Source organism: Barbus barbus (assembly GCF_936440315.1).
Source record: "Barbus barbus genome assembly, chromosome: 1".
Taxonomy (NCBI): domain Eukaryota; kingdom Metazoa; phylum Chordata; class Actinopteri; order Cypriniformes; family Cyprinidae; genus Barbus; species Barbus barbus.
The window spans coordinates 11,090,954-11,163,042 of NC_136729.1; the positions used below are offsets into that span (position 1 = coordinate 11,090,954).

At 41.6% G+C, this 72,089-nt stretch overlaps 1 protein-coding gene across 1 annotated transcript; it reads left to right on the forward strand.

Annotated features, from left to right (window-relative positions):
• Window positions 1-51,559: 51,559 nt before the first annotated feature.
• Window positions 51,560-55,422, forward strand: LOC306860496 (uncharacterized protein). The gene has a single exon (XM_079402231.1). It carries the CDS (start codon window positions 51,737-51,739, stop codon window positions 53,894-53,896), a length of 2,160 nt encoding a protein of 719 aa, XP_079258357.1. The 5' UTR covers window positions 51,560-51,736; the 3' UTR covers window positions 53,897-55,422.
• The last annotated feature ends 16,667 nt before the right edge of the window (window positions 55,423-72,089 follow it).

Genomic DNA, 72,089 nt, shown 5'->3' on the forward strand with positions numbered 1-72,089 from the left:
TTAATTGTACCTTGGCTCAGACAGTGTAGTCATCTCTGGTTATGTTAGAGGCTGGTATCTGTGGAAGCAATGACATTGTGAGTTTGCGTTACCAGGGACCAGCGGATGAGTCATAGCTCAGAAGAGACGCACCCAGCCTCACTTCCCCTCACGGACCGGGTGACGTGCATATGCGTGTCCTCATTAGAATCTCATTAATCCTACTGACGATCCTGTTACTCAATGTTGCAAGCATCTCGCCTGCTGTGCTGTGGCCTCGACTGAATGCTGAAATCTGTGAGATTCTTGCACTGTTTTATTTATTTTTCCTCTTGGACTTGTCCACGTACTTATGGCTTTGAAATATAGCGTGGTTTCACCACAATCAAAATATTCATGGAAATCTGGCAACGTGCTCCTGGGTTTATAAATATGTCAGCGCCCAAACTGTCCATAGCAAACTCAAATTTCATCCGTGAAATTTTCCACATTCTTAAAAATTATTGGAGCAGGTCAAATGGTACAGCTGATCACATCATCTTCTCTTCGCTGCCCAGTTTTTTATAAAGTCATATTTATAGCCAGTGCTTTTCACAATACACATTGTTTCAAAGCAGCTTTACAGAAAGTCATGATGGTAATGTTTATGATATATTAAGATCTTCATGCCTTTATGCATTTAAATACTTGAAGTTGCATTCATACAGTCAATATTTTATAAAAAGCTGGCGGATAATACAGTTACTTTTTGGAAAAAAAAAATAGGCAGTTGAGTTGAGATATGGTTATATATTATAGTACCACCTTAATTTTCTCCCACAAATTCTCAACACTTTTGATGAATGGCTGTGCTGTTTACAATTTTGTCATCTAAATATCAATATTTGTGAGATTTAGTCAGTCAAAACCATTTTGAGGGCAATTGGTCTAATTTTGTCTGATAAATAGTGATCTATGACATTTGTATTATGTTGAATATCAGTTTTTTGTGTCTATTTGTTAATGAGGGATTTGCGGACAAATAAAAAAATAAGTATTTTTAGATTCGTGGAGTAAAAATTATAGTTTTTATTTTAGTTTAAAAAAATTGAAGTACATTTTCGTTTTTGATTAATACCTATAGGCTAATTGAGCGAAATCATTTGGTTTGCATTCATAGTGTTGCTATTTTGACATCTTCAATTAAAATATGGGCAAAATATTTAAATATGCATATGCCTGTATATGTCATAGAATAAATTTACCTTTCAGATTATCGTCTGTCATCTGTTATTCAGTAACATTGTCACTAAATTGTCAACATTCACTTGAAATAGAAGAGTTTATTTAGTATTTCACATTAATGAAACTATTTTCTGTTCTTTTTAATAATAACTCATTGACTAATTCATCATCATCCTTCTCTCTAAATATGTTACAATTTAAAAGTAAATGCACAGTGTTGTATACTTCCCCTATACAGTGTTTTTTTCTGGTTTCATTGTCAGTACAATTAAAAAACGTCTATTTAATATATGAAATGTATAGTTTGTATAAATCTATCATTTTATACAAATGTAAAAATGTATAAATCTATAGTTTAAGATGCAAACACGGTATTTGCTAGTATTGCTAGAGTTCACAATGCAGCAATCGTCCTCACACTTTAACAACTTCCAGGTTCTTTCTGTATTTAATTTAAGGAGTCATTTTCACCTTATAACATTGAGAAGTTGGTGGTATTTTAAGTCATACGAGTGTAAAACACTTAAAGAACTGAGAATACAACACAAGCTCATTCTCCTCGCAATAAACAGCCTCCCACTGGCAGCCGAACAGGCTAACAAGTCAGCCTGGAGTTTTCCTGCACATTGTATGAATTTAAGGCTTGAGGAAGGCCTGAATGTCTGTAAACACTTCCTGCAGTGTGGAAAAGAGACTGAGAAACTCAATTTGTAACCAGAGGGTGTTCGGAGTGCGTGTTTCTCTCTGTATGTAGCAGACCTCCCATGTAGCCTTGAGTTTTTGGCTGCGGTTCAGTGTTGTACTTAATGCGGTGATGCACTCCGAATAGTTCAATAAGTAAATTATTTGCTCTTGCTCAATGTGCTTAATTCAGATGAGATAATGCATTTGTTTACTCAATTTCGTTGTGTGCTGTCAATTTGCATTTATAAGTAGAAGTTTGCTTAATCTATCTGTGTTTAGATAGATATCAGTAGTACTCAAACTGTGGTCCGCAGACCACTGGTGGTCCGTGAAGGATTCCAAGTGGTCCATTAAATGCAGAGCTCGCCTCTCCATGAGAGACCAGTGTCTAGGATGAACACTGAAGCTGCGGTGAGTGAGAGGCAAGGCAGTGACCTCCTTCATGTCCGGGAAGAGATTTAGTTGAGTTAGACAGGTCTAATTTTGTTAGGTTTAGTTAATTCCAGTATGTTTCCATTGCACAAGGTATTTGAGTAGAGTTTACAATAATAAAAAAGAAAAACACATTTCCAATGTGTGGAACCGCTGCCCACAATTAAATTAAGTTCGGACAGACTTGTTTTTTGAGTGTTGGATTCAGGCAGACATTACCTGCAGCGGCATGCTGAGAGGTGAAGATCATGAAGCTCACAGATCACTGCTTCGAGGTTTTGATTACTGACATTGCCTCAGCTATCAGTCATGTTGAATGTTATGCAGGGTTTGACTTTGGAAGCAATTAAACTTTTTTTTTTAAGCAATTCTGCAATTCTATACCATGTAATTTACCTGGATATTTAGTTTATTGTGTCATACTGAAGTCTGTAGCTACATTACGTTTTGAAATGTTTTCTAAAAAATGTTATGCGAATAAGAATAACTTTTTGTACTCCTCCTGTTTGATATAATAATACTCTCTGGGGTCAGGATTAGCTGTGTTGGAGAATAAATAACACGTTTCTCAGCTGTTTTCAAAAAAGGTGTATCTTTTCTAGTTTTTTTTCAATGAGTAGTGGTCTAGCATGACAAACCGGTACACTCTCAGGAAGAAAAAAGGTACAAAAGCTGTCACTGGGGCGGTATCGTTTTAAAGGGTACTAATATGTACCATTTTAGGTACTAATATGTACCATTAAAAATTTTTTTGGAAAAGTACCTTTTGCAAGGGTACCACCGCAGTGACCGCTTTTGTACCATAGAGTGCACATCTATGGTTTTAATATTTTCAGTAGGAACTCTAAAATGTTTCCTACTAGCACACTAAAGCAAAATGTATAAATATGCATCTTAAAACAAATGCTTTTGTGAAATATATAAGGTGTTAAAGACTTTTTCACAACAATTTTTGTATATATCATACACATCTACTTAAGCTCATTTTGGGGTCAAGTGAGCTAAATCTGAAGTCTTCATTTTTAAAAATGGAATAAGATAAATATTTAAAAAATCCAGATTTTGTTAGGGTGTGGATTAGTAATAGTTTAAAGTATTTATAACCATAAAAGTAGTAGAAGTCTATGGAATGTAAATTTTAAATATAAATATATAAAATTAATAAATAGAAATAAGAAGTACACTCTTAAAAATAAAGGTGCTTAAAAGGTTCTTCACAGCGATGCCATATAAGAACCATTTTTGGTTCCACAAAGAACCATTCAGTCAAAGGTTCTTTAAAGAACCATCTCTTTCTCACCTTTTTATAATCTGAAGAGCCTTCTTTCACCACAAAGAACCTTTTGTGAAAGAGAAAGGTTCTTGAGATGTTAAAGGTTCTTTATGGAACCATTTAAACAAAAAGGTTCTTCTATGGGATCGTGAAGCACCTTTATTTTTAAGAGTGTATAAGAAAAGAAGATATTAAAAATGCCTTTTCTGTTGCCCAAATATCATTCACAACTTCTATAAATTCAAGTATAGTTGGTGTCACAGGCTGTAACCACTTCTTTCTAACATTTCTTTAAAAACATAAACTAATTTACTACATTTTACTAACAAAAACCCCTCCAACACTGAGATGCAGTTGCTCCACACCCTTCTTTGCTGATTCTATTATTTATAGATATTGTCTGTCATTCTGATATGTATGACTGGTTTGCCATAAATATCGTCTCGGTTACGTATGTAACCCTCGTTCCCTGATGGAGGAAACGGAGATGTTATGTCGTGACGACATAGGGGATTCACTTGGGAGCCCCAATCATCTCTGACTTTAAGAGAAAACGGCAATGAATATTGGCTAGTGGATTTTGCCGAGAACGTGTCCCTGGCACCCAGCGATGGTTTCAAGATTGTGGCATGGGGACGTCTCCGTTCCCTCCATCAGGGAACGAGGGTTACGTAAGTAACTGAGATGTTCCCTATCTGTCGGTCACTACGAGTTATGTCGTGACGACATAGGGGTCCATGGAAAGAGCCACAACCTGAACCCTGTCACAACCCTATGGCATTGCAGATGTTGACAAGCAAGCGCGTGACAGACAAATGCCATGCAAATGTCGTAACCTTCCTATCGTCCCAGCGTAAATTCTCTGACCTTGGTACCCACAGGGACCACAGGTGAGTACATCGCTGCTGGAAATAACCAAGCCGCTGTTCCTTTCACCACAGAAATTTGGAAGGGATTTCGGCCGTCAATGAATGATTGCTTCAAGTCTTTCCTATTTGTTGTTACAGCTTGACAGTAACAACGGGGAAGTGACCCTTCCCAGAGAAGGGCGCTATGGAGGCCACATCCTACCCGAAGGGAGGTAACATGTGGAGACACTGATATGGACTGACCCAGGCCTGGGGCAGTACTACATGCGTATGGGACTCTGAGGCAGATCCTACCTAGAAGTAGGGAGAAGAGCTGCCAACAGAGCCAGACAGAGTGCTCTGTCAAGGGGAAGACACGGGTTTACAGAGGGGGAAAATTTACCGTGGAAGAATACACATATGGGTTTGCCCATAGGGAATCAAGCCATATGGACACCTAGCCCAATACAGGGGCTGACCGGAGACCCGGGCGAGCTAACACCAGTACTGGGCCTGGCATCAGACTGCCCCGCCCAGTCTGACTGCCGAAGGTGCTGGAGGAACTCCACCAGGGTTCGTCGTCTGAGTGAGGGGGAATGGCGTAGCAAGCGTGACACCGGCCAGCTCTTCACGCCACTTACCTGTTACCCAACACGCAGGAAGAAACTGGCTCAACGCGGAGACTGTAAAATCTCGCAAAGGTGTTCGGTGTCCCTTTCTGCTGACCTCCATAGCAGACAAGGAGCTGCTCAGAGCTTCTAACACTCCGGGTGCGGTCCACGTATATGCGCAACGCTCTTAAGGGACACAGAAACACCAAGGCTGTATCTGCCTCCTCTGAGGTCAGTGCTTGCAGGTTTACCACCTGATCGTGGAAGGGCGTGGTGGGAACCTTGAGCACGTATCCAGGCCGGGGTCTCAGGACAACGTGAGAGTAGTCTGGTCCGAACACAAGGCACTCTTCGCTCGCCGAAAATGCTTGGAGGTCCCCGACCCTCTTGATGGAAGTGAGCGCGGTCAGGAGCGCTGTCTTAGCCGACAGAAACTTTAGCTCAACTGAGTCCAGCGGCTCAAAGGGACCCCTCAGAAGTCCAGCCCAGACAATAGAGAGATCCCAGGGGGGCACCAGGGGTGGCCTAGGAGTATTTTAACCTTCTGGCACCCCTCAGGAACCTGACGATGAGATCGTGTTTTCCCAGGGACCGTGGAAGGCATGCAGCGACTTGAGGCCCATCTGACTCCAGAGGAGGAGATGGCGGGCGAGTTGTGACATGCGACGTGATCGTAGACAACCCTGCCAGTTGACATATGCAACATTTGCATTGTTGTCCGTACGGACCAACACGTACTTGCCAAGCGGCAATGGCCCGCACCGCCACAAGGCTAATAGCACTGCCAGCAACTCGAGGCAGTTGATGCCAAAGCAATCGAGGCTCTGTCCAGAACCCCGAGGCTGCCTGCCCTTTGCATGTAGCGTACCAGCCCGTACTGGAAGCATCCGTCGTGACAAGGACATGCCGAGACACTTGCACCCTGGCCCGTAGGGGGCTGAATGAGCGGCAACACGTTGGCGTGATGGTCACGTGAACTGTACCGCGGCACCATGCCCACCTTTGGACTCGGGAGTGTAACCAGTGCTGAAGTGGTCTCATATGCAGCAATCCGAGCGGCAAGACTGCAGTATGCCCCAGGGGCCTCTGAAAGTGTTTCAGTGGTACCACCATCCTGCCTCTGAAGGACCTCAGGCAGTTCAGCACGGACTAGGCACACTCGTTGGTGAAACGCGCCACCACACTCACCGAGTCTGACTCCATACTGAGAAAAGAGTTTCTCTGGACGGGGGAGAGCTTGCTCTTTTCCCAGTTGACCTGAAGCCCCAACTGGCTGAGGTGCTGGAGCACCGGGTCCCTGTGATCACACAACTGTCCTCACGCGCGGGCCATGCTCGAGACAGTTGAGGATCCTGATGCCCACTTCCCGTAGCGGGGGAAGGGTGCTCTCCGTGACCTCCGTTAGACACGGGGGGACAGGGACAACCTGTACTTCCATGCCTGACCCTCGAACACAACCCGTAGGAACGACCTGTGTCGAGGAAGAATCGAGATATGAAAGCAAATGTCCTTCAGGTCGACCGCTGCAAACCAATCCTGGGGCTGGATGCATCTGCTGATGTGCTTCTGCATCAATGTCTTGAATGGGAGCTTGAGAAGGGCCCGATTCAGGGTTCGCAGATCCAGGATTGGCCAAAGGCAACTGCCTTTCTTGGGTACGATGAAGTAGGGGCTGTAAAACCCCTGCCTCATCTTGGCTGGAGGGACCGGCTCGATTGCATCTTATGCCAGGAGGACAGTAATCTCCTCGCGCGAGACGATTGTGTCTCGGACTGCCTGTGCCTGCAAAACGCCGCCACTTGGAGGAATTGTCCTCGTCTCCCGTCCAAAGTCTGTAGGCTGACGGCGGCTTGCCAAGGGTACTACGAGGGTAGTACCAACCCGAGGTTGACGCAGGAGCTGTGCCCAGCAGTTCTCGACAGTACAGAAGCAGGCCGAGGCCATCCAACACATCTTGCTCCTTGCTCCTCCAAACATCTCTGGCCAGTCCCCCCGGGGACCTGGGGAGTTCTGAGAACTGCTGGGCACAGCTCCTGCGTCAAACTCGGGTTGGTACTACCCTCGTAGTACCCTTGGCAAGCCGCCGTCAGCCTACAGACTTTGGACGGGAGATGAGGACAATTCCTCCAAGTGGCGGCATTTTGCAGGCACAGGTACACCACAACCGCACTCTCCGGGAATGTCAACGTAACCCCTAGGAACCAATCATCTCGCCGCGAGAGCTCGGGACTGGGAGGTGTGCATGCCTCCAGCCCGATGCTTGCGAAGGCTCGGGAAAGCAGTCCCACCAAATCTCCATCCTCAGAGGACGATTGCCCATCCCCCGATGCTGCGATCAACATCTGATCCTCTATCGGCGTGCCAAATGAAACGCTGGGCACAGCAGAATCACTGGAGAGCCGCACATAATAGCTGCTGCTGGAGGAGTGAAAGGTCCGTGGGTACTGGCCCGGCGGAAAGGCTCTAACTGTAACCCTCAGATCGCCCAGAGCACTAGCCGATGGTTCTCTGCTCGTGGCAGAGAAGCCAGCGCGGGTAGTGACAGAGGGAGCCCCTCTTTTAGGAAATCTGAGAGCTGCTCTTTTAGGAAATCTGCTCTTTTAGTTGAAGTGCCCAGGGGAATCGCTGCAGACAGGGACACCGCTGTTCGCACCGTGACGCCACCCAGAACAGCTTCCAGACAGATGATGAATGACTTTGTGGAGATCAACACGTTCATACACTCAGCTCTGAAGCAAAAATCTGATGAGTGGAGGCACCTATCGCCTATTTATACCCGTGTGCACGGGGAGTGGCTCAGGTATGCAAAATCCACTAGCCAATATTCATTGGCGTTTTCTATTAAAGTCAGAGATGATTGAAGCTCCCAAGTGAATCCCCTATGTCGTCACGACATAACTCGTAGTGACCGACATGAGTCCTTTCAGGCATGCCCCCCCACCCCTCTCTTTCTCATTTTTTCATGATCTTTTGTTCACTCCATCTGAGACCGCTGGATAAGAGGTTTTGTTTTATCTGAATCATCTGATGTTTTTGGATGCTCCACATGTTTGCCTGGCAGTGCGACAAATTGTGAGGACACAGTTGTTGACAAGAAAGGATACAACACACAGGTTTCCATTGTCTGTATCAAAGCCTTGATCACTTATCTTTATACTCCACAATGTAATGAAAATCTGACATCAACACTTTATTTGAGGGAGACCGATTGGGGTGCATGTGTACTGCAAACATAATATTTTGTGTGGGTTGCATTGTATCTTGAATGCTAATGGATCAATGTATTGTTAAACTGCACTGAAAATAAGTTTTTCATGAATAGTACTTTCAACTACATCAGGTACATGAATAGCTTATATGCACTGTCAGAAAAAAAAGCTTGTCTCTTGGGCAGTAATCTAAAAGATATAACTTTACTATCTATCTATCTATCTGTCTGTCTGTCTGTCTGTCTGTCTGTCTATCTATCGATAAGTTATTGGAGAATGTACTATATTGTGAATGTAGTCATGACTGAAGTATGCTGTTAGAACAGATTATATTGACTATATGCATTTGTACCCAATTAAAACAATATTTTCCAGACACAACATCAGATGCGTTTGAGCATTTTGAATGCACCTTAAAATGTATTTGTATGTTTGATTATGAAGTTGAATGATTATCATAGGCAATAGCCTGATTTTTGTTTAACAGTATGTCCAGCGAGTAGCACAAAAAATTAGTTCAGTTTTTTTCCAATACAGATAAATGTGAATCTGGTAACGTTTTATGTTGATTACTCTACATATCAGCAATTAAATATCTGGTGGGTTGCGCTAAACGGTTAATGCTCTATCGCTTTTGCAAATAACGTAGCATCTACGTTAAACCCTACCGAAACCTTATCGCCAGTGTTAACAAAAGCAAATGTGAAAGAAAAACACATTTTATGTATCAACCATGACATTTTACCTTGCTTCCACAAGTTAGGCTCTTTTATTGTGATTTACTGAGATTTGTACTGAAGTGCTCCGTATAACAAGTGCATTTCTGTACCAGGTGAGCTACTGAGCAAGATTACTACATCGCAAAAGCACCCGCTTCGAATGATATCAGTCGATTGAATGGCCGTTATCAGTGGTTATCAGGTCACAGATATGGACCAGAAGGGATCTGCTGAGCCTACTGGTAAACTGAGAAGGCCGTTATCATCGATCCACATCCTTAATCACCGCACACATGTATGAAGGTGAAGTTACCACTGGAGTACCAGCAGAGGCAATCATTTCCCCAGTGCCAACAACTGCACACGGACCAAAGACCAGTGAAATAGCGCATTAAAAGATGGATTATGACTTCAGGACACATATACAGGTACCGTCTCATAAAATACTCCATTGTTCCGTGTTTATGAATGAAGTTATTCATTTAAAATGATATGGTGGGAAAGGGATTGTGTAAAATCTCCACACATTTACCATATTTTTACCATAGTGTAGTCAATGCACACTAACCACAAAATATACCATGCTTCTCCCACCGTAATCATAGTTTTACTGTGAAGGACAGTAAAACTATGATTACTTTAATAAAACTTTATTAAATAAATAAAAAAAAACTTTATTGATAAAACTTTAATTTGTAGTTAAAGCACAATAACTTCAATATTTACTATGAGTTTACCTCAGTAACCATAGTTTTACTGTGGTATTTGTAGTTCAAGCACAATAACCTCGATATTTACTATGAGATTACCTCAGTAACCGTAGTTTTACTGTAGTATTTGTTGTTAAAACACAATAACCTCGATATTTACTATGATTTTACCTCAGTAACTGTAGATTTACTGTGGTATTTGTAGTTAAAGCACAATAACCTCAATATTTACTATGGGTTTACCACAGTAACCGTAGTTTTACTGTGGTATTTGTACTTAAAACACAATAAACTTGATGTTTACTATGATTTTATCTCAGTAACCGTACTGTGGTATTTGTAGTGAAAACACAATAACCTCTATTTACTATGAGTTTACCTCAGTGACTGTAGTTTTACTGTGGTATTTGTAGTTTAAGCACAATAACCTCAATATTTACTGTGAGTTTACCTCAGTAACCGTAGTTTACTGTGGCATTTGTAGTTAAAACACAATAACCTCAATATTTACTATGAGTTTACCTCACCGTAGTTTTACTGTGGTATTTGTAGTTTAAACACAATAACCTTTATATTTACTATGAGTTTACCTCAGTAACCGTATTTTACTGTGGTATTTGTAGTTTAAACACAATAACCTTTATATTTACTATGAGTTTACCTCAGTAACCGTAGTTTTACTGTGGTATTTGTAGTTAAAGCAAAATAACCTGGATACTATAAGTTTACCTCAGTAATCGTAGTTTTACTGTGGTATTTGTAGTTTAAGCACAGGAACAACAATACTTGCCGTGTTTTTACCAAGGTAACTGTTTTTACTGTATACTATTTTTAAAGCACAGTAACCACAACGCTTTCTACACCTTTAATATGTTTTTGTGAAGTAATTGTAATTCAATCATTTTTTTCTGTCTTGTAGTTAAGTCAGATCACATACTCCAGCAGCTGTTTTAAGAAGCCATCTCTCTCTCTCTCTCTCTCTCTCTCTCACAGCTTTTCCTTTCCTATTTTTCCAAACTGTAATCCGTAATTCGTTTACACATATTTTGCTCTCTCTGTTTCTGTGGTTCATCATGGCATATTTTTATAACTCAGTATCAAATTTTGACCAGTTCTTTCAGAAAGCTGCAGGAGTTAACAGGGAACTTGAACTCGAAGCTCCCAATGCTGATCTTGAAGAAGCTGCCAAGGAGGCTGAACAAGTCCTTCAAAGATTCAACCCTTCACAGGTTTTGTTGAACACTTTTAGCAACTGATTTGCTTTAATGAACATATCCTTATATTATGTGTTGATCATATCTTTCCTTACAGTCCTTCTTCTCAAATATTTTGTTCACTTTGGTCATTTTTAACACACTGTCTCAATATTTCTCTTCATTTCAGTTGAAAGGGAAGACCAAAGGAAGGCCTGACATGGGATTTGAATTTGGCCATACTATGCGTTTACAGAGAAGACCAAAAGCTGCAAAGGAAAACACTTTCAATGGTACGTCTGTGTTGGTCTAAGCACCTTGACTATTTGCACAGCATTTGATGTTACTTTAGCTTTGGTTAAATACTCCACGGCCCCATCACGAAGGACCCTCAACAAAGTGTCATGTTGAAGTAGTAATAATTCATACAATTGATCAAATCAGCAAATTCATATGATATTGTACAAGCATGTTCATACAAAATTCTACAACTTTTACTCCTACTGCTGTCATTGGCCTTTGCCTTAACTCTCATGCAGATTGTGCCCATTGTAAGTAGTCAGAGTGTTTATATCATAAAGTCTATATTAAGTCCATTGTATTCTTTATTAATCTTTACAAATTAGTGCTGTCTCTTCCCTTTCTAACAGTACATGATATCTGTCCACACCAAGACCCTACAACGGACAGTGAACACTGCCGCAAAGATCATCGGTGCCCCTCTCCCCTCCATCCTGGACATTTTCCTTGCACGATGCGCCAGCAAGGCCTCCAGCATTGTGAAAGACCCCACCCACCCCTCCCACAACCTCTTCCAGCTCCTACCATCAGGTAGAAGGTACCAGAGTATCAAAGCTCGCTCTGTCAGATTGCTCAACAGCTTTTTTTCCCCAGGCTGTGAGAGCTCTTAACTCCAATCTCCCTGTCCCCCTCTGATCCCCCACCCACCCACCCAACTCATTAATACAGTTGACAACTTTTCCTAAGTGCAATTCTGAGTGTGCTACACACAGGTGAGTGGGCTATACAAACCACCTGTAGTAACTCACTCATCCCACTATATCTGTAGTACTATACTGTACTGTATATACTGTACTCACTATACTGTAGTAACTCACTCATCCCACTCATCCCACTATATATAGCACACTAGTCAAGTCAAGTCAAGTCAAGTCAAGTCTGCTAAGTCTAGACACTTTCTATGAACACTCCCTGCTACAAAGACTCAATAAAAAAATGTTTACTTGAGCATTGCACTACAAAATAATGTTTACTTGAGCATTGTACTACAAATCTTTTTGCACTATGCGCTGCTTCCCACAAAATCTCTCTTTAATCTGCACAACAATTTAATGTACAATTTTTTTTTTATCTTTTTGCACAATTTCATGTACAGTATATATGTAAAGTTCTTGTACAGTCTCAGTTTGTGTATAGGCAACTAGGAATAGTAGTTATAGTATTTATAGTATATGTATAGTCAGATGCTCTATTGTTTTTTTTCTTATACTTGCATTGTTGTATGTTTATCTTATGTTTAACTAGTATGTAGCACCGTGGTCCTGCGAGACACAAAATTTCGTTCCACTATATGTTCACACATGTAGCAGAATGACAATAAAGCTCAACTTGAACTTGAATTTGAATACCAGAGTAAATCTATGGTTACTGAGGTAAACTCATAGTAAATATTGAAGTTATTGTGCTTTAAATACAAATACCACAGTAAAACTACAGTTACTGAGGTAAACTCATAGTAAATATTGAAGTTGTGCTTTAACTACAAATACCACAGTAAAACTATGATTACGGTGGGAGAAGCATGGTATATTTTGTGGTTAGTGTGCATTGACTACACTATGGTAAAAATATGGTAAATGTGTGGACATTTTACACAATCCCTTTCCCACCATATCATTTTAAATGAATAACTTCATTCATAAACACGGAACAATGGAGTATTTTATGAGACGGTACCTGTACATGTGTCCTGAAGTCATAATCCATCTTTTAATGTGCTATTTCACTGGTCTTTGGTCCGTGCACAGTTGTTGGCGCTGGGGAAATGATCGCCTCTGCTGGTACTCCAGTGGTAACTTCACCTTCGTACATGTGTGCGGTGATTAAGGATGTGGATCGATGATAACAGCCTTCTCAGTTTACCAGTAGGCTCAGCAGATCCCTTCTGGTCCATATCTGTGACCTGATAACCACTGATAACGGCCATTCAATCGACTGATATAATTCGAAGCGGGTGCTTTTGCGATGTAGTAATCTTGCTCAGTAGCTATTCCCATTTGTAAAATAGCTAATTGATGTCTAACATGATCTCATGAAAGTGCGTAGGATATAGCTTGATTTTCTGTTTCTATATGGCGTAATATTTATACGCACAAATTGACTACACCACACAGCACCCCCTACATAAAACACCTTCCCACGCCCCTGGAGCTGTGATATGAGAGTACTTCCAAGCTGAATATCAGCTGGACTGCATCATTCTAGAAGAACTACAGAGGGTTTGATTGCGTTTGCTGGGAGACCAGCCAGGAATGAGTGCCAGTACCATAATCTGAGTATCTTCCCTGGCAAGTAAAAGTCTGACTCGTTGTTTTGCAGGAGGGATATGCATGTCTTTATCCATGAGAATGACCAAGGTTTTTGCAGTGTGGATAATGGCTGACCTGGTTTTTAAAAAGTCATTTTAAAAGTTCTGGTTGCTATAGCTTCAGATCCTGTTCATTCATCCAGAAAGCTTCCCAGACTTTTGGTTTTAAGGGCATCTGATAGTCCAAGGGTGGAAAAGTCAGAATTAATTAATCATCACTTGCATTAGCATAACAGAAGAAGTAATGAAAGGTTAAAACTTCGCTAATTCTGTGTAGCACTGATCCCTGTGGTGTTCCAGTTGGTGGTTTTAAATAAAATAAATTATTTCCATGATCTAGTAGTTTCTGTGCTGGAGGTAAGTGAACCATGCAATTGCATAAGCTATAGTGTCATTTCACTACAGAGTGGAGGGTGGAGAGGACGATTTGGTAATTTTCAGTGCCAGGCACGGCTGAAAGATCTAGCAGAATTAGGTCAGATGACAGGGTGCTTGTTCTGGCTATGTTCAGCTTCTCTTTCACTCTAATTATGTCAGGAACAAATAGGAGAAATAGCTGTTTTGTAAGCAACATCCAAACTCTGTGGGAGAGATTCAAGGTAACATAAGGAACATTTTCCTTCATTCTTTCTGTGTAATTGTCATCCTCCTTTTGGTGTACCTCATTCGATAAGCTATATGTCTTAGATTTGACAGTTCAAGATGATAATCAATCAACGCCAGTGATGGGTAGTCCAGTATTTCATATCTCATGAGAAATAAAGTGTTGATCTGTTTTGATGATGTTATTCCCCCAGAGCAGGAGATCTGAAACAATTGATGAGACATCGCTGGCTCAGCAAGGATCCCAACTCCTGGAGCATTCCTGGCACTTAAACAAACAGCAAAAAGCAACAGGGAACACATTCAGCCTTGAGCTAGAAAAAAGCTCAGTTGTCTTACAGTAATTGAGTGTTGTTATTTTTATACTCTTCGTTTCAGGAACAAAATTAATAGAAGCGCAGGATGGGTCAGGATGGTTGACTGGTCAGTCACCAAATTATGTTTTATTAACAAGGTTCGGGAGGAGCGCGTCAGATACTTAGCCTAATTAACACAGGAGGTTCCTACTCAAGTTAATCAATGTACGGCTATAAATACAGCTGACATACCTCTGTTCATTTGACAGATAATCAGCATTCAGTTTGCACCTTTTACCATTACATCTCAGACTCAACGCGTCCCGTCCAAACAACGAGACCTATACTGAGGATTTTTCGGATCCTCCGGCCAATCTGCCGGCCCCATGATCGGTCTTTCTCCGCCAGACACGGCCGCCGAGCTCCAGTGCTTTGCCGCGGCCGCTGCTCTCTACATGACGCCGAGGCTACCTCGCCTCCACTGGCATCGCTTCCATCCTCTTATCATTCAGACGCTAATATCCGTGCCAACAATCCCTCCGATCGGAAAGTGGTTCGTATTTAAGCCTGTGGCAAATGCTGATTAATTCCGATGCAACGTCTTCGCTAGAGTAAACAAATCGGATTTACACGATCTACTCTTCACCGCGCAAACCAGCCTCACTCCTAAATCCACTCCAGCTGCCAAGGCAGCCAATAGATCGAGAAAAGCTCCGAACTCGCCTCGCTCGACACCACCGTCGTCTCCACGAGCGTCGGGTTGCAGCAGCAGGCCTTCAATGAGCTTGTGCCGCGCCCCAGTTCTCACCGCAGCAAAGCCTCACTCGCTTCCCGCTTCGGCTCAGCCTTCACCACAGCTCTCCCGTCCGCAGCACCGTATGCAGCCGGGCCTCTAGCTTCTGCTTCCAGCATGCGCGAGGCAGCTCCCGCTAGCGGCACAACCACCAGTGTTGCCGCTAGCGGGACATTAACATCATTGGATGTTAATGTCACTATGTAACTGTGACACCCTAAAGTATGTGCACATTATTGTGATTTTGGAAGAAAGGTTTATTTTCCATATACTGTGTTGTATCTTACATATATTTTATGTCAAATGTATTGGGAAGCTGAAAAATGTCAAGTGAAAATCATTGTCTATTGTTGAGTGAGATCGGGACTCTTATTTTGAAAATGAGTTGAGGACTCGTACAGGGCAGTATTGTTGTGCTTGCGCCAGCGCTCTCACAATTGCTGGAGATGATGTGCGACACAGACACGCTTGCTCCGGTCTCCTCAATTTTTCCTGTTTCTACAGGACTTTTTGATCTGTCAACACGGCCTTCTGTGTGGGATGTGTAACATAACCATGACACAAGTGCTCAGGATACACACTGGAATTACTCAAACTTTCCTTATTTTTCACCAGCATTTTTGCCTATAATTAATTTACACATTGCATTTCAATAAATTGACATAAGATGGATAAGATTAATTTCGTTTTATAGTTAAAACCAACAGTGGAAGAGAAAATTTCACAGTCGATCACAGTGGACCAACAGTAAATGATTAACCATCATAGGTACAAAACAAAAAAGTTGAAGTTAAAGTTGCTTAAGAAACAAGTTACTAGGGTAGTGCAACAAATGGCTAAATCGGCAACACTGCAAGCTACCTGGACATTCCAGCATGTCCAGCTAAAAGTCTCAAACCATTTTTCCGTGGCCTACAGCTACAGCAGCAGAAGCAAGCACGAGGCTGCCTCCGCTTGCAACACAGGCCTTGTGTTTTCCTCCCGTTACTAATAACCCCCTTTTCTTTTTCAGTGGCCTCCAGCTCCCGAAGCCGACACTAGCGTGAGGCTACCTCCGCTAGCAGAGCAGGCTTCTCAAATTATTCAGGACTCCCTTCCTGTGGCTTATAGCTACGGCAGGTGAAGCAAGCGTGAGGCTGCCTCCGCTCGCAACAGACCCACACATCTTTCTTTTACCCCCTTTTCTCTTTTGCTTCCATCAGTTTCCCACCTCAAGCCCCAGAGGCCAATATTACGCATGAGGCCGCCTCTGATGGAAATTTGGGCCCCTGCTCCTCTCCCTCTCAGCTCTCTACTTCATTTAAAGTCATAGTATCCTCTTTTACAGCAACATCAATGCCCGTCCCACCAAATGCTGTTGCCTCGGAGCCACCGCTAGTGGCTTACAATGTCCGAGTACGGATCCCGGCAGATGCGGGCATAGACCCCTCATTCAAGGCCATCACTAACGAGCAATTGGGTAACAGATGCATTGCAGGCCACAATAGGCCATAATAATCGTTTTGAATAAATCAAAATATGGTTCCATCAAAGCCTACAGAAGACCCAAATAGCCCGACAATCGTCTACTTGTCACTGTGCAATCTAATCCCCATTCGGCTAAACAATTCTTAATTCAAATGTCCACTTAATCTTTAATATTTGGCCATTTCTTTATGATAGAAACGCTGCAACAATCGTAAATCATTGAACGTGGACATCAAAAGTTGCCATTTTTCTGAGTTTTTCATTACGTTCAGCTGTTTCACCGTTATAATCTGTTCAGCTTTTCCCCTATAGGCGGCTCAATTAAACAAGGGTTCATGATCAGCCTTTTCAATGAACACCTTCTCAGCATTAGCCCATTGGAGTGGCTGCTAGGAAAATTTCCGGGGTAAGAAATGCAGTAGGACATCGATCAGGCAATCCATTTTATAAAATCATTGGCCTCAGCGCCTGGCTGTCAAAAGTCGACATCACCTCCGCTTCCAAAGCCATGCCTATCCATCCAGATTCATGGCATTTATTTGGGCTATGCTAGCACAGGAAATCCTATTTTGTCATATGCTTAACTTTTGAACGCAAGTGGTACCAAGATTTTTGACGTGTTATCAGAAGTAGCTTATTGGATTTGTCTACATTTGTGCAAGTAATCCTCATAGCGTCTTCCCTTTTAGCCGACTCAAATTATCCTGAGTATTGAACTCTCCGTCAGATGCTCCAAGAGCGCTCCCGGTGTAGTAAATACGTTTCTCTGTCGACTACCGGTGAGGCTCACCCATCCGACGCTTTGATTACTGAATTCCTATCGAATGCCGACAAGAGCCTACCCTGCCGAGCGCTTTTCCATTCGATACTGTGAGTATTGAATTCCCTTCGAACGCGGCGACAGCCTTCGGTGCAGCGAGAGCCTCCCAACCACACAACTTTACCCTTCCGTCCTACGTTTTGGCGAGGCTTGCCCATCCAACGCCGCGAGTATTGATCTCCCGTCAAATGCCGGCGAGAGCCTCCCAGTCGAGCAACCTTGCTTCTCTGGCCGACTACCAGCTAATCTTATCCATTCGATGCCGCCAGTATTGAACTCCTGTCGAACGCGTCAAGAATGTTCCGAAGATGGTTTTCTTTCAACTACCGGCGAGGCTTATCTATCCGACGCCGTGAGTATTGACCTCCCGTCGGATGCTGGTGAGAGCCTCCCGGTCGAGCAAACAACCCATCTGGCGCCACGAGTATCGAACCCCCATCAAACGCTTCAACAGCCGTCCGGTCAAGCAATCTTGGCTTTTCAGTCAGCCTACGAGCGAGGCTTAACCATCCGATGCAGCGAGTATTGATCTCCCATCGGATGCCGCGAGAGCCTCCCGACCACATAAACTTTGCCCTTCCGCCCTTCGCTCGGCGATGCATTCCCGACCGACGCCGCGAGTCTTGATCTCCCGTCAAATATGACAAGAGCTTGCAGAATACGTTTCTCTTTCAATACCGGTGACGTTTGCCTACTTGCGCCATCAAACCACCGTGTGGTGAGTGGGGCGGGGCCGAGAGCCGTGGGAACGGAGCGAGGCCGGTGGAGTTAATGATAATGAGCGACACCTGCGACACTCACCGGTCTCGAGTCCCACGGAGGAGCTCCGGAAGGATAAAAGGAGGAGTGACGACAGTGGAAGACGAGAGAGGACCAGGCCTGGATTTTATTTTGTGTTTTGTGTGTCTGTACTTTTACGTTTGTTTATTTTGATTATTAAATGCTTAAATGTTCGCCGGTTCCCGCCTCCTTCTTCCCGACCTACGAACTTTGTTACACACCGTCAAAATGCTAAAGCAGCTTTCTGGCCAAGCAATCTTGGCTTTCAGTCTGCCTCTGGCGAGGCTTAACCATTCCAATGCAGTGAGTATTGATCTCCCATCGGATGCCGCGAGAGCCTCCTGCTCAGACAACCCTACCTTTTCCATTATTCACGCTCGGCAAGACTTACCCTTCTGACGCAGCGAGTATCGACCTCCAATCAGACGTCGGCGAGAGCCTCCCGACCACATAATTTTACCCTCCCGCCTTTTTCTCGGCGACGCATGCCCGACCGACGCTGCGAGTCTTGATCTCCCGTCAAATACGACAAGAGTTTCCAGAATTCGTTTCTCTGGCAATACCGGTGACGTTTTGCCTACTTGCGCCGTGAGTATCGAACCACCGTCAAAACGCTAAAGCAGCTTTCTGGCCCAGCAATCTTGGCTTTCAGTCTGCCATGGGCGAGGCCTAACCATCCGATGCAGTGAGTATTGATCTCCCATCGGATGCCGCGAGAGTCTCCTGGTCAGACAACCCTACCTTTTTTCCATTTTTTACGTTCGGCGAGAGTTACCCATCCGACGCAGCGAGTATTGACCTTCAATCGGACGTCGGCGAGAGCCTCCCGATCACATAACTTTGCCCTCCCGACCTTCGCTCAGCAACGCTTTCCTGACCGACACCGTGAGTCTTGATCTCCCGTCAAATACGAAAAGAGCTTTCAGAATTTTTCTCTTGCAATACCGGTGACGTTTTGCCTGCTTGCGCTGTGAGTATCGAACCACCGTCAAAATACTAAAGCAGCCTCCGGCCAGGCAATCTTGGCTTTCAGTCTGCCACCGGCGAGGCTTAACCATCCCGATGCAGCGAGTATTCATCTCCCATCGGATGACGCAAGAGCCTCCCGGCCAGACAACCTTACCTTTTCCATCCTACGGCCGGTGAGGCTTACCCGTCCGACACAGCGAGTCTTGATCTCCCGTCGGACGTCAGTAAGAGCCTCCCGACCACTCATCTTTAACTTTCTGTCTTACCTGTCCGATGCGTGAGTCTTGATCTCCCATCAGACGCCGGCGAGAGCCTCCCGGCCAGACAACCTTACCTTTTCAAGTCCCACGCTCGGCGAAGCTTACCCGTCCGACACAGCGAGTCTTGATCTCCCGTCGGACATCGACGAGAGCTTCCCAGCTAGACTAAACTACTCTATCCATTTTACGGTCAGTGAGACTTACCCGTCCGACACAGCGAGTCTTGATCTCCCGTCGGACGTCGGCGAGAGTCTCCCGGCCACCCTACTTAACCTTCCGTCCGACGGTCAGCGAGGCCCAGCCGTTTGATGCCAAGGGTCTCGTCCCGCCTGCCGAACGCTGTCCGAACCTCTCAGCCAAAACCTCACATCTTTTACCCCGCCTGGCGAGGCTTACCCGTTCGATGTCTCGAGTCTTGATCTCCCCATCGGATGCTGCGAGAGCCCTCCCAGTACTGGTTTTCCTTTTCTCCCTACCCGCCCGGCGAGACTTACCCGTCTGACACAGCGAGTCTTGATCTCACGTAAGACGTCGGCGAGAGTTCTCCCGGCTGGGCTCCTATACTTGACGCCCACAAGCGGGGCTCATCCATCCGATGCCGTGAGTCTTGATCTCCCGTCGGATGTCGCGAGAGCATCCTTGCCGGGCATCCCAAACTCTTTTTACCTGTCAGGCCGATAGGACCCACTCGTCTGACGTTCGGAGTCTTGATCTCCAGTCGGAGGCTTCATGGGCTCTCTCGGTCAGCTACCTGCCCTCTGTCCTCTGATTAGCAGGGGCTAACGGCCCCCCTGGTCAGGGCCACAATGACACTGCTCCTCCTCCATCGGCCTGTAGGGCTCACTCGTTCCAACCCAGTGAGCACACTGTCAAGCATTGGTTCAAGCCCTCCCGACCGAGCACCAACCACGCAACCACCAGCGGCCGGTCAAGCCTACCCATCCTATGCCAAACCACTCCCACGGAGCACGCAAATTTGGCCTATCATACAAGTGATTCTCAAAACTAGCTCCCACCAGACCTCAGTGCATATTTTGGGGGTTCTTAATCTGGCGGCTGTCCATTACAATTGCTTTTTGGGGGGTAATCTAGGTTCTGGCCATTCCTGAGCCCAGAGCCCTTCCCCAGGACAGCACGCCAACTACGCATTACTATACACGCCAAATACGCATTACCTTACTCGTGCTAAATATATGTAAGTGTGAACTCGTGAAATGACCAATCAATTAATGAGGTCGACACAGTTGCTTCATTTTGTTCCCCCTCATTTTTGTTTGAGCTTTAAAAATGAACATAACAGTGCTTTGGAAGAGGAACTGCTGTTAGTCTTGAAACTCTCTCTAAGGAGTTATGTCTCTAAATTCATTCCGTTTTAAGCACCTCCACGGCAACTATCAAATAATTGCTTTTGTAACAAATATTTTTAAGACAGTTTCTTTTGTATTTCAAATCACCCACTGTACACAGCATGAGGGCTATGATACTTTTGTGCAATAAAAGTTTTTTTTTTTATGTTGGTCTACCCTTGTGAAAAATAATTATATTTTAGTATACTTATAAAAAAGAGTTCTTATTATATAAAATAGTGCTCACTCAGTGTAATTTTTTCTGACACTTAATTGTATGTTAATTGCAATGAAATGAATGTATTATAGTTTGAATTCATATGCAATTAGCTGAACTAGAGTGATTTTGACCCACTTAAAAACTGTTATATGTAATTTCATATTTACTATTATTGTCTTTGAAAAATAGTTAAGGTCTACTGCTGAATCTACTAAATATTAGCTTTAAATGTAATATTGAAGTTAAAATTATATTGAGTCAAAATTATAATCGAGTAATTTACATGTACTTTAATAAGTTAGTCAACACATCAGAATAAGCAAACTTCTTTAAAGCACAGAAAAATATTATTTAAGCAATAATTTTAAATGCATTTAAAGTAAAACTTTTATTTTGATTATTACAACAACAAGTGTTGAAGAACATTGTCATGATAGTATACTCTTTAAGTACACTTCAGTGGATTATTGTTATTATCTGCAAGTGATGTTGTTTTTAAATATGTTTGCGCTTTGAAGTACACAAATGCACATTTAATACAATTAAGCGCACTTCTCTTTCACTAGGGTTGTCTTTAGCAAACGATGTGTTTCGCCCGTTTTCAGTGCTGTGTTCCAAGAGCATTGAGTTTTAAGTTGGCGTGTTAATTTACATTTTAAGTCATTTTTGAAACTGAGAAAAACAAGTCCACTAGTTCATTCTGTTGCAAATCAATTTGTTTAGAATACAAAAAGTCATCTTTTGTGAATGCCCCTTAAAAATGCATCTGAATTATAGTGGATATGATGTTAAATTTTATACGACCACTTTAAGATTAAGTCAAGACAACTCACTAGTCTAGATTATGAAAATACTGTATATGGATTTGCCTTTTTTTATAGTAGCATTATTTGTAGTACAGGAAGACAGAAAGAAAAGTGGAAAGAGAGAAGGAAAACCAGTGGAGGTGGAAGAAAGAAAGAGACCTGCATATTTTGTGGTGTACGGGGAGGCAAAGATTGGGTTTCACCTCAGCTGAAACAATAGCACCATTCACGCACAGTGGGATCTGAAATCATTCGGCCTCTCTTTGTGAGATTTATCTGCTGACCTACAGGAACATCCAGCTGCTCCAGAGAACATCATCCATGTGACAAGATGACACATCTCAGGACCTCTCTGTTCCACAAAGATCAAACATCCAGAGAAGGGCTATATCTGAGGCTAGAGGAGCACCATGGGTCATTCCTGGAGGAATGCTGAACACTAAACCCACAGTTTGGTTGGAAATATCAGGCGTGTTTTAGTCTAGACATATAGTGGATAAGAATAAGAGTGCTGCTGTGAGTCCTAATTAGATTTACAAGTTCTGTAGCCCAGTTTGTTTCCCTTGAGACTCAAGGCTTTGTTTGAACAGTTTGGATACACTGGGAGGATGTTCTGGAGTGCTTTATGTTCACAGAGGCCGTCTGAGGTTGATAGTCAACACCTGTTTAAACTTCCACAACTTTGCATGACTTATCTTTTGTTTTTAAGTGTATGCATGTCCCTGTTGCTGTTTTTAAATGTTGAAATGGTTAGCAAACATTCATTGAGATTCATTGAGGTTTATATACATTCACACAGGTTCACATCACAGAAGTGTATAATTGTCCACTGTGATACATTTTTTAACGAGTTTACCACTGCAAGACGTACCACACCAGCAAAGAAATAATTGGAAATGAGTAGCAGCAAGCTTAGCAGGATAACACACACAAAAAAAATATCTGTGGTGCTTTCTTGTTGTTTGTTCTCCACCAGGAATCCATTAGTTCCCATGTGAAGTATTAGGCAGCGCTGGAATCTTCAGATGTTGACAAGAAATTGAAATTTTGACTTTGAACCTCAAGTGACCACACTAGGCTAATAGCTAATATGGTTGGATCAATGGTTCTTCAATCAGGCTTTGAAATAACAGCCTAGGAAAATATAGTGGTGGAGACTTTAGATTTGATCTTAAGATGAACTGCATATTCATGAACGTTAAGAGGGACCACATTAATGAAATGAAAAGGTATAATTCAGTACAGGGTTGGGTCTCTCCTCTCAGACTCAGGAAGCAACGAACATCTTTTAAATCAGGAATGCTTTTTAAGTTCTCTAATATTTTGAGATTTTGCAATGCATTAAGATTTTTATTTATTTATTTATTTTGTATATAACAGAGTGGATGTGCTATTCTCATTTTAATGTAAAGCAAGAGATGTACATCTTAAATTTTCTAATCCATTTATGACTCCTTAATTAGCAAACTCTCTGTGTCCTTGCATGCATTTGAGTGGTGTCTTTACTGCAGTTTCTACAAACTGCGCACGTCTGATTATCTTATTGTGAAGGTATTTAGTCACATTTAATAGCTACTGAAAGCTATCAGGCTGCAATTTTGTTTTCTAAGCTAAAATAATTTAGCAGTGGCCTTACCCACACACTTTTTCCCATCTATATCATATTAACTGTGCTTTTTCTGAAGTTTCTTTGACATTTCATCCTCAAGGATGTGGCTCATTTCTTGCCACATTATTGTTCTCATGAAAGTATGTTTTTTTTTTCTCCCCCTGCATGTGAAAATGTTTTTGTAGGGTGATGCAAAAGTTACTCTCATTTCCCTCTCTATGCCATCCTCTACTGATTTTGTTTGAATATTTAGTCTTTTCACACCATTTTTTGACAGTGGTGACCTGATTTTAGTATGTGGCACAAGAAACAATTTCGTAGAGCAGAAGTCTTCAACCCTGCTCCTGGGGACCCACTGTCCTGCAGAGTTTAGCTTCAACCCTAATCAAACTCACCTGAAACAACTAATCAAGCTCTTCAGGACTGCTTGAAAATACATAAACAAGTTTGCTGAAGCAGGTTGGAAATAAACCTTTCCGGACAGTGGCTCCCTATTGGAGCAGGATATTCTACTACGGCTATCCATTTCATTTGGGGTTTTTTTTCAGTCTCACTGTTTAAATGGAGGCTTTCTTTCAGTTCTATCAAAACAATTTACATTGGAGGCTATTTGTGCAATTACACTTTATAAATCAACCACAACACAGCTAAGTGCACATACAATCAAATGGCACAAACAACTGAATATTTTACTTTAATTCATCATGGATTTGGAATGATAGTAAATCTTAAGAATAGAATAGAATAGAATAGAATAGAATAGCATCTGTGAGGGAGAGTGGGAGAAATAGAGTGTGTGCTTTATATACATAATAAAATTAAATTGTCTGGCAAAACATGAAAATGATCTGTCGCTTTTATCCTATTGTTTACTATATTTATTTGTTTGGCCAGTGTCATTGTGGGTTTTGGTTATTTTGCTGTTTTAGGTTGTAACGACCTTTGAAATAACTGAAATCATTTGGCGCAGTGATATGAACGTAATGCGGTCAAGACCTGCCTATAACTAAGTTTGCCGTGCGTTACCCTGAAAATACTCACCTTAGAACAATTGTCAGCCAATCAAATTCAAGCATTCAATGGCCCCGTAGTATTAAGTAAGGGATAATGCATGGCTAGCTGTGCATTAAACGATTTTAATGCACGACATAGAGACCACGCACGCGAAGTGCATTAAAATGTGCATTAAAGTCGTTTAATGCACAGCTAGATGTGCATTATCATTAGCTGTGCATTATCATGCATTACACCTCGTTGCTGAGGATTATAATCTAAATTAATTTATTAATAAAAGTCGCAGAGAAGAATTGACAAATTTGTGTGTGTGCGCGCACAGCGTAATCTGCGATCTCTGGATTTCCAGCTCTCTCTCTCTGTGTGTGTGCGAGTGATGTGGGTTTATGAGCATCATTTTAAAGCAGCACATTAATATAAAACGGTGATTAAACTGACTTGGAACTACCTGTGCGTTAAACGGTTTTTATACATACCTACCAGCCAATCAGAATCGAGTATTCAGACATTATATGGTATAATTTGTATTAATATGTGACTCAGTTATTTTCAGCTACTTTATATCAGATTGTAGAATGTTTTTGTTGATATATTGACAGATTTATCCTTGATCTGGCTTAAAAACAAACAAAAAAATCACTCTGACCTAGAAACAAGCTTTTATGCATTTTGCACATAAAATCTCATCTTTCTAATATGTTTCAACTTCAAGCCATTGCTGAAATATAATTATTTAAATGTTGGCTTATATCTATGTTTCTGGGTAAAGGTGACTCAAACTGATGAAGCAACAACAATATTGTCTAAAAAATGAAGAGCTATGCTTTTGTCTGTCATTTCAAGGGCTTGAATACAATATGAAATGTAATTAAATCTAAAACGTTCCTTCTGATAACAGCAAAAAGCTAAAAATAAACACACATAAATAATGTTTCGACACAAGCAACGGCATTTTTATTGGCTTACTAAAAGCCTTCAGCAAATTACAGAAAGGCAATCATAACAGAACCCAGGGAGGTCATCGGCTGTGACACGTGACAGCGCTGTACTGGTCTCCGCTCTGATGTTTGGTTCCCACACTCTGGCAAAGTGGACTGGTCAGTGTCAGTTTAGCTGTAATGGCTTTACAGTTCTCATCCACTGGTCTGTGAAGAGCATTGAAAGATGTTTATGCCTTTCATTCTACCCTTTGCTCAGTGTTTGTACAGTCCTAAAGTAGATGCTGTTGTGTTGTTTCTTATATTTTCAGAGGCACTCCTACGCCTCTAATGGGTGTGCCTGATAAAATCAGGTCTTTGGTATGAAAGCTAAAAGCAAAGAGGTTTAAGAGGTCACCTTTGCTGGGACCTCGGCTGTGGGAAAAAAGGGGAGGCAGGAGTTAATTTATCTGTGTTTGTATGCTGTTATGAAAAGTAGGCACATTTTAGTTTTATCTGGAAAGTGCAAAAGCTATTACAAGTTATCTTTCCATTTTGTCTGAAAAAGCTCCTGAAATCTTTAGTAGTAAAAAGGGATTCAAAATGTATCTACATTTGTGAAAAAGAAGTGCGCTTAAAAATGTACTGAATGTTCACGTAGTGTATATATATTTTTTTAAAACTGTATTTTAAGGTGAATATAATACTATTGAAATTAAATGGCGGCTTTAGCGTACTTAATAATAATGCACTTTTATGACTGTTCCTTAACACACTTACAGTAAGCACACTTTGAAAATGTGCAATTTGTAATAATGCCAAATTAAAGATTTTACGGTGAAGTACATTTTAAAACTTTTAATAACCTTCTGTTGTGCTCTGAAGTACACTTATTTTGATAAGAACTAGATAGCTCCAAACATCAAGAAATATCCAAACTTAACGTAATTGCATAAGCATAGACCAGGACATTCTTAGGAAGCATGCCAAGTTACATTAAAATTACACCTATAGGGGTGCTACAGCTGAAAACCCTTATGAATGCCATAACCGTATTATCAGTAAAGTTGAAAATTTGTAAGCATCTTGTCTGGTGGACATCCTAATATTCCTTCTAATATGAATTGGCTACAATAAAAACATGGCCACTAGTCTCGCATAGCCAAACTTTCAGACTGACACCTGAAGGTCTGGAATCCATGGCAGCTTTCATTGGCCAAGGCCCGACCATGAGGCTATTTGACTGACATATCAAACAACCATTCACAGTTCGTTTCGTTCAGCATCACGTTTCGGGGCGTGGAAATGTCCCCACAATAACAGACTTAACAGTAAAACTCTTGGATGCATTTTAAAGATTCTATGCTGCAAACTTTAAATGTGTCACATACTTTTGAAAATCCAGTGTTTAGTTGATCGTGATAAGCGCTCGTCGTCACAGTTGTAAACATGACGGCTTTCTTCTTTTGTGAGTGGGTTTGGCATCACAGCATTTTTGTTTCCATGCGGAACGTGACACGCGTCTCCCGGAAATCCAGTATAATTCAACCAATCCGATGACGACTTCAAAACTCCTGAAGTGTTTACACTTTTGTGTGCTATATCAAAGACTATAGAAATACAAAGACGGTTCACTCCTATACTTATGAATGGGAGACACTGCAACACTCAATATGACAGAATAGTCCCGTCTTCTAAATGAAACAGCCAATCGTTGATTGGTAAAGTCATTGCATCACTGCAGAGGCCATTAGAGGCTCCGGTTCTCAGAGAAACCTAAGGCTGGACCAGCTGATGCGAATGCACAGTCATAAGCACGTTGGAACTACGCATGCGCAAACTTGAACTTGAACTTAAAGTTTTTGAGATTTCAGGATTCCCCCATTCATTTAGATAGGACTTGGTCTTGTTTGAGCTGCCCGGAGGCGTTGCAAATATGGCGGCCTAGTGAACAGGCTTTTCTTGAAAGGGTCTTTGGCCATGTGCATCAGACGTTCAGCCAGCGGTCCATGGGCGTGATGTCTGAGGCTGAGACTACATGGCCACCAGCAGCCAATTAGTTTCAGTAACTTATAACATATCTTATATAAACAAGTATGTGTACCTATTTAGGTGGAAAACGTTAACAAGGTGGCGCTATAATAACCTTTACATTTTCACAAATGTGACCCTGGACCACTAAACCAATCATAAGGGTCAATTTTTTTTTTTAAATTGAGATTTATACACCACCTGGAAGCTGAATAAATAAGCTTTCCATTGATATATGGTTTGTTACGATGATACGATATTCAACTGGCCGAGATACAACTGTTTGAAAATCTGGAATCTGAGGGTGCAAAAAAATCTAAAAAAAAAAATCACAAATAGAAAAATCACAAATAGAAAAACCTTGCTTGATAGAATGAAAATTATATCTGATTTTGTTTATAGTGTGTTATGCGATATTACTTTTGAAGTTAATATATTTTAAATGCACTAAATAGCAACTTCACCATTACAAATGTGTATTTACATATATATTTAAATACAAAAAGTATAACATTTTAATAGAAAAGACACTGAAGTATATTGTAGTTTACCATAAATGCTTGTCAGTGCATTCAGCAGTATGCGTTTTCAAAGACAATGAAGTTATTACTTCATATATGTAATTATGAATTTGCATAAATATACGCACGTCTTTAAATTTACTTTAAGTGGGTCAAAAAGTTCAGCTAATTGCATTTAATATAAATTAAAGCTATAATACATTTTCATTTAAGTGCAATTAAGTTTCAAAAAGCATTCATTCAGTTAGCGCTTGTAAGTATATTATTTTAAAGTATATTATTTCTTTAACAAGTACTCTTTTTTTTTTTAAGTATACTAAAATTTACTTTTTTTTCACAAGGGCAGATATTTGATTGTCAGAAAAATAAGGAGTGTGTCCCTGTTTCCCAGAGCTCTGCCTCAGCTGTTTTGTTTAGCCAGCTGACCGTCTGACAGTCCAATCAAAACAACATTTGAATTGGGATTTGAATGTAAACACAGTGAGCATGACTCTGATAAAGTGTGTCAGCGTTGGTTATTTCTTCTTTGATCATTTTCATGTGCAGTAAAGGAATATGAAACCCTTTGGCTATAAGATAAATCTATATGTTACTGTACTTACTCTGAAGTTCAAAATTAAACAATGGGACAATATGAAAGCGAGCAGACCGATCTGATATACTGTAGGATAAACCGAAGTTTAACCCATATATACAGTATGTGCCATATCCGTCTAAATCAGGGCTGTCCAAACTCGGTCCTGGAGGGCCGGTGTCCTGCAGAGTTTAGCTCTAACTTGCCTCAACACACCTGCATGGAAGCTTTTAACTTTGCTTCTAGTATGCCTAGTAAGAGCTTGATTAGCTGCTTCAGGTGTGTTTAATTAGGGTTGGTGCTAAACTCTGCAGGACACCAGCCCTCCAGGACCGAGTTTGGACAGCCCTGATTTGCAAAAAACAGCTTGATATTTTTGTGAAAACTGTGAAAGTTCTTTCATTCTTTTATGAGAAGAAATTTCAAAAGAACTGCATTTATTTGAAATAGAAACTTTTGTAACAATAAATGTCCTTACTGCACTTTTGATCCATTTAATCTATGCTTTTCGAAGCCTCCACCAACTGTCTCCAAATGGTAACATATCATGTTATAGAAATCCATTTCAAAAGTCTCTTGCAGGGAAAAACTCCATCACCCTTCCCTCTCCTTTCTTTTTCTCCTTCGAGAGAGTGAGAATCAAAGGTATGCGTGGCTTGAACGAGAGCCAGAAATGGATCTATTGTTCTTCCATGAGCAGGTTCTGATGGTCATAAGCGTTTCTAGATCTGTCGTCTTTTGGGAATTGCAGACACATGCGCTATCTCCATCTGAACCTCTAAGGGAGGACAGTGGAGGAGAGGTCACAAAGAAGGATATCTTCTCTCTCTTACTTTCTCACTTCTGGGCTATAGATAAGGAGGGGTTAACTGCTGCAGACACTGCAGAGCCTGCAGATCTGAAAGCCAGACGTGGGTTTAGAGAAGAAGAGATGGGGGTGAGAAGAAGAAAATGAGTGTCTGTGTGTGAGTGAGGGAGACAAACACATAAATAAAACAATTCTTTGTTCATTTTCAAAACATGAGGTTTAAACCTCCCTCAGCAATAATGTTTGTGGTGTGTGTGTGTGTGTGTGTTGTGTGTGTGTGTGTGTGTGTGTGTGTGTGTGAGTGTAGAGGTTTGGCTGCACTTTTTGAAAAGCATTACACTTTTTGGCCATATTTCTGAAAATGTCCTCAAGTATTGGGAGACATGTTAAAAAATGACTTGTGAGGACATTTTAAATGGTCATAATTATTTGAAATATTTATAAATTGCCTAAATCACATTTTTGTTTCGAATAGGTTTCAAATTTAATAATGTAACAGAAAAAAAAAAAAGATTTTTAAAGACAATGTAGTGTTTCTGTGGGTGTGGCTATAGCATCATTAGGTTTTTACTAGGATGTTTTGGGTGGTTAGTATGTGGTTGCTTACTGGCCAGAGTCATAAGAGCTTACTCACAATTCTCTATAATATTTACATCTCTCGAAACCCTACAGTTTTGGGTCGGACATTTTTTTATTTTGAAAGATGTCTCTTATGCTCATCAAGGCTTAATTTATTTGATCAAAATACAGTTAAAACAGTGATATTGTGAAATATTATTACAATGTAAGATAGCTGTTGTTTTCTTAAAATATAATTTATTTCTGTTATGGCAAAGCTTTTTCAGGAGCTATTACTCCAGTCTTCAGTGTAACATGATCCTTCAGAAATCATACAGTATAACATGCTGATTTGGTGCTGGAGAAACATTTCTTAGAAAACAGTTCTGCCGCTTGATATTTTTGTGAAAACTGTGAAAGTTCTTTCATTCTTTTATGAGAAGAAATTTCAAAAGAACTGCATTTATTTGAAATAGAAACTTTTGTAACAATAAATGTCCTTACTGCACTTTTGATCCATTTAATCTATCCTTTTTCATAAAAGTATATATGCTGACTTAAACTTGATTAAAAAAACGTAACTAAAGGCCTGTTTTTGTACTTTTACATGTTGCAGTTTCACCCTCCTACAGGAAGGTTTTTGCCATACATTTCATTCACTACGGGGCAGTCGTGGCCTAATGGATAGAGAGTCGGACTTGTAACCTGAAGGTCGTGGGTTCGAGTCTCAGGTCCGGCAGGGATTGTAGGTGGGGGGAGTGAATAACCAACACTCTCTCCACCCTCAATACCATGACTGAGGTGAGACCCTTGAGCAAGGCACCGAACTCCCAACTGCTGTGTATGTTCACTACTGTGTGTACACTTGGATGGGTTAAATGCAGAGCACAAATTTCCGAGTATGGGTCACCATACATGGCCACACACCACTTCCCTTTCCCTTTAAAGGCAAGGAAAGCATCACAAGTGGGAATACGTGTATAGTCTCACCAAGAGACGTAAGTTAGCCTTCTGTAACTTCAAAGAGCTTTTGTTGTCATGGCCATAAGCAGGGTTTAGGGTCCGTCTGTCTCCATGAAAGCAAATCGCTTTTGTTGTCCACTAATAGCCTCAAACACAATCTATTGCAGAGCACAGATACAGTGTATTCCATTCAGTGAATGAAACTGCATATTGTGTGAATTACGTTTTCCGCCAGCCGGCTGCCCACCAGAAAATGAATTCATTAAAATAATAGAATTACAAATTGCCCAGTACACAGTGAACAAATTTAGAAGCCTGCTCAGTTTTGCATTGTGAAACTGTGTGACTGGAGGAAATATAGAAAAGTCTGTGCATGGCGAAGAGTCTGATGGAAAGAGAAAAAGCTTTATTCTCTCTCTTTCTGATATGTTCCTCCACACGGCTTATTCATTTCTCCTTACCAATTCTCTCTCTTATTAGATTTTTAGAGTCTGATATTTATTTTATTGCTCCTCTCATCTATCTGGCTCTTAAAAGCTCTTTCAGGAGCAGGAAATCTCCAATGTCCAGCTTTTAAAGTTATTTGCTTAAGCTGGAAATCCATTGCTTTGTATTGTTGTTTAAATAGATTCCATTTGTCTCCGTGACGCTCTAAAAACAGGTATTATAGCCCTTTATAAATGGGTCCTTATGTACCAGATTTTATGTATATGTGTTTTATCTAATATATTGAGTGAATGATGAATAAGTACATTTAGGGTGACAGACTCTTAAACAAAATATGAAAACATGTCAGCAGGACACTTAGTAAATTTGCTATACTGAACAGATCATATACAGTAAGTTCATGTTTTGATGAGTGATAGTTTGTGTATGTGTGTGTGTAAATGCGTCTTGATTGAGCTAAACTTATAACTGGTGCGTGTTGTGAAGGGTTTTGGAGAGCTTGTTGAAGGATTTGTAGTCTTTGCTGTTTTCTGAAGAGCATAATCAGGAGACAGAGCAGGATAGAAAGATAGTGTTAAAAATATGCTTTGGCATTGTTCCACATTATAGAAATAGTTTCCATCCTGCTCTGAATTAAGATTCAGAGTTTTGGCTCTGCTGCTATTCTGAATGCAGCGATGGAAACCCCCTCTCTGACTGGGATTAATGGCGTTAAGTGTTTGTGCAATCACATATAACGAGTTGTTAGTGAGTCTCATTGCTATTAGCTTCATTAAAAGCAATGATGTATAGAAATGATAGCATGGGAAAATTAATTTTCCCACTCCCTTGGTGACTAAACACTGACCTCATGAACGTAAATGCACGAGAAACAAATTTAAGGACGTTTTGAATGTCTGAGTAAATGCTATAAAAAGGGCACTGATTAAAATGCTTTAGGAGTTTAACACTGCACATCTTTTACAGTAGTATGTCATCTTTCTGATTTAATGATGCTGTTTTTGATTCTGGTTTTCTGTTTGTCATATTTTTGTCAGTTCTTCTTTTGATTAGTAAATGAATGTCGAAAGAACATGAAAGCATTTGGTTTATTTAAACATAAATATTTTCTCTTGACAACAGCAGTAGCCAAAAATAAACCAATATGATCTCATCAGTAATCATTGTTATTGATATCTAAAGTGTGGTTCTAGCATACAGACATTTTCATACATTTGTGTAGATACTGAAATGTATGGCATTAACATATTGACAGCATTTAAAACATGCAGTAATTTTGTGTATTATCAAATAATCCTTTAACTACAAATAATCCTTTAATAATTTTATGTTCTTAGTGAATATTGAATTCATGGATGCAATACGTTGATTTTGTTGTATGTAATCATTGGCATTGGCATATCACTATATTTACCTTATTTGACGATATATTCCATCACTTATCCAAGCCTTAATTGTAAGATGTTTTATACATATTCATTACGTTATACCATTTTATATAAATATTCATTAGGGATGATCCCGAATAGTCGAAGATTCGATGCTTCAATAGGAGTCGTCAAATATTCGCGGGCTGTTATGATCATGCCATTTTGGCTATATGGGGGTGCTCAAATATCTGATTTCACGTAGAACTACCGATTTTCTCCCAATAAGTTAATATACAGCCTATTAAGATAATGCTGTAAATAAGAACCTGAAACGAAAGAAGCTTTAAATATTTTAACGTGCGTGAATAAATCCAACTACCCCTATAGATTTAAGTTTCACTTTCCATAATCAGTCACCGACAGAGGAGCATCTTGGCGGCAGGGATTTAAAACTTTAACAAGACTCAAACTGACACAGGCAGAATGAAAGGATTTTTTTCGATCAGGTAGGGTACAAGTGATTTTCAAAACATTTCAGCCAGTTTATATACACTCACTTTATTAGGTACACCTTGCTAAATCTCCCGTTTCACCACATCCCAAAGGTGCTCTATTGGATTGAGATCTGGTGACTGTGGAGGCCATTTGAGTAAAGTGAACTCATTGTCATGTTCAAGAAACCAGTCTGAGATGATTTGAGCTTTGTGACATGTTGCATTATCCTGCTGGAAGTAGCCATCAGAAGATGGGTACACTGTAGTCATAAAGGGATGGACATGGTCACCAACAATACTCAGGTAGGCTGTGGCGTTTAAACAATGCTCAATTGGTACTAAGGGGCCCAAAGTGTGCCAAGAAAATATCCCCCACACCATTACGCCATCACCACCAGCCTGAACCATTGAGACAAGTGAAGTGACGTGAAGAGACATACTGCCAAGTATGGTGAACCATACTCGGAATTCGTGCTCTGCATTTAACCCATCCAACGTGCACACACACACACACAGCAGTGAACACACACACACCGTGAACACACACCCAGAGCAGTGGGCAGCCATTTATGCTGCGGCGCTCGGGGAGCAGTTGGGGGTTTGGTGCCTTGCTCAAGGGCACCTCAGTCATGGTATTGAGGGTGGAAAGAGCGCTGGACATTCACTCCCCCCACCTACAATCCCTGCCAGCCCAAGACTCGAACCCGCAACCTTTGGATTACGAGTCCGACTCTCTAACCATTAGGCAGCAGAAATCGAGACTAATCAGACCAGGCAACGTTTTTCCAATCTTCTATTGTCCAATTTTGGTGAGCCTGTGACAATTGTAGCCTCCGTTTCCTGTTCTCAGCTGACAGCGGCAGCTATCTTTCTTAGCGACACCCGGTGTGGTCTTCTGCTGCTGAGGCCCATCTGCTTCAGAGTTTGACGTGTTGTGCGTTCAGATATGGTATTCTGCATACCTTGGTTGTAACGAGTGGTTATTTGAGTTTCTCTTGCCTTTCTATCATCTCTAACAAGTCTGCCCATTCTCCTCTGACATCAACAAGGCATTTTCGTCCACACAACTGCCGCTCACTGGATATTTTCTCTTTTTCTGACCATTCTCTGTAAACCCTAGAGATGGTTGTGCGTGAAAATCCCAGTAGATCAGCAGTTTTTTAAATACTCAGAACAGCCCGTCTGGCACCAACAAACATTCCACGTTCAAAGTCACTTAAATCCCCTTTCTACCCCATTCTGATGCTCGGTTTGAACTTCAGCAAGTCGTCTTCACCACATCTAGATGCCTAAATGCATTGAGTTGTTGCCATGTGATTGGCTGATTAACAATTTGTGTTACAAAGCAATTGAACAGGTGTACCTAATAAAGTGGCCGGTGAGTGTATATACAGTTGTGTTCAAAATAATAGCAGCCCAACATCACTAACCAGATCAATCACTGTTTTTGGTAGAAATTATATTTCTACAAAGTAAATATTTTACTAGTAGGTTTGGTAGAGTAATAAAAAACCAACAGGCCCAACAGTCATGACATACATGTTGTTGATTCTGTGTAATTGAATCATTAATTGAAAAGTGTGTGTTCAAAATAAAAGCAGTGTGGATGTCAGGGATTCATCAGTGTCACAGCCACCTCTGACACACACCAGATCACTAATCACCCGCACCTGCAGCCATCAATCAGCACTCCTTCAAATGCACGCTTCACTCAGACACTCACTGTCTAGTCTACCGTTCGCCACCCCTTAACTGTTCCCAGACCACGTATGCACCCACCTGTGTATACTTACCTATCGGACTCCAGAGGTTCGTTCTGCTACTCTCCAGCAAAGTCTCCATTTTTCCTGGTTCCCGCTCTCCTACGATCCTTCAACAACAAACAACCATAAGCATTCAGCTAAGACCCATTGAACTGACTCTATCTCCTATCTTCTCACCTGCCATTTGCTCCTCACGACCTGCTACCATTTCTATCAATAAATCATCTTGTTAATCCACTTGCCTGTTGTTTCCGGCTCAGTTTATGACAGTAGAGTTTAATTAGAGAGGTAAATCATTCTGTGAAAAAACTGGTGTCAAACAAGTGACCCTTATTTATAGACTATGGCAACAAATGCTGCACTGTGCATTTCTCTCTGAAAATCAGAGTAAAATGGGTCGTTCCAGACATTGTTCAAAAGAATAGTATTCTTTGATTAAAAAGTTGATTGGAAAGGGGAAAACATATAAAGAAGTGCAGAGAATAATTGGCTGCTCAGCTTAAATTATATCAAATGCTTTAAAAATGGCAACCAAAACAAGAAAGATGTGGAAGAAAATGGAAAACTACCGTTTGAATGGATCGAAGAATAGCCAAAATGGCAAAGACTGAGCCAATGATCAGCTCCAGGGTGATCGAAGAAAGTCTAAAGCAGGGCTGTCCAAACTCGGTCCTGAAGGGCCAGTGTCCTACAAACTTTAGCTTCAACTTGCCTCAACACACCCGCATAGAAGCTTCTAGTATGCCTAGTAAGAGCTTGATTAGCTGCTTCAGGTGTGTTTAATTAGGGTTGGAGCTAAACTCTGCAGGACACCGGCCCTCCAGGACAGAGTTTGGACAGCCCTGGTCTAAAGTTACCTGTGAGTACTGTAACAATTAGAAGATGCCTATGTGAAGCCAAGCTATCGGCAAGAAGCTCCTGCAAAGTCCCATTGTTGAAAAACCGAAGAGGTTACAATTTGCCAAAGAACACATTGAATGGCGCAAGAGAAATGATGCAATATTTTGTGGACTGATGAAGCAAGATTGTTCTTTTTGGGTCTAGGGGCCGCAGACAGTTTGTCAGACGACCCCCAAACACTGAATTCCAGCCACAGTACACTGTGAAGACAGTGAAGCATGGTGGCGCAAGCATCATGATATGGGGATGTTTCTCATACTACGTATTGGGCCTATTTATCGCATTCGAGGGATCATGGATCAGTTTGAGTATATTAAAATACTTAAACAGGTTATGTTGCCTTATGCCGAAGAGGAAATGCCCTTGAAATGGGTGTTTCAACAAGACACCCATTTCAAGGGCACTGGTGGTGGACGAGGAGACACCACCCCTCACAATGTAGAGCGCTTTGAGTGCTTAGAAAAGCAGAAAAGCGCTATATAAATGTAATGAATTATTATTATTATTATTATTATTATTAACAATCTCAAACACACCAGTAAGCGAGCAGCATCTTGGTTCCAGACCAACAAGATTAACGTTATGGAGTGGCCAGCCCAATCTCCAGACCTTAATCCAATAGAAAACTTGTGGGGTAACATCAAAAATGTTGTGAGGCAAAACCAAGAAATGCAGAGGAATTGTGGTGTGTAGTGCAATCGTCCTGCTGGAATACCAGTTCACAGGTGCCAGACTCCATGCAGCACAGATGTGGAGCAGTTCTCAGAAACCGTGGCTATACAACTAAATGTTAGTTCCATCATTCACAAGAAAGCTAAATCTTCAAGCATTCTTCTGTTTATACAGTAAATGTGAAAAAAATGATTTGAACAGCCTAATATTCCTTTTTCTTCACTTTCTGTAAAGTAATAAATTAGCTAAATTCTTCTTCATGTTTTGATTTGGAATAGAATGTGCAATGTTCCCAATGCATTTTGTGTATTGAAGTAAAAGTTATAATAAGGATTTTGAGCTTTACTCGCTTTTTTAAACATTGCTATTATTTTTAACACAACTTTATTGTGTATATTATAAGATGCATTTGGTTGAGTTACGCTGCAGTGGTGATTTTCTCTTCAGCACGCAGCGTAAGCAGTACAAACAACAATGCAGAATATTAATAAATATGACAGAGACTATACATAACATTATAATTAGAACACTGTTATAATAAAACGCTTTGAATTTTTAGAGTTTAGTTGCCGTGTTTCTGCACGTTGTTATATTCAGAGCCACGCAGACACGTTCATGCATTCGGGCCATTTTATGCAGATAGCCTAGTCGTAATATAACGATATGTTGTATAAATAGCCTAACAAAGTATATTCTATATAAGATAAATGATGAGTTAAATCCCATTGATTAAAAACCTGTTATCAAATGCTTCATTTTACTGGTCATCTTCAGCACGCACAGCTCAAAGCAGAAATGCAGAACATTATAACTACTGTCATATACATAACGTTATAATGAGAGCACTATTGTGCTATCGTGCACTGGCATGGTTCAAATCGTACTTATCTGACTGCCATCAATTTGTGGCAGTAAATGAAGAGGTATCATACCAATCACAAGTGCAGTATGGAGTACCTCAAGGCTCAGTACTTGGCCCCTTACTTTTCACGCTTTACATGTTACCCTTTGGAGATATCATTAGGAAACATGGTGTTAGCTTTCACTGTTATGCTGATGATACCCAGCTCTATATTTCTTTGCGACCTGATGAAACTTACCAATTTGCAAAACTAACAGAATGCATAGTTGATATCAAAAACTGGATGACTAGCTATTTCTTACTGCTAAATTCTGAAAAAACAGAGGTGTTAATTATGGGACCAAAAACTTACTTATCTATACTTATTTACTTAATATTTATCTAATACTTGATGGCTGCTCTGTAAATTCTTCGTCATCAGCTAGGAACCTAGGTGTACTTTTTGATAGCAAACTTTCCTTCGAAAAACATGTTTCTAGTATTTGTAAAACTGCATTTGTCCATCTTAAAAATATATCTAAATTCCCACCTATGCTCTCAATGTCAAATGCAGAAACATTAATTAATGCGTTCATGACCTCGAGGCTAGATTATTGTAATGCTTTATTGGGTGGTTGCTCTGCACGTTTAATAAACAAACTCCGGCTGGTTCAAAATGCACAGATATAGTTCTTACTAGAACCAGTAAGTATGACCACATTAGCCCGGTTCTGTCAACACTGCACTGGCTCCCTATTAAACATTGCGGCGAGGGGGGCGTGGTTCAGCGGAGTCTGCAGCAGGAGAGAGAGTTGGGAGACTAGTGGTGAGTAAGTGGGTCAAGTGCAAATGACAAACACCTGTGTCTTGTTCCAGTAATTGGCGTGGAGAGACCGCATAAAGGGACCGGGAAACCAAAAGCAGAGAGAGAGGGACAGACTGCTGACTGGTGGATGTGTGAGGAGATCGTTTGCTCTGGAGAGCCCAAGACTGAGGTTGCTTTTGCATTGTGTTATATTGAGCGCTGGTTGCACGACGTTTTGTTTGTTTTACTGAGAACCAAAATAAATACCACCAGTAGCAGTCAAGCCGACCCCGTCCTCTTCCTTTCTAACCTCTGACTTTGTTACAAACATCGTATACATTTTAAGATCTTGCTAATTACCTAAAAGGCCCTGAATGGTTTGGCACCTCAGTATTCGAGTGAGCTCTTATCACATTATAGTCCTTCACGTCCGCTGCGATCTCAAAATTCTGGCCATTTGATAGTACCTAGAATATCAAAATCAACTGCGGGCGGCAGATCATTTTCCTATTTAGAGCCCAAACTCTGGAACAATCTACATAACACTGTTCGGGAAGCAGACACACTCTTGTCAGTTTAAATCTAGATTAAAGACCCATCTCTTTAACCTGGTTTACACACAATACACTATTGCATTTCTATAATTCAAATCCGTTAAAGGATTATTAAGATGCATTAATTAGGTCAACCGGAACCGGGAACACTTCCCTAAACACCCAATGTACTAGTTACATCGTTAGAAGAATGGCATCTACGCTAATATTAGTCAGTTTCTTTCTTATTCCGAGATAACCGTAGCCACCCAGATCTAGACTGTATCCAGATCAGATGGTCACTGCAGCCACCCGGCTCCAGTCCGTATCCAGATCAGATGGTGGATCAGCACCTAGAGATGATCTCTACAGCCCTGAACGTTAGCGGAGCCCAGAGACTGATCCCCTGTCTCCTAAACAGCCATCGGGACAAGACCACAGGAAGCAGATTCAGATTCCTGAGTCCTTTGCACAATCAGATTCTGCTTTAGCCTAGATTTAAACAGCTGATTTTTTTCTGGCCAGAGGAGAATGACACTATTTCCCTGTCTAAATACTGTAAAGCTGATATAAAGCCACCCAGCTTTATATCAAGCTGATGTAAAGCTGCTTTGACACAATTTGCATTGTTAAAAGCACTATACAAATAATAGTGACTTGACTTGATTGTAAAAAAATTTTTGTGAATTCTTAGGGTTTTGCTGACGTTTAATGCTATCTTTTAATCAAAACATAATCCGTTACACATTTTTCGTTTGTGTTACGAATGTTTGACTTTACTCTTGGTAATGTATTTTGCCCCTGCCCCCAAACATATGATTCGACTATCAGTCGACTATCGGCAAGATTCGAAAATTCCAATTCGACTATGGAAATCCTTAGTTGTGGGCACACCTAATATATATATATATATACAATAAAATGTAATATATAATGTAATAATAATGTGTGTGTGTGTGTGTGTGTGTGTGTGTATGTATATATATATATATATATATATATATATATATATATATATATTAGTGCTGTCAATCAATAAAAAAGATTTATCTAATTAATCGCACATTTTTCTGAAATTAATTGTGATTAATCCCACCTAACATTAAAGTTTTTAAATATACTTTTATATTGCAATAATTTCACATTCAATCTTCAAATTAATGTACAAACAACATAAAGACAGTACATTTTTTATATTTGTTTAATGGCATCTTTATTTTTATGACTGAAGTCCAGTATCACTGATACCAATTAATACTGATTTCCCTATAAAAATATGTCCCCCTAATATTTAACCATTGACTATAGCCATTCAACTTTACATTATAATTAAAAGATATCAATTTTAACATTTAATAGACTTTCAAAATAAAAATAATCTTCACATAAACCCATTATAATAAATGTCATATTTATCTACCTGTGCCCCTCAGTTGAAATATACAGAAATTGAATAAAGTTATCAAACACTAAATTCTAAACTAAATACAGATGAATCCTTAAAACTATAAAAGTTATTGATTTCCTCTTTTTTTCTTTTGCTCTTGATGAACAGACATCACAGCAGCTGGTTATTAGGTTGTTTTGGCTGCTATTTCTTTAAGAGCTGCTCCTGCTGAACATCTGACACGCATCATATTTTCTCTCAACTCTACCTTTTCTGACCCATTTCAGTCTCTTCGATGAGCTGACGGGTTGAATCGGTTGTGTTAGATGAGGGAGACAGTGCTAAGATGTTTCAGGACAGTTTTGAAAACCATTACAGAAATATTTCAGAGTTCTTAATGTAACTCATATATATCATATTACATGCATGCACAGTTTTATGGCAGCTTTAATCGCCTTTTTGTTAATTTCATGACTTAACTGATCTCGACATTGCATGCTGGTAGTATCTTTTCATGATTTGATATGAAATGATACAAACTATGCGCACGCCGGCACTTTATAAGGTACAACTGTTTAATTGCTTGGTAACACAAATTGCTAATCAGCCAATCACATGACAGCAACTCAATGCACTTAGGCATCTAGATGTGGTGAAGACGACTTACTGAAGTTCAAACCAAGCATCAGAATGGGGAAGAAAGGGTATTTAAGTGACTTTGAACGTGGAATGTTTGTTGGTGCCAGACGGGCTGGTCTGAGTATTTCAAAAACTGCTGATCTACTGGGATTTTCCTGTACAACCATCTCTAGGGTTACAGAGAATGGTCAGAAAAAGAGAAAATATCCAGTGAGCGGCAGCTGTGTGGACAAAAATGCCTTGTTGTTGTCAGAGGTCAGAGGAGAATGGGCAGACTGGTTAGAGATGATAGAAAGGCAACAGTAACTCAAATAACCACTCGTTACAACCAACAGAAGCTCCACAGTGCAACAGAAATACAGCAACAGGACAGGACACAGATAATAAAAGAATAATACAAATATCCAAATAGGCAATGTACAAAACAGCAAAAACACAATATATAATATAGACAATTATGTGTGTACAGGTCTGATATGTGCAAATTTGAAATGAAAATATTTAATAAATAAAAAATAAGTAAGTGTGGTGAATAAAGTAAGGGGCCACCTGGTCGTTCTGGTGCTCAGAGCTCTGTAGTGTCGACCAGACGGTAACAGTTCAAAGAGGGAGTGTGCTGGATGTGAGGGGTCCAGAATGATTTTGCCAGCCCTTTTGTTCACTCTGGATGAGTACAGTTCTTGAAGAGTGGGTAGGGTTGTACCAATGATACACTAAGCAGTCCGGACTACCCTCCGTAGTCTTCTGAGGTCAGATTTGGTAGCTGAGCTGAACCAGACAATTATTGAAGTACAGAGGACGGATTCAATGATGGCAGAGTAGAACTGTTCCAGCAACTCCTGTGACAGGTTGAACTTCCTCAGCTGGCGAAGGAAGTACAACCTCTGCTGGGCCTTTTTGACAATAGAGTCAATGTGATTGTCCCACTTCAGGTCCTGAGAGATGGTGGTGCCCAGGAATCTGAATGACAGCACGACAGGCCTGGGTATAGAAGAGGGGACATAGGAAATAACCCGTTCGAGGGTAGAAAACGCTTTGGCCAGACCAGGGGCAAAGACGAGATAAGAAGGGGCCATGAAGGGCCTGCAAATCCCCACTCTCTTAAGAGAAGATATCGCCAAAAGGAAGTCTCAAAGTGAGAATGCGATCAAAAATCTCTTCAATAGGCTCGAATGGAGGTTACAGAGAGCTTCTAAAACCACAGCCAGGTCCCCGTAGGGACACGTCGTACAGGAGGCCTCAGCCTCAGCGCACCGTGGAGGAAACATGTAACCAGGGGTTGTCGACCCACTGTAAGACCACCGAGAAGGGCGTGGTAGGCCGATAAAGCCGCCACGTAAACCTTCAGAATGGAGAGAGTTACCCCTGCGGAGAAACAGGCCTGCAGGACCTCCAGCACTGTACCAAACGGGCAGTTAACTGGGTCAAAGTGGCGGTCTCCGCACCAAGAAGTGAAACATTTTCACTTCAGGGCATACAGTTTCCTCGTAGAGGGAGCTCTGGATCGGAAGATGGTCTCAGCAACCTCGGTTGAGAGACCGGAAGCTATGAGCTGCGCCCCCTCAGAGGCCACAGCCACAGCTTCCACAACTCCGGGCGGGGGTGAAGGATGGTGCCCCCCGCCTGTGAGAGGAGATCTCTCCTGACGGGAATCTCCCACGGAGAGCCGTCGAGGAGAGAAATCAGGTCCGAGAACCATACTCGGCCTGGCCAGAACGGTGCTACCAAAAGTAGGCTGATCTCATCCTGGCGCACTCTCGCCAGAACTCCCGGGAGCAGAGCAATCGGGGAAAAACGTACAGACGAAGCCTCGGCCAGGTCTGTACCATAGTGTCCAGTCCAGAGGAGCTGGAGGAACTAGAGGGGCATAGCGCTGACTCTTGAGTCGCAAAGCCAAAAACTTTCCATATCTGCTTCACCACCACGGGTGAAGCATCCATTCCCCGGGCCTCGGCCCCTGCCTCGACAGGATGTCTGCTCCCTGAAATACCCAGGGATATAGTATGGCTCTCAGCGAGCGAAGTTAGCCTGGGACCACACGAGGATCTGGTGCGCCAGCTGTATAAGGGGCGTGACGCAGACCTCCCTGGTGGTTGATGTAAGAGACCACCCCTGTGCTGTCGGTGCGCACCAACACATGGTGATCTCTTAGGTCTGGGAGAAAGTGCTTGAGTGCACGAAACACGGCCAACATCTCCAAACAATTGATATGCCACATGAGATGGCGACCGCTCCACAGACCGCGGGCAGGGTGGTCATTCATGACTGCTCCCCAACCGGTGAGGGATGCGTCCGTCGCTAGCATTACGCGGCGACAAGAAGCTCCCAGCACTGGGCCCTGAGACAAGAACCAAGCTTGGCTCCACATGACTAAGGCACGTAGGCATCGCCACGTGACCTTGATCATGCAAAGCGGATTTCCCTTCGGAGAGAACCCCTTGGTCTTGAGCCACCACTGTAGGGGTCTCATGTACAGCAGGCCAAAAGTTATCACGTTGGACGCAGCTGCCATGAGCCCCAGCAGTTCTGAAACTGCTTGACAGTGAGTGACTGGCTCTATTTCACTCTCTTGACTGAGGTGAGGATTGACTCGATCCGAGCAGGAGACATACGTGCCTGCATCATGGTCGAATCCCACACCACGCCTAGATAAGTGGTTCTCCGTACTGGAGAAATCACACTTTCTTGGCGTTCAGTCTCAACCCCTTCATGTGCGCGAGAACGACATCTCGATGCCGAATCGCCACCTGCTCTGATCGAGCTAGAATCAACCAATCGTTGATGTAAAAGTGCAGGGTGAGAGTGCAAGGCCAACGGGAAGAACCCGATATTGGTAAGCTTTGCCCCCAAAAGCAAACCTCAGGGACTTCCCGTGAGAGTGAAGGATGGAGACGTGAAATATGCGTCCTTGGATCCATCGTGACAAACCAGTCCTCGGAGACACGACTGATGAGTGTAAGCACCCTGAACTTCAGTCACATGGCTGAGCGGTTCAACTGACGCAGATCTACCATCCTTCTTTGGAACAATGAAGTACCAGCTGTAGAACCCGGACTCACTTCCGTGAGGAGGGACCACCTCGATGGCCTCCTTCCTCAAGAGAGTGTCTACTTCTTGTTCCATGATCAGAGCCTGCTGGGGGCCCACGCACGTGGGAATCACCCCGTTGAAAGGCGGTGGCGGAGCGGCGAACTGAATACAAAGGCCTTTCTCTACAGTACGCAGGACCCAATGAGATCCAATTGGCAGTAGTTTCCACGCTGCCTAAATGGTCTACTAAGGGAACCAGTCTCTCGAGACTGGCCTCTGATGTACCCAGAGCTGCTGGCTCGGTTCCCTGAAGCGGAGGACCAGCAGGAGACGGCCGAACCAGGAGCTCTAGAGACCCCCGCAGGGGTGGCGAGCTTCTCAGCTCCGCTACACTTTGGCGCGGAAGAAACTGAGAACATCGCTCGCTGGAGCCAGCTGCGCCCTGGAACACTGGCAGGGTTGGCAGACTGATCTCCCGAGGGCACTGGGGGGAGACGGACACCGTATATGAGGTGTAACCCGCTCTGCCCCAGAGGGGTCTGCCCTCGTAAGTCCTGGCCATAGCATCAGGACTGCCTCAGCCTCCTATTGAACGACGGTCCTCAGACCCGTGTCATTCCAAGGAAGATCAGGCTGATAGAACCAGACCCTGCAAGGCAGGACCCAAAGAGACACATTGGCAGTAGTTTCCACGCTGTCAGATGATCTCCTAAGGGAACCAGTCTCTCGAGACTGGCCTCTGGTGTACCTAGAGCTGCTGGCTCGGTGCCCTGAAGCGGAGGACCGGCAGGAGACGGCCGAACCAGGAGCTCTAGAGACTTCTGGCGAGCTTCTCAGCTCCGCTACACTTTGGGTCGGAAGAAACTGAGAACATCGCTCGCTGGAGCCAGCTGCGCCCTGGAACACTGACAGGGTTGGCAGACTGATCTCCCGAGGGCACTGGGGGGAGACGGACACCATATAATGAGATGTAACCCGCTCTACCCCAGAGGGATCTGCCCTCGTAATGCACGCTGCAAATGCCTCGGCAACCCCTGCATGTTGTTAATGCATTAAAATTCACGTGTTTTTGGCCCTTATGGCCTTCCATATTTCCGCGCTCGTTTGACTCGCGCCTGACGCTGAAGTGAAGTTGAAGCGTGCGTCTGAAACGTCTCCTGTTTGATGTGCTTGTAAAGATGTTCTGTGACTGAATAAATGCACTTCTTGTCAAGAAAAAAAGAGACAGAATTATCAGTTATGAGTGGGGTGACCAACCCTAGGCCCCTCCCCTGCGTTAAATAATTGTAATGCGTTAAACTGAAAAAATAAATCGCCTGCGTTAACGCTAATTTTGACAGCACTAATACATATATATATATATATTTTTTTTTTTTTTCTTTGCTCCGTTCAGCTGTTGAAACCAGCTCTGCTCATCGCCTGCAGAGTGCCATTCCACACAGCCAAGGCAACACAGGAGTGGCTTTGGTACTGAATGTCCTAGTGTGGCCCAGCCAGAGCCCTGACTTGAACCCTATTGAACATCTCAATCTGACCAAGTTTGAGAGGATTTGCAAAGAAGAATGGCAGAAAATCTCCCAATCCAGGTGTGCAAAACTTTTTGCGTTATACCCAAAAAGACTGGAGGCTGTAATTTCTGCCAAAGGTCCTTCGACTAAGTACTGAGTAAAGGGTCTGTATACTTATGTAAATGTGATATTTCCATTTTTTTTTTCTTTTTAATAAATGTACAGACAATTCTAAAATTCTGTTTTCACTTTGTCATTACGAGGTACAGAGTGTATATTAATGAGAAATAAAAATTAATTTAAACAATTGTAGTATTAGGCTGCAATATAACAAAATTGAAAAAAGTGAAGGGGGTCTGAATACTTCATGAATGCACTGTATGTATATATATATATATATATATATATACAGTGTGTGTGTGTATGTGTATATATATATATATAAATAAAAATGGTATATTGTAATGAAAATCATTGTCACTGTACATTTATCTGCCTATACATATTATTATATTGAGTGATTAGGTTTAGAGTAGTAGTGAGGTAAGGGACTAAAAAATATATTTATAATAGTATAGTAAATAAATAGTAGATATAATCAAATACATTTATAATACAAATACAAAAGATTCATGAAGATCTTTACATTTAAGCTGTGCATAAGTAGATACCTTTATGTTTTACATGCTGTCAGTACATCCATATTGTATGTTTCAGTGTATATCCAGATGTACAAAAATGTACATGCAAACAGTACATCTGAATTCCTATGAGTGCCAATGAGATCAGGCTGTATAAACACAAACACATAAATCGCAAAATGTGTTATGTACACGTTTGCTTCTTGAACAATTCAAAATATAGCTTTCCAGCACTGTGAACCTGAATACCACTCTTGAGTCAATCCACCCATTATGTTACACCGTGAGACTCGTGGAGTAGAGAGGGTTGTTTTTGGGCCTCAATCTGGGTCTATTTTCCTGCTCTGGATAGTAAAAGCTTTGGCCCTGAGGGTTGTATGGGAGGGTACACAAATACTCTGACATTTTACTCACCCCAGTGTTAATCAGACTTTCTCCTCACTCTCATAACCAGGGCCAGATTGTAGTTGGTGGACTTAGAACAGCATCATGCATCAAAGCCACTCTGCTTTAGCTTCTTTGTGTGTGTTCTGTTGAGCTAGGGCTAATAGAGACTCATAGCCTTTTAACTGTGACCACCAGAGTCGGTTTTGAGCCTTTAAACTCTAAGTTTAACAGACTATAGAAAATGAAAAAGGTAAGGTGGGGACTTGGTTCAATTTATCGGATGTTGATTGGATTATGAGAATTGAGCGTTTCACTCAAAATGGAGGCAAATAAATGTGAATTTGCAAGGTTGGATTTAAGCTGCCTTCGCGTGCTATCTGAAATATTGTAAATATGACTTTCCTAGTTGGAAAATGGATATGAACGGCCTCTGAAGACTCAGAAGTTTTTTTAAATCCAAGTTTCCGATTTCGGCAGGCCATAAACTTGAAATGTGGGGAGGAAAGAAACATAGCTGTAGTACTGTAAAGTTGTATTTATTTTTCTCATAACCTCTACGTTGCTTTCACATGTATATTTATTCATATAAATAACCAGTTGATGCATATTGTATGTATGGAACACAGTGAAAATAGCATTTATTTGACTGAAATTTCTGAATCGAGAGTAAACTAGATTGTGCAGTAAATGTTTATATCATTACCAATGAATGGCTACATTTTGTTCAAAACCTGTTGGATTGACTAAATATCTTTTGGCTTTAACAAGATTTCCTCAGAGAATGCAATCACAAATGGGCCGTCTTCCATGAGTCCTGTTCTTTCCAGCGCGGACATTAGAGGGCGCACGGGAGGCGCGGAGCTGGACGGGACCAGCGGGAACTCAGGTGGGCTGGACGGGACCAGCGGGAACTCAGGTGGGCTGGACGGGACCAGCGGGAACTCAGGTGGGCTGGACGGGACCAGCGGGAACTCAGGTGGGCTGGACGGGACCAGCGGGAACTCAGGTGAGCACTTGCGAGGTGCAGGAATTGGTGGGCGCAGACGAGGAGCAGGCAATGGAAGGCACTGGCGAGGAGCGGGCACTGGAGGGCACTTGCAAGGAGCAGGCACTGGAAGGCACTGATGAGAAGACATTGGAGAAAGAACAGGAGCCGAGAACTCCGGGGGAAGAGCCTCATCCATTAGCCCCTCGTTCTGCGTTGGCGGAGCCTGATTGCTTGTGGGCTGTGGAATCATCCCAATCTCCAACGGCGCAACGTTCGTCGCCGGTTGCGGCGGATTCCTCATCGCCGTGGGTGGTGGAAACATCCTCGCCGCGGGCGGAGGAAGCAGGTGGATCGGCAACGACCCTCCGTTGTGGGGAACCAAAACCAGCCGCCTCCTCATTTTCGGTTATGGTCCGATCTTCTGTAACGGAACGGGTCAGACACAGAAGGTAAGTGAAATCACAAGGTGTTTATTTACAAGGTGAACAGCAATCAGCAATCGTGAAGATTCTTCGGACTTGGTGAGTATCAATCCGTGAGGTTAAAGTAAGAGGAATGTCAATCACAATAAGTCTCTCTGTCTTGACAGATCCTAGAGATTGGCAGCGTCAGAGACCCACGAGGATTCAAACAAGTCACCGGCGACAGACGAGGAGGATGACTGGAAGAGGACAAGGCAGAAGGTGAGTAATGACAGGTAAGTATTCACAGGTATCTATACTCAGCTTTTAGGGGAGCAGAGACGGTCCAGGTAGCAATCCTAACAGCCAGTGTAGTGCTGTAACGTCACTTCAAGATCGGACGAAGAAGTGAGCTGAGGGAAGTGCTTTTATGAGTGTGGTGATAGGAGATTGATGAGGTGCAGGTGCGGGTGATGATTGGAGATAAACAGGTGACAGTGATGAGTGACGGGGAAGACGGGCCATTCTGTGACACTTAAACAGTAGCAGGCCAACTGGGTTTAATGTTGTGGAAATCTGCCCAAGCACAAACTGCTTTTTGGACAGAGCAAAATTGTCTGGTAAAATAATTCTTCTAAGTATTTTGTATTGGATGCGAATCTTCTGTAAACCTAATGTTTTGGCTTTCTTGAAACATACATTAAGCAAAAATGAGACGGGTGTTATAATTCCCATCTAAGATACAAGTTGATATCAGTAAGGAGGACAGTGTTTATGTATGTGTGAATTTGTTGTTATAGTATTGTGATCAAGTCAGCCTTTCATCTGAATCAAAAGATCTCCAGATGCTGTAATACTTAAACATGGACGTTATGGACAGTGTCTGAACATGATGTATTTGATAAACATACATTTGTGTCTCTATGCTTGTGTATGTGTATGTGATCGCTCCAGCTGAATTGGATTTGAAACTTATCACAGTTCAAAGAGAGGGCTTTCCATAAGTGCTGTCAAAGACTGAATTATGAATTTTAAAAATGTCAAACAGAGACACATAAGACTATACATCCTGCACCAAGATCCTTGTTTCCATACACAGCTGCAAATGTTGATCGGTAAAGTTATTGTAACATATAACACAATCGTTTTTCTATGTTTTTGTGGAATGCTGTCTTTAAGAGTGTGGACAGATTAGTGTTTAGAGTTTGTAGTACTCTCTGTATGGGGCTTCCATTTGCATCAGTATCTTAAAATTGATAACATTACGTCTGCTTTTACTTTGTACTGCTGCCAAGTACATGACCACTGGCAACAGCATGAGAGCATAATAGCAAGCTTGAAACTTGAAGACATGAATGTCTGTTGCACGTATAACATCTCATCATTCTCTTCTCAGCCGTAATCACAGCTCTCATGTAATTATCACATGCAAGAATTAGGAAAACTGTTTATAGAGCAGCTAGTGAGTGACCGGATTCAGTTCAGCATGATATGAAGGGTTGGTGGAAGCAGCATGAGATCTGAGAACAATATTAAGAATGAGGGATCTTGAGAGTGGAAAAGAGCAAATGTGATTTACAGGTGGTGGGTGGACGGTTCCAGGAAAAAATAAAGGAAAATAAATGAAAAAAAATACCCTGAGGATCTTCTGTGCTGTCCTGCAGATTTGAACCCTGTTTCACCTCAGTGTACTTTGGATATGGAGTCGTGAAATGAAGGTTAGGTACATCAGCACTGTTGGTGAGATGAAAAGAGATCATGAGTAAAGTAAGGTGTTTAAAACACATGCCTTTTTTCCTAGAAATCTTCAGGTTGGTTTCGTACAATATTCTTCTTATTATCATGACTTTGCAGGACTGTAAATCCTTGAAATTTTGTAACAAAAGCTTCTTGGGACTGTTTTCTTTTAATTCATGTTTCATTTGGCTAAAGATTGTCAGATAAGTGTAGCTATTACATAGACCCATGATTGTATTTTGAACATTGAGTGTTTCCATGGTAAATATGGATATGTTCTTGTAGAAACTGTAGTGTATGAATAGATTTGCCCAAGCTCTTATGATTGTTAGAAGTATCTCTGTTTACTGACATTCAGTTTGGCATTGTGCATGTGTATCATTGTGCATGTGTATCATTGTGCATGTGGACTGAAAAAAAAAATCCATTACAAATCACTTAACGTTTAGACACCACTCCAAAATGTTATGATGTGATATTTGCTTTTAATGATCACCACAAGAGGAGTCAAATTGACACAAACAAGGTTGTGTCAAGTTTTATGATTCTTTCACCAAAATAAAAAGATAAAACAAATAAACTCTCCAAAAAAAACCTGACCCTATTTCAGTGCAACGTTGAAGTTATCTAATGTTATCAACTGTCTTAGACATGTGTTTCATTCACAAGAGTAATTTTTTTAATGATCTTTTAGTGAAATCCAGCCATTTCCTCCTCAGGCTGCTCCTATTTAACCCCCCACAGAACGTTATCCCCATTACGACCATATACAGACTGAGACCCCATCCCAGTCTTTCCTCCTCTCTGTTTTCATAACAAAACTAGACCTGCGTTTGTTCCTTACGGCTGTAGATACTTTAACCTCTTGCATAGCTAGATTTATTATTGTTCCGGTGCACAGTGATTGTTGATATTGGTGTGTTTTCACAGGCAGCTGGCGGACTTTTAGGTAATTTGACTTTTTTTTTTATGCTGCAGTAGTCCGGTATGAACAATACTTGTGTCATTCAACAAGGTCGTACATTGAAGAATATGTATTTACACAACAATGTTTATTAGACATTGTGAAACTATTATGAAAAAATGCACACTGCCAACTTAGAATCACTCTTTTAGTACACTCAACAATTTGTGAATAATTCATTCATCAAATAGAAGGTATTAGTAAAATAAAGTAACATACATACTTTGATACTAATGTTAGTCTTTGGTTACACTTTACTTTGATAGTCCACTTTAGACATTCTACTAACTATAAGTAACTTTGTAACTACGTCAACTACATGTCAACTAATTCTCATTAATTTGCAACTACATGTCCACTAACTCTCAGAGGGTATGTTTAGGCTTAGTAGAATAAATTGACATATACTTGCAAAGTTTCTCATAGTCAGTATGTTGTGGACCCATTAGTGTTAGTTATTAAGTTATTAAGCAAATAGTCTACTAATACTCTACTGACTAGTTGACATGTATTTGCAAAGTTATTTACTGTTAGTAGAATGTCTAAAGTGGACTATCAAAATAAAGTGTTACATTGTCTTTTTATGTTTTTGTCTTTCATTTTTATAGGCCAGTTTTTAAAGAAGTGGGGAATGTGGGGACCTGCTTAAGAGCACAAAATCTTTGATAAGTCATGATAACGCACATTACCTACAGAGCCGCAGCTCAAAACCAAGGACTGACCAAATGCCCAGAAAAACTATGAAAAATAGGAAGGATCAGAGAAAAGTTGGAATAGAAAGTGCTGACAGATGTAAGTGGGAGTGTTACAGCAGACACAGCCTTTGTTTAAATTTTCTCTAGCTTTTTACACGGGTAAAAAAAATAATTAGCATTACAGTTTATTAGTTATCCGGCATTCAGAGTTTGGTGGGGGTGGAAAGTCAGGGTTGTGGGGGGTCGTGTGGTAGGAGCATTTCCATACACACTTATGAGAAACATACGTTACATTCTGGTGAAGAGGAACCGAGACTGCTGCACTTCCCCCCAGTCCCCCCAAAATACACACACGCATTGGTTCTTCATGCGCCAAAAACATTTTTATTTTCAACTCCCCCTTTCCTTCAGTCACTCCTACCCTCCTTCCATCTCTCCAACCCTCCCTCTCCCTCTCTCTCTCTCATGCTGGAACGTCAAGGGTGAGATTGTAAGTGCTCAGCTTCACACAGATCACCACTGGACAGGACAGAGAGAGGAGGGTGGAAAGAGGGGAAAAGAGGGGAAGTTTGATACAGGAACAAGTAGAAGAAGAATGGGCAACTAGGGCATTGAACTATATTTTAGCAGCCTGAAAGCCTCCTAAAAAAAGATATAAAGTACAATAGAAAATAGAGTTGGTGTGAGGTATGGGCTGTCCAGTTCTTTGTGTTATTCTGCTGTCCTCACTACTGTGCCTCTACGGGGTGCAGACTCAGGACTTGAGAGAACGGGATGCAGTCTGCAGGGAGGATGGGTGCTTTGTGCTCCATTTTCAGCGCAAGATCTTCCTGGAGGCTTGGCGGAGCTGCAAGGAACAGGGAGGGAACCTGGCCACCATCAGGCATCCAAAGGAAGCAGCAATAGTGAAGGAGCTCTTCTCAAAAGTGGAACTGAGACAACACCACAGAGGCAAGGCAAATATCTGGATTGGCCTTCAGAGACAACCCCGACAATGTTCCCCCACCCGACCCCTGCGTGGCTTCTCGTGGGTCACTGGTGATCAGGACACCCAGTACACCAACTGGCTACAAGAGGACTCGGCCAGCACCTGCTCATCTCCACGATGTGTCGTGATGCCTTACAGCACTGTGGCCCATGAGCAAGGGCATAATCTGAAATGGAAGGACGGACCTTGTTCGATTTCAGTGGACGGCTACCTGTGCAGGTACAACTTCCAAGGCATGTGTACAGCTATTGCTAGTGAGGGAGGTGGGAATACATTGTATAGTACCCCTTTTAATCTGCTGAGTACCCTTTTAACACATATCCCGTATGGATCGGTTGCCGCTGTACCTTGTCCTGCTAAGGATGATCAATCAGTTCTGTGCACACAAAAGGAAGATGGAACTGTTGGTTGGAACAGGGAACCACCTTTTTGCTCTGATACTCCTAAGACAAGCTGGTGCGATAAAGACAACGGAGGCTGCCATCACTTCTGCGTTGAGGATGACTCGCACTACTACTGTGATTGCAATAATGGCTTTCTCCTGGCTGAGGATGGGGTAAGTTGCTTTCCGTCCGACCCTTGCAATGGGGCTCCATGTGAGTTTGAGTGCTTGCGTGTGATGGATGGCTACCGCTGTGCTTGTCCTGATGGCTACATGCTGGCACCTGATGAACGGCGCTGTGTAGATGTCGATGAATGCCTACAGAGTCCATGTGAGCATATCTGTGTAAATGCACCTGGAACCTTTGAGTGTCGCTGCCGGGATGGTTACCGACAAGATGAAGAGGGTGCCTGTGAAGATGTGGATGAGTGTTCGGACAACCCATGTGAGCATGCGTGTGAGAACACATTGGGCTCCCATATTTGCCACTGCCATCTTGGTTTTGCCCCATTACAAGAGGACCAAAGTCAATGTCATGACATTGACGAATGTCAAATTGAAGGAACATGTGAACAGATGTGCATCAATTATGACGGAGGCTTTGAGTGCTACTGTGAAGAAGGTTATACTCTTCAATCTGACCAATATTCCTGCAGACCCATCGGGGAGGACATGGAGACTCCCTCAACCACTGTCTCCAACCCATGGATTACTCACAACCCCATCTGGGAACCAGAGGATCCTGCATACCCATGGCACCCTCCACCTGATTCTGGTTGGAACTTGCAGACTGAGCTGCCCAATGTGGAGTCAGTTCCGACAGACCTGATTTCAATAACTGAAGAGGAACCTGAAACCACTACACCGACTGAAATTTCCCCTGAGGTCATTCTTGTTGATGGTGACCTTAATCCAGAACAACCAGTTCATAATGCTTTTTTTACACCAGTAATTTTGACTCCAGACTATTATGAGGATGAGAGCACCATGGTTCCCACAGTCCTCCCTTCCTCCACAGCTTCAAGCAGCACTTGGAATTGGCTCTGGTTTAGCTCAACCCAAACAAAGCCTGAGACACAGGAAACTGCAAACAACCCTCTCAACCTTTTTGGAGAATATGAATCTTATGAACAAGACCATGATAATATTGACATGTATGATGATGAATCAACCACTTTTGGTCCAGGGCAACAAACTTCCACCCTGTTCTCAATGCAGTCACGAGGAATAGAGCAGGTCATTATTGATAATGACAACAGCAGTAACCAGAGCCAAGGAAACAGCTGGTTGCTAATTGGATTGCTAGTGCCACTTTGCATCTTCATTGTGGTGATGGTGGTCCTGGGCATTATCTATTGTACTCGCTACACAGTTAAACCACAGAACAAGAACACTAGCGATTGCTATCACTGGATTGCCGGTGCTGGTGACAAAGCGGCTGCTGACATATCTGGTAGCGTAACTAAATCCCATGTTTAAGCAAGTAGGACTGTGACATGACAGTGTGAAAATGTAAATAAACTTTGTTTTGTAACTTTACAGTAGGAAGAGGTCAAAGAGGAATTTGATGAATTGAGGGTAGCACCCCATCCTTTCCCTTTGACATTTTTAATCCATGATTATTTATGGATGTTTATCTGGACAATCTGCTATGCGAGGAATGAGACGTGGGGGGGCAAGGAGGAATGACTCTAAAACCACTGAGCCTCATTCTCTGCTGTCCTCGAGGCAATAAAATGTTTTCTACTGTTGGTCACACTGATCTCTTAGTTTGCGAAACTGTTTCTCAACAATCACATGCCAACTAAGAGAGCATACCTAATAGATGAGGATACTTGGTTGATTAATGTGGGTTTTTTGTGGGTATTTTTAATTTTGAAGGAACCTTCCATCTTAAATCTTAAGAGATTTGTTCTCTAAGGAGCCATAATTTCAGTCCATTTTGACAGTGTCAAGATTTTTATTCCCTGTTGTGAATTCATTTTGATCCCGACTCAGAAAAAAGGCTTTCTATGATGTGTATTTTATTTTTTATTTTTTTTACCATACCGCTGCCTAACAAGTCTTGTAACAAGATAATTTAAAAATGCTTTCTAAGCATTGTGTTTTTAACGATGGTAATCTGACAACAAAATGTTCTGAAATCAGTCCTTTAGAGATTAGCATGCATGTGGACAGTCTGGTCATTACTGCCACTGTGAGAGTGAAGTTGGTCATAATTAACAAGCATTATGAAATGTCAAAATAGCAGTCAGACAATCGTGTATCAATGACTTTCCTTGATTGTTTGCAGTATTATGTTTTGATGTTATGTGAAGGTAAGGTACAGATTAACTTGTTTAAACCACCAAACTTCCTGCTATAACTACTACTTGATTTTTTTTAACTGTTTATTAAAGTGCTCAATAAGGTTTAATGGTTTGTGTCTACATTGTTTGAGACGGGCAATATTTTTATTTTTTTTATGCAATTGCTAATGCATGCCAATAAAATCAATAATTGTGGTTTAATTTGTAGAATTTGAAGCTTTTTAAGGGTAAGAGTAAGGATGTAGTAAGGGTTTACTCAGTTCTATAAAAGTAACTAAGCCTCCATCTTATTCTTAATGTGTCCTTTCAACACTTTTCATCTCCTCCTTGCTTTATTTTATCCCTTGTTCCACATATTTACTGAGAGGCTTTCTGTGATTGACAGTGGTACTATGAAAGTACAGAACACATGTTCTGTACTCAGTACCAGCTGATTATCCAATCAGATAAATCTGGCCAGACATCAGAGAGCTCCTTACTTTCATGCAGTGTTGTGGATAATTAGCGTGCTCAGCCTTCACATCATCACAGGAAAAGCACTCTGGTGTAATCGAAAAGAAATGTTTCTTGAGCACCAATTCAGCATATTAGAATGATCATGTGACTCTGAAGACTGGAATAATGGCTGCTGAAAACTCAGCTTTGCATCACAGGAATAAATGACATTTTAGAATATGTTAAAATAAAAAAAAGAGTTATTTTAAATTGTGATTGTTTTGATTAAAAAGTGTGTGTGCGTGCGTGCGTGTGTGTGTGTACATGGTATTCCCTATATGTTATGGGGACCAATTGTCCAAATATTTTTGGTGCCCATAAGAAAACAACATTATAAATCATACAAAATTATCTTTTTGAAAATCTAAAAATGCAGCAAGTTTTGTGTGAGGGTTAGGGTAATAGGATGGAAAAAACTGTTTGTACAATATAAAAATCATTACATGGCTAAATGTCAGTAACTGATACACATAATTGTCTTTATGCAAATCAAAAAAGCATAATTTCATGATTATATAATTTCTTGGGAACAATTTATGCAAAAAAATTATAACCACTGCTAGGAATCATTATGCTTTCATAAAGGCATTTAACTAATTCTTCAAATAATCCTTTAAATAGTCTAATCAACCTTCCATTATAATTGGGCCATTCCACCGAATGGGGGCCATTTGTGTCCCCAGGACATTATAGGTACAAACATGCATAAAAATTAACTATAAAATACATTTTATTATTAAGGAAAGTGTCCGGCACATTAATCTAACTGCAAATTTAAAATATATAATTAAAAAAGTTATTAAAAACTACCTAAAACACTGAAAATATAGCATTTGTACATGTCCGCAGTGTCTAACTCTACATTTTAACTTGAAATATAATGTTTAAAATCCTTCAGAAAACATCTTTATTTTGCATTTTTGTGTACCTCCATATCCCATCTGTGATTTAAATACATTTATTTCAAAATAAATGTATAATATTTTGGATAAAATACACATTTTAGTCGTGTCCCCAGGTTTTCACTCAGTCCTGTTGCCTAACACATTCCCCCCTCTAAAAAAGTGGGAAAATTCCACAAGACACATTTTCAATATAATATTGCAACATCTGGATCTTCTGAAGGCAATGAAACGATAGGAATTTGGTCTTATTTTCTTTTCTGTATATTTGATGATATTGTAACGGTGGCTGGGTGCGTCATTATAAATATACTGTCCTGTTACCAAAATTATTTCTTAGATGTTACTTGTTTATTTTAAAAATACAAATCTGTGGTGAATCACTATAATTTGCTGAGTATTCTCCTAATATTAGCATGTACTCCATGTGGCTAGATTATATGTATTTACTGATTTTATCCTAAAATCTCAATCCTGTTACTTTCAGTCCTGTTACTCATATATCCCATACTTATATATAGTAACTGAGTAAAAGTAACAGGAGTAAGTAGTGTCATCAGATTTATTCATGTAAATATTAGGCTACATCCATATTAATCTAGATAAATTTGAAAATGCATATTTTTCTCAAAGTTGTGGCCTTCTATATCCACACTGAGGCAATGCTCTTGTCCATAGAAAACCTATGGTTGTTCCTGCATTGTTGTTTTATATTACTTTCCTGCAAGTATGACAGAAAATGTACTTGAAATTTCTGTTCTGTGGCATTTATGTATTAGATTCATATATGGAATGGCGTTTGAGTGTGAGCTGCGCTATAAGAAAACAATATCCACAGAAAAACTGAAAAGATATTATTTGTTAAGTTTATTATTGTTAATATGAATTTTACTTTAATATTTATAATTTTTTCGTTATTTATTATCTTATCTAATAGCCTGTCCCACCCCTAAACAAAAACCTCTGCAGACCACTAGATTTAAATAGAAACATGATTTGGCCTTTTTTAGCAGTGAGGTCAGCTCACTAGTCAATGTTTAACACTTTCACTAAATGCAGGCATTAATAGGCTACCTCATATGTGTAGTCAAACCTGTATACTAATGTAATGGATACTCCTTCCTGTTACCAGTTTCATTCCTGTTATTAAATAGTTTTTTCTTTAAAAAATAAAGTTAAACCACTATTTTTTTAATTAAGTTTGGTCCATAATTTATCCCATTGTTTAATAAATTGCATCATAAAAAAATTATAAGCTTGAGGTTTGAGTTGCCTTTAAAATGAAAATAATTGGTTTGTGTACTTTAGAAAAATAAACCTTCAGATAATTAGTGCTTTTTTATGATAAAAAATTATATTTTTGACCAAGAAACCAACATTTTCTTTAAAATAAACATCTGCCTCGGGGAGAAATGAAGGAATTTGTTGACATTTTTAAACATGCTTTTTTAAAAGACATTAGAGTTTTGGTAACAGGACTGAGAAAAATGCATCCATCTTCCACTTAAAAATTGTGTAAAATTTTTTATAAAGTCACCTGAAATGGCCCAGTACAGGTTTTGAATAGTTGAATATATGTATTACTAGATTCAGTCTTTAAAAAATATTTTTTTTGAAGAGCTTTGGAAGCAAATGGCACCCATTCGGTGGAATGGCCCAATTACTAATGTCAGTTTAACAAATACTCGCAGTAATGAGTTTTATTTCAAATGCTTGCTGATTGTTTTTGTTTGCTTTGTGCCCTCTGGCATGCTTACATTCAGCACAGTGATACGCAGCTGGGTAAAGATTTCAGCAACAGACTCTTCAAAGGAAAATGTTGGAGTATATCATGGCCTCTCCTCATTCCACAGACACCTCTTTTAAATTCAGCAGTACATTAGGAGAGGGAATGGACCGATTTATTTTATGTATTCCAAAGAGTGTTCCGCATCACTGGCTTAGCTGTGTGTCTGCGTGTGTTTGATTGCATGCATAACCAGTCTTACGGTCTCTTGCCTTTCCCTATAAACAACCTGTCAGCTGTATTAATTAAGGAAAAATTATTATTGGAGCACCGTTCCTACATTCCACTCAACCTATAGGAACCTAAGTCATTTAATGCCTCGTTTCCAGCACCTATAGAGGCTGAAATGGCTCATTAAAAACGCCCATGATTTCAGTCTGACATGCCATATCCTGTCAGACATGGAATATTGATAAATGTTTTCGGCATACGTTACTGTATTGGGACAGAGAGTACCAAAGTTTTATTTATTTAATTTTCTAAGTATAAAGAAGCCTGGTAATATTTGTCACCTAGAAATGACCCAAATTCCAGTACTACCATGTATTAGAAGTTTAAAATTGTAAGAAATTATTCATGAGTGTGTTTGATTTCAAGGTGTTTTCCTTCATTCTGTTCGTTTTCCTCATTCCAGTTCTTATTGGTTCATATCCGAATGTTCAGTTCAGCTGTAAGACTTTCTGTAAACTTGCTGGCAATTTGAATGAGTCACGTATAGGCGAGTCTTGGCAATGCTCCATGTGGCCAATATAAGCAAATTGTAGCATGTATCCTTATGGACTCGCTTGGCTGCCTTGTGTAATGTTTTGTTCAATGGTCAGTCATGTGTGAAAATGCAATGTGTCAGAAATTTGAGGAGTCCAAGTGCGTTGAAAAGGGAGGATCTGGTAGCCAGGGAATCTTAGAGAAGATTCAGAGAAGGATGGAGATGAGTTCTGGGAATTGTGAATTTTGCACTTCTATCCATATGGAGCCAGGCTGAATATCTCTTATATATCGACACCACAGACACCTCAAACTGGGCTTTTCACATATTAGGTTGAAATCTTTGTTTTACAGCGTTCAGTAAATTATTCAGAAATATACAAATGTACATTTTGGCAGATACTTTCTTAACCAAAGGACTTTTAAGGACTGTAAAGGGACTGCAGAAATAAGATTAAATGTTTATGATCTGAACACCAAGAAATGTGTGATAAAACTTCAGAGTTATTTCTCAGCAATATGCATTAAGTGGCAATTTTGTCAGGTACATTTGATTGTGAACAGCCCACTTTGGTGCATCATATGCTGTAGCTTCACATTTTCGTTCTAGAAGCATGGCATTCAGATGTGTTTTTCTGTAAATCAATGGTCATTGTCTACCTGACTAAAACAACAACTACCGAACATCTCCACAAGATCTACATACAAAAAGGCAGACCATGTTTTTGGTGTAATACAGTATACATAATTAATATGCAGTTAAACTAAATCTAAATATCCTCCATGCCCAAAAGCAATTGTAGGATGTCTGAAATATTGTATACTCTTACAGTTTTCCTTGCCGAATAAAGCAGATCAGACAAAATGCAGTCATGCCCTATTTTTCTAAAGCTCTTGGATTACTTGCAAAGATCATGAAATTCCCTTTGAGTAGTGCTTTGATCCAACACGAGCATCACTTTCTCTTTCCAAGTCACTCCAGTGAGGGCTGCGTTTCTCAAAGCATTTTGTTATCAGGAAAGTCAACCAACACCCCAATCCTGTTTCTCATTCTGTTTTGGCTTCTTAAAGTACTAATAACACCTTGTGATATCTTGTGTTTATGGGACAGAGGGATTCAAATCTGCAATTACATTTTTTGAAGATTTCATGCAATTCAAGGTCTATCTGTTTTCAAAAGCTACTGAGCAGATGTGCAGATCAGGCTTTCCCAAGCAGACCCTTCGATCTGTCAATCAACCTTAAAATCAGCCTGATTTTTCATGGCACATTGTAGCAATAGCAATTTTACTATAATAGACATGAGTGTATTTTGTCTAATGTAGTAAAATAAATATTAACTGAAGTAAAATAAAATATTAAAAAACAGAACTTAAACATTTTCATTTCAGTTAGTAGCTGAAATAAGCTAGAATTTTTTATATTTATATAAAAAGTGTATTTTTTTATATATACAGTAGTTTAACTTGATGTACTAAAATGACTAAAACTGAAATAAAAAAAATAAAAAGCATATAGACATTTAAAAAAAAAAGAAAACACTAATAAAAATAAAAACACACAACTAAATTACAAAAAAAATTCTAAAATTAAAATGAAACCAGAAAATATAAAAATAAAATCTAACTCAAAATATTACAAAAAATTATAATAGTATCTCAATTATACTAAAATGATACTGACACACACATAAGTAAAATATGTTTGCTATTCAAAATGTACATGGAGAGCAGTAGGTGTTGCCTTGAAATAATGGCAACATCACCTGAATACTAATCATATGAACACTTTCAAAAAAGAAACGCTTGTGAAAAAGCCTATATGCCATTTGAGGATTACTGAGATACTGAGAAATGTTTGAGTGCTTTGCAGATGTCTTGGCGGTTTAGTTCACAGCTATGTGCTTTATCCAATTTTACATCACTTCCTCAAGCTGGTTCTTCAGGTAAAATGATTTTCAAGAGAGTTCATGTGTAAATAAATGAAGGGACACACAAACTAAATATGAGGATACCAGAGTGTGTTAGAGCAAACAAAGCACAAGGCAAGAATATTTACAATTGTGACGTAATACATTATTTACTTCATATATCAAAGGAAGCTGAACATTATAGTTCTGGTACATTGTGGTGTAGATTATGCATAATATAAAATTATTTTACATATATCTATACGTTTGTTTTCATAGAAATGATTCAGATTCAGATTGATGTGGTGCTCTATAAATTGTTTCGCTCCATTAAGATTCAAGAGAAATATTCTCCATGTGAAAATTGTTTTCTATCTCTTTTTATGTACTGTTTTGTATAACAATATGATACCTTATAAGAAAATGAAGTGAAGAGCTGTTATGAACTTTCACTGAATGAACTTGCAGTTGGTTTTATTATCAGTAGACTGTAATAACTTTTACATATCACAGATTATATGACCATGTTAAGACCATGTTGCATTGATATATACTGTATGTAGTAAAAGTAAATGTAATAAAATACAGCTTCTCATTTTTTTTAAGCCTCAAAGGGTTAGTTCACCCAAAAATGTGTCATATACTCTCCCTCGTGTTGTTCTATTTTGGTTAAGACCTCATTGACTTTCATCGAAATATCTTCTTTTGTGTTCAGAAAATAAAAAAATACAGGTTTGGAAAAACATGAAAACAACATTTCTTTTTTTGGGGTGTACAATACATGTCAGCAGGTTTTTCAATAGGCCTACAGTTATTCATAAAACTTTAATGATGGACAGTGAGTCTTGGATTGAAAGAGAAAAGATTAAGTGACCAAATGACCCTACCATTAAACACAAACCTTTTGTAGTTTAACAGTAAGAGATTGACTGTTCTGCCTTTGTGTTTCTGGTCTGTATGACAGGCAGACTATGTCAGTGACCTTAGACTATGCTTAAGTCCTTCGCATAATGTAAAATCAATAGATCTGAAAATAACAAACAAGACATGAGAAACTAGGCGTCATATGGGTGATATGAATGTGAATGTGCAAGTGATTAAATGTAGTAATACATGTGTATTTTATCTTTCTCTTTTCTCCTACAGTGCTCAGTCTTAGTGATCTGAATTCCTTGGGAGCAACTACTGTGAATAAATTCTATTCTAATTCTAGAAATATCTCTTTTGGCATGAGGCCCAGGGGATCCTCTTCTACCCTGCAGTTAACAATCCATAGTCATTACTTTGACAGATATCTGATTGCATGTAAGTCTAAAGCCTTTTGAATGCTTTTGTCTGGTTTATAAAACGTTATCAAGATATATTAATAATTTATGGCACAGATAGTTAAAGTGAAGTAACATCTGTGGTGAAATCTAATATTTCCTGTGTCTAGACAGGAATTACAGGGAAATATCTGCAATCACATAAATGGAGCTGAGTTGAATTCTATGGAGCTTTTGTCTGAGCTACAACATTTTCTATTTATTAATGACAAACCCAGATGTATTTTTCATTCTAAATTTAGGTCTTTTGAAATTACATTATGTCGTTATGAATAAGGAAGGAGATAAGATGCAGCACATTAATGCATGAATATCATGAATAGCGTCATCAAACTCCTTAGAGATTTCTGCTGTTCTTAAAAAGAATTTGGCAATTAATTTTCTCAGGCCTGTGCTGCAAATCAAAAAGATGGCATACAAGAGAGAGACTTTTTTTTTGATGATGATGAATTCCACATTGTGACTAAACAGAAACTGCACCGACACAAATGAATGCAGTATGTTTTCTTGTTCAAATCCTTTTATTTTCCTTTTAGTAAATCACAAGAAGAGATCTTTTCTATCCAACATGCACCTAATTAAGCTGTTTTATTGCTTATATAATTGTATTATATCATTATTTTTAGCAACATTTATCAGTTAAATATAGAATTAATAATTGTCATAATAAACCATTCTTCTTTCAGCTTACTAACTTGTAAGCTTTGTAACTGTAAGACTTGGCAGATTAAAATTGAATGTGTGGTCATTGTTTATCGGGAGGTGTGTGTTTATATTCATTTATAGTCACTTGAATGCGGCTCATACAATCAGAAACATACATCAGTATATTGTATGGATTCAAGGTCAGCTACTGGAGTTGGTGCTCTGGCAATCCAAAAATAAACATAAAACAGTTACACTGACAAAATGAGTCACAACCCATCAGGTTTTTAGCACAACTAGCATCTCCTGAAAGCAAATTATCGCTCATTATTACGCTCGGTGTTTAATAGGGAAAAAATTCAGTGGGTTGAAAGATTGGCTCAGGTGTCTTTGTATGTAAATTCTATGCGGCTCAGCTAGTATGGAAAATTGAGCTTAGTCATTCGTAAAAAGTTCTTATTTGGGAATTCAACAGAAAATTCTTGTCAAATTAGATTCAATTGATTAAATGAATAGCTCAAGTCAAATGTTCATTCAGCTGTGAAACAATAAACAGTATCTAAACTATGGAAATATGTAAACCAATCATGAGGAATCATTTGATTATCTGAGCTGGAATGTAGCCACTTATTGGTGGAAATATGGAGTGATGAGCCATGTCTATGTAAAGTGAGTCATATGACCTGGCTGGACTATATTACTTAGGAAAGAATGTTTAAATCATATCATCCTTCCAATTCTATCATCCGAGATTTAAACACAATACATTATCCTCAGCTTGTCTCTCCTAACTGACTCCACTGAGGCTGAAAATGAATGAATAGGAATGAATAAAAGATTCTCTTCTTCACTATATATTTATGGCAGGTATTTGGATTCACTCCTTTTGGTGGAGGTCCCCAGTTTGTCTTACTAATTCCTGCTAAATGACTCTCTGGAAACTTCACTGGAACATAATGGAGGTTATTAGAGTTTTAGGTGAAACCAGATGTGGGAGGGTCATAAAATTACCATTTCTTTAAATTATCTTCTCCTGCGGCACTAACACTCTGTGCTTTGACCTTGCTTTCCAAGAAAATGCTTTAAACGGGAGGTCCATCCATATCCTAACATTTACAAAATGATGAAAAATTGACATGAACTCTTAATCTTGGTCCTGTTTACAGTACAGGAGGGCCTTGTCTGAAATTGAGGTTGTTGCCCTCAGTTTTATTTTTAGACGTTTCTATCAATCATACTTTCATAATCTGTCACCCTGTGATCAGTTTCTCAAGCACCCAACCTCAGGGGTCTCAGCAAGGTCTGCAATGCAGAAATTTTCTATGGACGGAAGTCAAGTCTGAGAGCTTTTTTTTTTTTTTTTTTGCACACTGTGGACCACATACCTCTGACAAAATGATAAAGACATGTAGTACAAGAGCTCCTACTTGACCTTTATTCAAATAATATTACTAGGCAAGGTGCTTTTGTTCTCGCTCTGTTTTAGATGATGTAGCAAGGAAAAATATCACCGCACCCCAGAGCTTTAGAAATTGCTGTCGCTTCTAATCATTTGTGCTGTTGCCACAAACGCATAAAAAGCATTTTTGGGGACAATCTTTTCAGAATACACACAATAGACATTAGCAGTGTGACAGGTGTTTAACGGTTATGTTATACTCATGCTGTCGACAACTGAGGAAATGTCACTGTGATGGACTGTGTCCCATGTTTCCTCCATGTGGTCCCTTGGGGTTGTGCACATTTTCAGCCAGCATTCATCTACGGTTCTGCTTCATTCATGGCTCATGAACAAAAACTGGTTGATTAAAAAAAGGACAAAGAGAAAATGGCCTCACATTTGAGCAATATTTTTATAAAGGAAACAATCTGGCCTCACATTTAAACTTCATTAGCATAATAAAGGCAGAAGAAGATTAGTGTGGGCAGTAATTAAAATGACTGCAGCAGTTGTGATATCACAGTTATTTTTGTTGAATCATTAAAACTGAAGCTAGTGTCACTACAATACCACATCAAACACTAAACCTTCATGAACATGAAACGTGGCTATAGAACAAGTGAATTTTATTCATTCTTGAAACAGAGTGCTGCAGTGATGACCTATTTTTGCAGGCCAAAACTTAACGAGATATCTTTTTAACACTTCCGGTTCCATTGTCCTGAAGTCAGTGGGTTTTTAAATGGGTTTTTGTTTAAAAGCCTGAAATAAGGTCTGTCGTTAACTCTAGACATTTTTAACCTTTCATTTTATATCAGTAATACCAGTAATTTTAGTAATTATTTTGGAAGTCTTGAAAAAAGTATTTGCTATCAAAGGGCTAAATGGGACTAGAGGTTGTCAGAGACATAAAACGTAATTAGGCCGAACAAATAAACTCGAAATTTGAGGGAAAATGTTTTTAAATAAAACTGAAAGAGTTGTCGGACACTTTGTGTTTCTTTCATAACCTTGCTTCAGTTTCTTTAATTCAATGAAATAATGTTGTCCACTTTCATTTAACGTTTGCATAAAGCTTATTTGACAGTGTGAGGCAATGTTTGCAATAGAAAATAATAGTTTGCCGTCAAATTACTCCTGTGTTGACATTTGGAGATATAGAGTAAATGAAATTGGTATAGTTTCTGGTACTTTAGGGATTCTCAGCGTGTTTCATGTAATTTATAGAACAAAGAACATGTTAATTGAACGAAGGGAATCATAGTTCCTCTTCAGGAACTCGAGCTGCGTCAAACGACGCTTTGGGGGAACGCCTACAGCGTAACCGGCTCTGAATACCAATCAAATCTGTCCAGAAATGGGAAGGGACGTCACGGCGAGGTGACGTAATGACCAGCTGGTATAAAAGCACGTGCGGTGAAACCGGCATCAGCTTTCTGTCATTCAGCTAAGCGCTCTGTGTCTTGTGAGTCCTATTTACCGTTGTCTGTCTGTTTGTAAACATGTCAAAGCAAAGTGGGAAAAGGAGTGAGGCGCAATACGGGCTGTGTGTTCCTCCGTGCAAACGTTATTTGTGTGCGGAGGATACACACAGTCTGTGTGTGCTTTGTTTGGGAGCGAGGCATGCGGAGGCAGCCCTCGAGGGGGCTGACTGTCCGCACTGCGAGGGTTTTCCTCTGCGTGTGCTTCGCTGCCGAAAGGCTCTTTTCTCCGGAGAAGGCTCTTTCACTAGCGTTCCCCGCGGCACTGACCCGCTCCCGCTGAGGCGGAGCGGAGACGGCGTTCGTGGGGTTCGCAACGGGATCTGGCAGAGGGATCGGAGACGAGCGAGTCTCTTTCTCCATCCGCACCTGCCGGATCACGCGACCGCTCCCCGAGTCCGGAAGCACACGTGGCGGTTTCTTTCCCTCGGGCAGCGGCATCGGCGCTTCTCGCGTTTTCCTCCGAGGAGGTTGACATGGGAGGCGTCGAGCATGTTGCACCCATTCTGTCGTCCCATATGAGGAGCCTGTGGAGTGTTTTGTCGAACCGCAGAGAGGGTTATACTGCGTTCTCTGCGGTTTCAGACTCACCTCCACATCTGAGCCTGTCTTTTTTTCCCCGACCTCCACACTGAGGTGTCGAGGTTGTAGGGAAAATTTTTCGGCCCGCCTCTTCGTCCCCTCATTCTATTACTTCGGTAGTGTGATGGGGACGAGTGAGCGCAGTTACAGAGCGATGCCGCGGGTGGAACAGACGCTTGCGAGCTATCTGTCCCCTGATGCTGCGTCGTCTCTGAAGGCAAGGGGTACGCGACAGCAGGTCGGGCTGGCTTATGTCTGCACATCATGGTGGCATGCCAGGCTGACCTGCTCAAGGAGTTGGATGAGGGCAGGGGATTAGTGAGGAGCACATCCGTGAACTCCGCAAAACCGCTGATTTGTCTCTCCGCGCCGCCAGGGAGACCGTCAAGGCGATCTATGGCAGCCCTGGTGGCGGCGGAGAGGCATCTTTGGTTGACCCTGTCGGATTTATGGAAAACCGTGACAGGGCCTTCCTTCTGGACGCCCCACTTTGCCGTCTGGCCCTTTTTGGTTCGGGAGGCAGGTGGCGGCGTTCCAGCGGTTTCACCCTCGCCGCTCTCTAGCTCATGGGGCTGCTGGGTGAGAGCAGCCCCTGCCGCGTGCTGGCTCCTCGTATAGGCAAGCTTGCCCCCGCGGGAGCGGGTTGAGGGCGGTAAGAAGGGTGCGCGGTCAAAGACCTCCCAGCCAAGCAGGCAAAGATGTCTTCGGCCAAGAAGCCCTGATGTGAGTGGGATCAGGGCTTATGAGGGTAGCCCCCGCTGGGGTAGAGCGACGTTCGCACCGCGATCGACGCCCCCCAGCGCCCTCAGGAGATCATTCTGCCAACCCTGCCACCTATGGTGCTTCAGGGCGCAGCGGTCTCCAGCGAGCGCATGTCTCTTCCGCCCGGTATCGTAGAGGAGCTGAGATGCTCGCCACCCCTTCGGGGGTCTCTGGAGCAGCTTCAGGGCACCGAACTAGCCGTTCCGGGTTACACCAGAGGCCAGTCTCGAGAGACTGGTTCCCTTAGTAGACTATTTCGCAGCGTGGATACTACTGCCAAATGTGTCTCGATGGGTCCTGCGCACTGTAGAGAGAGGCTACAGAATCCAGTTCGATTCTCGTCCGCCTCAGTTCAATGGGGTGAATTCCACGTTGTGGGCCCCGAGCAGGCTCTGGTAATGGTACAAGAGGTAGATACTCTCTTAAGGAAAGATGCCATCGAGGTGGGTCTTCCTTACGAAGAGAGTCCAGGTACTACATCCGGTACTTCATAGTTCCAAGGAGGATGGAGGTTTGCGTCCCTTTTTTAGATCTGCATCAATTGAACCGCTCAGTCTGCAAGACTGAAGTTCAAGATGCTCAGGTAAGTACTCAGATCAAGTCCGAGGACTGGTCTGATAGCAGGTAAGTATCTCAGATCAAGTCGAGGACTGGTTTGACACGTAGATCTAAAAGACGCATACTTCCATGTCTCCGTCCTTCCCACTCACAGGAAGTTCCTGAGGTTTGCTTTTGGGGGCAAAAGCTTATCAATATCGGGTACTTCCCTTCGGCCTAGCACTCTCACCCCACACTTTTACGAGTGTGTGGGCGCCGCGTTAGCTACGGGGCGCCCGCATACTCAATTACATCGACCTTTGGTTGATTCTCGCTCTATCAGAGCAGAGGGCGGCTCAACATTGAGGTGTTGTTCTCGCTCACTTAAAAGTGTTGGGGTTAAGACTGAACCCCAAGGAAAGTGTGCTTTCTCCATTACAGAGAACCACTTATCTGGGGTGGTGGGGATTTGACCACGGTGCAGGCACGTATGTCTCCTGCTCGGATCGAGTCAATCCTCACGAAAGGGTGAAAGAAGGCCAGTCACTCACTGTCAAGCAGTTTAGATACTGCTGGGTCTGGTGGCAGCTGCGTCCAACGGGATACCTTTTGGCCTGCTGTACATGAGACCCCCACAGTGGTGGCTCAAGACCAAGGGGTTCTCCCCGAGGGGAAACCCGCTTCGCATGATCAAGGTCACGCGGTGGTGCCTACGTGCCTTGGACATGTGGAGACAACCTTGGTTCTTGTCCCAGGGCCTGGTGTTGGGAGCTCCTTGTCGCCACGTACGCTAGCGACGGACGCATCCCTCACCGGTTGGGGAGCGGTCATGAGTGGCCACCCTGCCCACGGTCGGTGGAGGGGTCATCATCTCACCTGGCACATCAACAGGCTCGAGATGCTGGCCGTGTTTCAGTCTGAAATACTTCTCCTAGACCTAAGAGGTTGCCATGTGTTAGTTCGCACCGACAACACATCGGTGGTCTCTTATAGCAACCACCAAGGAGGTCTGCGGTTCGTGCCCCCTGTACAGGCTGGCACACCAGATCCTTGTGTGGGCTATGAGGCCGAGCTCTCCTGGTTGGTCGAGCTGGCATTGCTCCCCTCAACTTTGAGGGTCACCTTTGAGCATGCCGCTCCCTTCTGAGTGTCTGAGTTCCCTCTCATGCAGAGAGTTAAGTGCTCCGCTCTCCAGAGCTCTGCCTTGGTAGAGCTAGCATTGCTCCCCTCTCTATGAGGTCTCCTACGAGCATGCTGCTCCCTCCCGGCTCTCCTGCTGGTCGAGCTGGCACTGTTCCCCTCAACTTAGAGGGTCACCTTGAGCATGCCGCTCCCTTCTGAGCATCTGAGTTAGTATCTCAATGGGGAGCAGACACCCTGTCGAGGCAGGGGCTGTTATCCGGGGAATGAATGCTTCACACCGAGGTGGGGAAGCAGATCTAGAGAGTGTTTGGCCAGGCTCAGGTGGACCTCTTCGCTACTCAGGCAGCGCAATGTCCCCTCTGGTACTCTCTACGTCATCCAGCTCCGAGGGGCTGGATGCTGTGGTACAGACGTGGCCGAGGCTTCATCTTTATGCCTTTCCCCCGATTGCTCTGCTCCCCGGAGTTCTGGAGAGAGTGCGCTGGGACGGACACCGGCTGCTATTGGTAGCCCCGTTCTGGCCGGGCCGAGTATGGTTCTCCCCATGGGAGATTCCAGTCAGGAGGGATCTCCTCTCACAGGCAGGAGGCACCCTTGTGCACCCCTGCCTGGAGTTATAGAAGCTGTGGGTGTGGCCCCTGAGGGGGCACAGCTGATAGATTCTGGTCTCTCAACCGAGGTTGTTGAGACCATTCTCCAGTCCAGAGCTCCCTCTACGAGGAAATTGTATGCCCTGAAGTGGAGACTCTTCACTTCATGGTGCGGAGATCGCCAGCTCGACCCAGTTAACTGCCCAGTAGGTACAGTGCTGGAGTTCCTGCAGGCTCGACTCTCCGCAGGGTTAGCCCACTCCACCTTGAAGGTCTATGTGGCGGCAATTTCTGCTTACCACACCCCTCTTCGTGGATTGACAGTGGGCGCACAACCCCTAGTTACATGTTTCCTCCGTGGTGCACTGAGGCTTAGTCCTCCTCCCTTTCGGGAGCCTGACCAGCTGAAGCTAAACCGTATGTGTTCAGTGCGAGCACTGGACGCATACGTCCACAGAGCTGCCATGTGGAGAAGGACGGACCAGTTGCTAGTGTGCTACGGTCCTCCTAAGAGAGGTCTGCCTGCTTCCAAGCAGACCCTCGGTCGGTGGATTGTGGATGCCATTCACATGGCTTATGAGTCTTCTGACCTCTCCTCGCCTATGGGAGTCAGGGCTCATTCCACTAGGAGTGTGGCGGCCTCCAAGGCCTTTCTCGCAGGTGTCCCTATTCAGGACATCTGCAACGCTGCGGGTTGGTCCACGCCTCTGACCTTCGTCAGATTCTTGGCCTGGACATGCGAGCCACTCCAGGTTCTTCCGTTCTCTTGCCCTAGCAGTGCGCCTCTTTTGGACACACAGGGCAGGGGTGCGGAAGTCTGGAGCCGTTGGTATCTTGTTCCCCAAAGCGCCGTTTGACGCAGCTCGAGTTCCTGAAGAGGAACGTCTTGGGTTACTTGTGTAACCCCAGTTCCTCGAGGGAACGAGACGCTGCGTCACGGGGCCACACTTCCGGCATCCCTGCCAGCGCTTGCTTCATTCTAGAAGCTGATGCCGGTTTCACCGCACGTGCTTTTATACCAGCTGGTCATTATGTCACCTCGCCCGTGACGTCCCTTCCCATTTCTGGACAGATTTGATTGGTATTCAGAGCCGGTTACGCTGTAGGGGTTCCCCCAAAGCGTCGTTTGACGCAGCGTCTCGTTCCCTCAAGGAACTGGGGTTACACAAGTAACCCAAGACGTTTTGCATTAACATGAAGGTATATGAAGGGCTAATGTTTTAGAATGTATGAAATTTTATGTCTATTTGAATAATATTCAGGACAAATAGCAATGAGAAGGCTGCTGGCTCGTTTGACTCCATTAAGTTTGTATTTCTCCAATTACAGTTAAGCTTTGGAGAGATTCTGTAGCCTTGGGACTGAGCATCTACATGCTAGAAGATAAATTCACTGATTTAATGTTTGCCTTAAAGGCAGAAGAGTTAAGTGTTGTTATGAGATTACTTGGTAATGGGCTTTGGCATTGATTCAAAAATTCACTCAGATACTGTAGAGACCATATTTAGTTCCACCGTATCTCAAAGGTACACTGCTTTTCACATCCAAAGGCTAAAATTTGTTCAGGCTTTCTATAATTGGTCTGAAGTTAAAAGGCTTGACCAGGGCCTGCGCCACGGGGGGCGTGAGGGGGCGTCGCACTATCCCGCCCCCTCAGATCACCATTAATATTAAAAGTGATTTTAATGATAAAATGTGCCATTTAAAAATCTCATTTGCCAAGTGTATTGTCTTCCTAGAGTCAATAAGCTAAAATAGCAATATTTTTAGTTAAGGACAGCTGTTAGGCAAGGTCGAGTTTTGATTGGTTGCTTGATTAAGCGTGCTATCCCGCCCTAATAATATTACGTAAAAAATTTTGCACGACGGAAAGCAAACAAGAAGGCTATGAACATTCCATCATTTTAAGGTTGCATATTGCATAAACTAATTTCACAATGGACATTCGAAAATGGATTAAAAAGAAAGAACCTACAGCAACTGCTACTACCTCTGGGTCTGAGCTCCAAAAAAGCAGTGTGGACACTGACAGTGCAGGCCTGCTTACGCCACTGACAAACACTCAGCCCGCCAAAAGTAAGGACTCACTGTCAAGTGTGCCAGAAGACCTCGGTAAAGACAAGCCAGTCCAGGTTCGTCTCAAGCAGTTTCCAAAGAAACAACAACATAAAAATGACTGTAAACGGTCATTTTCGCTGAATTGGTACAATGAGAGGGAATGGCTAGAATATTCAGAGCAAGCAGATTCGGCATTTTGTTTCCCCTGTCGGAAATTTGGCGGGAGTGACTAAGTTTTTACAAGTACTGGTTTTAGCAATTGGAAGCACGCGACAGATAAAGCGAAGGGATTTTACAGACACGCTAACAGTAAAGAGCATCTGGCATGCATGGCTAATTGGAAAGAGCAGCAATTGCGATGTTCCACAGGAAAGGAGTTTTCAACCCTAGTTAATTCAGATCAGCTTTCTCGAAACCACCTTTATGTGTCTGCAATTGTAGACATTATTGAATTCCTGGTCTCAAACGAACTGCCACTGAGGGGTGCAGTTGATTCCGTTGATGACAGAGGCCAAGCGGGCAGTGGACTGTTCCTGTCTCTATTTGATTACACACTGAGAAAAACAAAGAGCTAGCCCAGGCCTTCAATACAATTCCAAAAAATGCTACATACACATCACACGGTGTTCAAAATTATTTAATTGAATTGATGAGTACAATTTTGACAGAGCAAATTGTGAAAGATGTTGGGGAGTCATGGTTTACAATTAAAGTCGATGGAACCAAGGACCCAACGGGCAGTGATAATGTCTCAATTGTTCTTCGATATGTAGATCAGAACTGCACAGTGAAAGAGCGGCTGTTGTCAATATTGACTACAGACAAGTGTGATGCCCTGTCACTCACTAACACGGTGCCTGAAGAGCTGTCAGGTGTTGGTCTCGATACAAATAAAATACTAAGTCAGTGTTATGACGGGGGAAGCGTCATGTCTGGAAAAGAAGGAGGTATGCAGAAACATATTCAAAACAAATTAAACAGAGAAGTGCCGTACATCCATTG

Coding starts and splice junctions, on each gene's coding strand:
- LOC306860496 (XM_079402231.1), top strand. CDS start 51,737: ATGGGCTGTCCAGTTCTTTGTGTTATTCTGCTGTCCTCACTACTGTGC.